Source organism: Propithecus coquereli, unplaced genomic scaffold (genome assembly GCF_000956105.1).
Source record: "Propithecus coquereli isolate 6110/MARCELLA unplaced genomic scaffold, Pcoq_1.0 Scaffold86, whole genome shotgun sequence".
NCBI classification, from domain to species: domain Eukaryota; kingdom Metazoa; phylum Chordata; class Mammalia; order Primates; family Indriidae; genus Propithecus; species Propithecus coquereli.
In genome coordinates, this window is record NW_012154840.1 from 2,370,966 (window position 1) to 2,443,054 (window position 72,089).

A 72,089-nucleotide genomic window follows, 5' to 3' on the forward strand; every position below is an offset into this window, starting at 1 on the left:
CTTCATAAATACCAACATGAGAGGCTGAAGTATCATTTGCATTCAAATTCTCCCTAATGGTTCTAAAACAACACCCATAACCTTTGTAAAAATTAAGATAAGGAGATTGCCAGAAGGAGAACACCCACTTTTCTCTCATTTCCTCATGATGTGATAATATTTTCTTTTTCTAATGAAATTCATAAATTCTGCTCACAGAAAAGCTTATTAAAAGTCTCTGAAACACAAATTTGTTCAGTTATGTGTAGAGATGTTTAAGAAAAAAAAAGGCATTAGGTGAACTCCAAAAGAACTAATAAACTTTACAGAATGTTCATCATTCAATTTTACAGCTTTCTTTCTTTCATCTATTCATGGGATTTATATTACCTGCATTAAAACTTAAAATATATTTTATGAGAAATAATGAGCTATCTGAATTTCCTATGCCCCTTATCATCAAGACTCTGTAGATTGAAACAATATTAGGATAATATATCTATTTATCATTTGAGACTTGGCAGATTGAAGCCTGACATGTCAAACCCACAACCTACAGATTTTTTTTCAGATAATTACAGGCTAATAACATTGAAATGGCCTTGGTCTCATGTAGCTTAGCTTGAGGCTGTGTCTTCATCATTGAAGGTAAGTCTAGTATATACTTAATAAATGTGACAACACAAACAAGGAAATAAGCATATGTGGTGTGTACTGGACAAATTGTGGCTTACTACTGTTTATCCCAAGGCAAGTTGCTTAACTTCTCTGAGGTTCCATTTATTTATTTGTGTTAGAAACTTTCACAGTTTTATTAGAAAAACCAGGTGAGATGTTATATGTGAAAGTACTTAACAAAGTGGCAACCCAGAACACAATAGACATCCAATAAATTTTCCATAAATGAATGAATTCCCATGCCCTTTCTTCTGTAACAGGTGTGTGGTCCTCAAATTTATGCACGTATTTCCTCAATTCTTCATGCGCCCTTCCCTGTGCATTTTTCTGTTAGAAAGATTGGAGATTTTTACTCTCATTCAGAAATAAAGGCCTTCATATGGAAGAAATTTATTTTTACGTGTTAGAAAGAATTCATGTATTTATTGTATCTTAGTAACAATATACTATTTACTGAAGAAATTTTTAAGATACAGTATCCAACTTCTATTTGGTTGGAAACATCTGTAAAAACTTGATCTAGGTCTGTTTAATAAGAAAATGCCTTGAATTTCACAGAGGAAGCAGGTAAATCCCATCTTCCATTCATGTCCCACATTTTTCACACTCTGTCTTCACTATCACACCCCTATGACCACGACTATCACAAAAGAAAACACATATTTCTGTTGTTTCCAAGGTTCAATGAAAGAAATTGTCTGGATGGTAATTCTGGCCTTTGGAAAATGCCAATGAATGTAGGTAAACCAAGTCATAATTGAAGAGTTATTTTAGCCAGTCATTGATGACCCACTCTCCCTGCTCATGAGGCGGGAACGGGTCACAGAGCTGCCATGGCGGGATATTTGGTCACGAAACTCTGAGGCCATGAAGTAATAGAGAATTGGATCCAAAAGGCAGCAGAGACTTGCAAGGCACAGACAAAAAGGGTGGAAATACAGCGTGCTTCGGACAATGGGACAACTGCTAATGATGGTTTCCTTTACCATGGTATAAAAAACAAAGTTAATATGATAGGGACTGAAACAGATGAAGAAGACTGCAGCACACATGAAAACCATCCTCAGTGCTTTCTGCCTCTCATTGATCCCTTGGAAAGCCATTGGCGGCTGTCTCAAGGATATAGTGGTTTTCCAGGTACACCATGCGATGATGGTCACTGGGATCACAAATCCTGCAAGCTCAGCAACTGTAATCATCCCAACCAAAGCCACTGCATTCATTTGCTTGTAACCAAGATCAGCAAAGCAGGACTTGGTGCTGTTGGCTAAGTCTGTGCTTCTCAGGATGGGAAATGGCAAACAGGCAGTCCCCACGATGACCCAGATTGCAGCACTAATGCCCACATCATATCTACGTTTCCAGTCTCTGGCCCTGAAGGGCTTGAGCAGAAAGAAGCACCTCTGAAGACTGATGCATGTCAGGAAGCAAATGCTGGCATACATGTTGAGATACTTCAGGTAGAAGCACAGTAGGCAAAGGGCCCTCTGGAAAGGCCAGTGGTGGCTGATGTAATAGTAAATCCGGAGGGGTAAGGACAGCACGTGAGCAAGGTCAGCCACAGAGAGGTTGATCATGAAAATGATGGCTTTATTTTTCTTGCTGATGAAGCGACATAGAACCCACAAGGCCATGGTGTTGGCCAGAAGACCAGGGATGAAAATCAGGATGTAGGTGGTTGCATAGAGGGAGTACTGAAATGTCATATTAGGGACATTGCAGTCAGTCTGAGAGATGCTGGTACTGTTGCTGCCCATCTTGAATGTTTCAGTATGTTCATCGAGGTAAGCCATAGAGTTATGATCCCTGCCCAAAGCAAAGGAAAAAAAATTATAATGGTTAACTGGTTCTTTAGCTAACATGCGTATCTCTCTTTTATATTCACAGAGACATAGAATATTAGAATTAGAAGGGACCTGTTTAGATGGAGAAGGAGAGGCTCAAAGAAGACATATTACTGATCCAAGGTCACCCAATAAATCAGTCAGGGAATGATAGAATTGTCCCTCAACTGCCCTTCAAGGTACTCTAAGTTGTGTCTTGCAGGCAAGGGTGTGTTGAAATATTCAGTATCTTGCTCTCACCACTGCAAAAACAGTATAGTATTTGAGTATATTTATTTTGTCTCCAAAATTGTCTTGCCCAAAGCTCTGCTTAGAGTGAATACTGCTCACTCACTCCCAATTTCAATGGTTGAAATTCATCCTCACCTTTTAGGTCTTCTTGACTCTTCTTTGTCTACCACCTTGACCACTGGGTGCTGACTTCCTACCTTGGCACCCCAGCACTTAGAAAATGGCCCTTCCTCCTTGAGCCTGCATTGCCAGTGTCCTGGCTGATTTTCAGGACCTGGGAATGTAGCTTCCTTATTATTCTGTCATAATAACTTGTGACTCTGAGCTTCTCCTACAGTTTGTCTCTCTCCCTTGTCTTGGGTCTCATTCCAAATTTACATGAAAAACATCAATAGTATATGAATTCAGATGAACTAGGATATTTCTCTTCATGTCATCTTGAAAGGAAAGAGACCAATTCTACCTCTAAAAGAAATCCTATACTGGTGTGGCAACATTGGCATGGCAGATTATCCAACTACCACAATGAACATTGCTTAAGACTCCAGCAAAACAGAAACACCAAAACCATTTTTTGGAAACAACTGAAGATTTAATGTTTTTTATCTATCAAAGTAATTATTATAAGAAGAAAACTTTTTGGACTTCCTTAATCATATTTTATGCTTTAGTATGCTTTTTATTACATATTATATTAAGACACAGGAAAAGTAGAGTAATCTTTACAGCTGTTCAGGGCCTGGTCATGGAGTTAAGCAGATTGCCTGAAGATAAGAATGGTGGGAGAGCACCAGACTCATTATTTTGCTTTAACTATCTTGTAGAATTGCAGACTGGGAAAGACATTTGGAAATCACCTAGTTCAGCCTCCACATGATATAGATAGAAGAAGCAAGGCCTAGAGAGAACAGTTTGTTATGGCCACACAGTGATTAAATGGATGATCTGGGGCTGAAATGGGAGGACAAGGTACCTAGTCTTCACACACACCCTTCTCCCCATCTTTGCATTCCTCCCAAATTGTACAAACATAACTTCTGTGTATATTGTAGAAATATTTATTTCGAGCTGGAAATTTAAGAAATAAAGCCATACAATTGTCCCTCAAATGGGGTAAGGGTTTTTGTTGTTATTGATTTTATTTTGTTTGGTTTTAAGTAAGTTTATAAAAACAAAGGAGTGACCTGGTTTTAGATTCTCCTTATAAGTAGAATGGCTTCCTATATCATGTTAAGACCTGCTCTAGGAAATAGAGATGTGATAAAAGAACAGAATTTACAGATAAAAGAGTGTCTGTGTTATGAGTTTCCATTACTCTAAAGGCTACTTTCACTTTTCATCCTCTTCTATTCCATCTCCCTATTCGGCTTATCATGTGTGATATGTCTTAAAGAGCCATGCAGTCATCTTGCATATGTATGTGTGACTTAGAATGAAGGTTGGAGGAGTGCTCACAGATGGAAAGGCAAGAAATAATGATCATGTTGTAACCCTCGAAGATGTACCCCAGAACCTGCAATGGAAGTTTTCATGTGTTTTATCTAATTTAATTCTCACAACTGTCTTAAGAGGTAGGAACTACTATCACTCGCAGAATGCAGATGAGGAAACTGAGGTTCAGAGAGATTCAGTAAATTGCCTGAAGTAGCAAAGCTAGAAAACGGTAAAGGCAGGACTTATTGTCATTCCTGGCTTGCTCCAAAACCTATGCTCTTTCCACTATGTCACTTGCCTCTCCCTGACTAGGAGACATCTCTTAATAGAATGAGGCTGGCTTAACTACCATTCATCTTGACACATAAAGAGTACATTACAGCAGAGACTTTCTAATCCTATAGTAGGACCTTATGATCTTACAACATTAGGATTCCTCTAGTTAGGCAGTCAGGATGGAACTAAACTAAACACCTGTCCCCATGCATGCAACCCACTGTCTTTGACTTCATCCCTCCCTACAACTGACTGACTTCAGTATTGGCGCTCCTTCTGCTATCATGAATTTTTCATGCAAAGGCTGTGAGAGAGCAAAGCAGGCTGCCTCAGGGCATCACAATTCCAATAACTGAGAACAGCTCACACCCACCCAAATCGCACTTCCACTTTTGCATTTAACAGACATGGCTATTTGTTTTTGCGTCACTGGTGTAGAAAGTTTCACTTACCAAAGAGGCATGTTTTGTTCACACCTCTGTATTAAATAATAGAGCCTGATTAGGCCAGAACAGCAAGCTAGAAGTTAAGTTCACACGTTCTTTTTTTATTGTGGGTTTTTATGACTCTGTAATTCACAGTTCATTGTGAGCTTAGAGATTTGCATGGCCTGTTTTCTAAAATCTCTTCTCTCCTCCAGACTAAAGGGAAGATAGGAAGGGGTTTTTCCCCAAATCTTTTCAGTGACCATTAAATGTAAAATCCCCATGGTGGGGAGAGGCAGGGGGAATGTATTTGGGGTTGAGCAGAAATATAGATTCTCTTAGAGTGAGAACACTTAGCTTGCTGTGGATAACTTTTGTCATTTCTAAAATTTAAGAAAGGAGAAACTAAGAAGTCACTAGCAAGAAAGTGCTGAGTGGAAGTCCTAAAGTCAGAGTATGTTTTCTCTCTATCTCTTTCTCTCTCTCTGACTCTGGCTCTACTGTTGACTGTTTCTGAGTGTTTTGCTCCCCTTGGGTTATCAATCTCTCTCTCCTTTAATCTAAACATATCTTTCTTTCCTGTCTCATAAAAAGATGTGACATTGGTGATTCACTCCTAAGTCTATGCTTCCCTCTTCAGTCAATTCCGGCCAGATGCTCAAGCTGGAATGTGGGGTGTCATTCTGGCCCCTGTCACTATATTCCCCCTATATCCAATCAATTACCAGGTGATTCTCCCTTCTAAAAAGCTCTCCAATCCATCTCTACCTCCACTGTCACCATCCAAATCCAGGCCATTGTCTTTGCACCCTTGACTATTGCAACTCCCTTGCTGGAATGCTAGCACTCCAGTCTTGCCCCTTGCAGTTCATTCCCCATACCATGTCTAACACTGACAATAAATACAGCTATCATTTATTGAGGGTCACCATTTACTTACAGGCTAAACACTCTATTCATTATCTTGTTCAACCTCACAGAAACCCTATAATTATTTCCACATTACAAATGAGAAAATTGGGGCCTGGAGAGATTAAAGAAGTCATGCTGAAGTCACGAAATTTGCATGGGGTAGATAGAGGTAATGTATTAGAATTAGAACCCATGCTTGTCTCCATACTCCCTTATCTGTGTCATGACACGTACCATACTTAGTGACATTCCATTAACATGTTTTTCTCTTTAATTAGATTCTGTGCTCCTTGATATCAGTATCTACATTATCTCTTAACTCCTTCTAGCCCTTCTAACTCCTTACACACTTGGGGCCCAAGTGATCCTTCTCTGAAACATCATGCTATTCCCTTGCTTAAAATCCTTTTCTAGTTCTTCATTGCTTTTAGTATTAAATCCAACCTTCTCACCATGGCCAAATGGCTATATCTATTATGGCTCCTTTGTCCTTAAATATCACTCCACGCTAATTCTCTTCCTCATTCTCTATATTTCAGCTACACTGAGATGCTTTCAATTCCTCAAACAAGCCAAGCTTTATTTTCCTGATAAAGGATTCTGCATATGTTGTTCCTTCTGCCTGAAATTTTCTTCCTCCAAATATTCACGTCTGTTTCCTTTAATCTTAGTTTGTAGGTAAGAAGAACTTTACCACCAGCCTTATGTAGGTAATCTTACAAATCATTACATACACTCACACTCTCTATTCTTTCTTTTTGTAGAATCTACATTTTTAATTTAGGTGTTTTTTTAAATTACCTATTGGCTATTTCACCCACTATGCTGTTAGCTTCATTGGGGCCATAAAAAAGATTTGTTTTGTTTATCACCATGTAGCAAGGGCCTAGCCTGCTATGTAGTAGGCGTTCAAAGAATATTTGCGTAATTGGATTGAATTGCCTACACAATATTTCAAAGCCCTTGTTTATAAGCATTAAACAAAAATAAAAACCTTGATAAATTAAGTAATACATTTCTGCTGTTTATCTAAAATGTTGTTTTAAAATGTAGGCTATTAGCATCAATATTTCCTGCACCTTCCCTTTTCAACTCAGAAAAGCCATGCCTGTAGAGGCCTGAGAGAAAAATGAAAGAACCAATTTAGAAATCACATGTGGTCAGACATATCCTATAGGTAGAAACCAGCACAGTTCAAGTTCTCAGAGTACGATCAACACTATTATATGGACCTCAGGAAGAATGTAGTCCTTGTGATCTGCTTTCAAAGGCATCTCAGCCTTTTATTTTTGTTCACTATCATTCTGTGAAGGGTATACCTGCCTCATCTCATCAGCAAATGACTTCCTACCCACCTACACATGGGACCTGGAATGGGAATGAGGAGGCTGCATCTGTCGTCACTAAAGCTCTCCACACTTGGAAAGTAAACACAAAGGATAAATAATTATGCCTATTTACTTTTCTCCATGGCTTTCTAAGGACTCTGTCTGCCTTGGAATACATCACTCAATCAGCACATATTCAATAAGCTCCATCCTATGAAACCTGTGCTAGGTTCTGTGGAGAATATAGAATCATTCACCGTGGTTTCTGTTCCTGAGAATCTTCTTATCTTTTGGAGAAAACATTAAATGTATCTCCAACGCCATAATCAATGCATGGCAAGAATTGAAATGAATGGCACAGGTGATGAGAAACCCTAAAGTTAGCACAACATCATCCCTGTGAGATAAGTAGGATAGATACCAGTCCTAGTTTAGCTGATAAATAGATGTATTCAAGAAAAAGATTCAATACCTTTTTCAAAGTCACAGGGTTAGGTTATGGTGAAACTAAGATCAGAAACCAGATTTGTAGACCTCTTGCTTAATGCTCTTCTCACCATGTCAGGCTGCCTCTATCAAATTCTAGGAGATAGACCACCTTGAGCCAGAGAAGATGGTACTTTTCCTGAGCCAACTGCATTCTCCTATTGGTCCCTGTAGGGACAGGGTTGGAGAGAAAAATAGAGATGATGGCTAGGTAAAAAATAAAGTTTACTTCACCTGAATTATCAATTGTTCTCCTTAAATCCTAGAAGCCCTTCAGAACTGGAGTCAAGTCCCGTCTCTTCAAGAAAGTCTTCCATAAGCATGCCAGCCTGCACTGGTTGTCAATATCATTCACCTGGGACTTAACAATTGATGATTTCATGCAGCAAGCAGACATTCTGCTATGTGTGTATTTATATGCTAATTGCTGAGGATGGTGAAGTGGGGTGAGAAATTCCAGAGAAGAAAAATACATGGTTGTTGCCCTCAATAAGTTTACAGTCACTTAGGAAAGATAGACACAAAAATAACTAACCATAATAGATTTCAAAAATGTGCCATGCAAGAAAGATAATGAAGACATTCCTGTGGAAGCAGAAATAAAGCCTGCATAGAAGAAGATTGGAAGTGTGTAACTTGAAGGTTAAATCAATTTTCAACAAGGAGTTTTGGGGGTGGGTGGGGTGTAGGAGAACAAAGGATGGAAAAGGGATCCCAGGGATGAATCAATAACATTTAAAGGTCCCAAAGTACAAAAATAAATGCCTTTAGAAAAAGGAATAATAGGAGTGTTATCCCAGCTGGAGAATTGGGTGAGATGGTGGGGAGGGTGGAATGGGAAGTGAGAGTGAGGGAAAATAGTGAAAGGGAAAAGAGATTATAAAGGTAGATGGGGCCAGATCATATAAGACTTTGAATGTATTTCATGGGGAATTATTGAAGGATTCTGAGAAGAGATGTGATATTACCATACTTGGGTTTTAGAAAGATTACTCTGGCAACGATACTAAAGATGGATTGGAAAAATGGGATGTAGGGAATCCATATCAGTTGAAAGTAAGTAGGGTGACCAATAGTCCAGGTTTGCCTGGGACTAAGGGTTTCCTGGAACATAGGATTTTCAGGTGTAAAACTGTGACAGTCCAAGACAAAAGGAATAGTTGGTCACCATACTGCTACAGCAGTAAAGGTGATAAAAAATAAGCTCTGAAATTGGTATGGCAAGAAGATTAGAATTTAAAGTAAAAGTCATATACGGAACTGACAAGCTTTGAGGACTGTCTAAGGAGTGAAAAATAATTTCCTTTATAAAATATGTGAAATGTTATAAAAAGGTATCACAGTTTTGTACTCTTCCAGAACAGCGTCATATGTAGCAGCTAAAAGCATTCACTTCTCCTGACAATCTAAACCAATTTACCTTGTTTTTATTCTAGTACTTTCCAAATTTATACTCTCTGTCAAGCTTCATCAATTCCTGACTCTTCAAATAGTTTTCTTTCTCTAACATAATCACTGAGCTTCACTGCAAATTACACCATACTAACTTTCACCATACATTCCCAGAGATCTTAAATGTGTAAATGTCTCCATTTCTCCTAGTCTCATCTAGCAACCTTCCTCATCTTACTTCCTCCCCTAACCAGCCTAGATTAAGTAGTTGGTCAAATTAGCCACTCTCACACAAGCACCCACAACTTCCGTGTTCCCCATTCTTCTGCTGCATCAGCCTGGTAAGGCCCTAACCCCAGATCAAGTCCACAACCCTTTTTTCTCTTACTATCCAAATAGCTGAATGATCCTATTAAAAACACCAGAGTCTATTTGGAATGGTAGAACTAGAAATTAATGATCTGCAGCCTAAGATTTTTTTTTACTCCATCCTCTTTTTGCATGCACCTGATTAGTTAGTATCTTCTCCTATTCCTATGGGGGCTGTTCAGCACCTTCACAACACTACTAAAGCTTCCTCCTCTCTCCTGCCCTCCCATCTCCCATTTCCCATCTTCCTCAGCAGATGTTATTCCCCTTTGCCTCAAGAGAAAATTGAGGATATTGGGTAAGACTCAATCAACTTCATCCATTCTCCCTTCCCAGTATACACCATCTTATTTACAGCTGTACTCCTCTTACTTCCCAACACAATTGTCCCTCCCGTTGCTCAAGATGAATTCCTACACTCCTCTTATCTTTCTCAGGATCCTCTTTCATTAATTGTTCCCTTTCACTCGATCTATTTCAAGATCCGTTTCTGCCACTCTTAGATCATCATGCTGTCGTCCACTCTCAGCTATACCTTTGTTATCCAGCGCCTCCACTCCCAAAATAATTCTTCTCTTGTCTATGCACCTTATTCTGTTAATAGCTCTTTGTCACCTTCCTTTTCTTCCTAAATAAGCTTTTCACAATAGTTGTTCACACCAAATTGTTTTATTTTCCTCATTTTATATCCATTCTTTGATGCACTTCAAGGTGGCATACATACCCTCACAACCTCACTTTAGTCCCTAGTTCTGTGGTTGTGAACCAACCAAATAGAGATAACAGCAGAATTCTCACTGCCTCCAATATCAACCTTACAGAAGTAAATCCTCTTGGTGCCTCCAGTTTGTTGTGCTCTGTCCAGGGTACACACTACCTACCCCAAAGGTCAGGACCATAGTGAGGAATGCCTTTTGTCTTGAGAGATGAGTCTGTTGACAGGGTCCACAAACTCTAGAGGGAAAGACCAGAACAGAGTTATAATCTAATAAGCAGGGGAAAAAAAATAGCCACCGTCTCTGAGCTAACAAGATTTACTTTCAAAGTGTGGCTCTAAGGATGTTCCTGATAATGAAATTGGAATAAAGTTGTGACTGAGACTTCATCAAATGCCTTTCTCCCTGGAGCCCATCTCAGAGGTCACTGTTTTATTCCTCTCTCAAGGTCCCATCTCACCTCTCTTTTCTTTTTACTGGGCAACCCTAGTCACACTACCCTCTTTTCTAACTCCTACTGAATTTATGGACTGTACTATGAGAATGTCATCTCTCTGAGAGAAGATTCTTTATCTTAGACTTACGTATCATTCACTTTGCTTAGCAAAGGGTTAGGCTTGCAGTGGGGGATCATTTCATATGCATTGGTTTATAAAGGTAAGAGTATGGAGAATAAGCAAAAATTATCAGAGCCATAGATAATTTTACTTCTAAACTGTCGCCCATAAGCTACTCTTCCAAGCAGCAGTCATAATCTTTCTCTTTCTGCTATTGAGGAAAATGTAATCAAAGTAAGGATAATAGGATTGAAGTCTAAGAAATCTGCGTACCTGATAGTATCAAAGTCTGTAATTTCAGCTTTCTATTTGAAACCCAATAGGAACCCCATAAGCTTAAGTGCTAATTTGATCATTTAACACTTTATTTTGTGGAAATAACTATATGTTATCTCAGAACACAAAGGTATGTCAGATTTTTAAATACGATTCATTGGAGGTGAGTCCAAGATCTTCGTAGGTACCAATACCATCTACACAAAGAAAGCTGCTCTTCCCAACCAACTAACTAAATTTTGTGGTTTCACAAACGTACAGCTAAAGTGAGCTTATATTATTATGACATCAGAATTTATATCAGACTCCTGAGTCCCAGTGAAATATAAATCCAAGAAGTCTCCACATGCACCCTGTCAGTCACTGGCTAAGTCCTAATCATATGTTATCTCTAATTCTTGTAAGAACTCTGAGTTTATTATTATAATACTCCTTTAAAAATCGGAAAATGGTATCACATCAGGATTAAATGACTTTCTTAAAGTCAAAGAGTTATTATTATTTCAGTTGTAATAAAGCTCTTCACAAGAAGAGAAAGCTGAAATTCTTACCTGAACAACTAACTTGTTGCATGGGCAGAAAGATTTTTTAAAGTGACATTTCTGTGAATAAGACTGTTTCTCAAAGATGAAGAAGCTATTTTTAATTCTAGATCTAACACTTCTATGCCTATGCACTATGCATATATGGCAAATTACAACCCACCAGTTGTCAGGGTGGGATTATATCAAAACTAAGGATCTTTATGGAACTTTGTCTATGAACCTATGTCATAATAGATCTGTAGATGGAAGTACAGGAACAGTTTCTTTATAATAGGAGTGAGCTGAATGGGACAAGACTTGTTGTAGGATAGGGAAGACTCAAAAACAGTAGAACATATTGAAATAATACTAGATTTAAAGCTAAGAAATGTGGATTCTAGTAACTATTAAAATACTAACTCTGTGTTGCTCTGATGAGGACTTTCCTTTCTGTAAGTTTCATTTTCCTCATTATTAAAATAATACAATTTTAACTAGATGATTTTTAACTCTCCAGCTTTAATTTGGCATGTCTTTAAGGGCACTGCCCCTCTCAATCACTGCCCCTAACTAATACCACCAGCACTGCCAATGCTACCACTAATGCAGCCACCATCATCTTGACCCACACACTGATTATACTTTACAAACCATTATATATATACCACTAATCATTATTAAAAATATATATTGTGAATAATCAGGTCAGGTGATATAATTCCCATTTTACAGATGGGGAAACAGAGGCTCAAAAAACCCCACAATTTCCTGAAATATATATATATATATATAAAACTGATCTCATTTACCTGAAGATGTAAATTTAGCAAGTCAGGAGAGTACAACTTAGGCTCTGGGATTAATGTGACTGTTCTTTCCCTGGTACCAATTCTACAAATCTTCTTCATCTCACTTTTCCCTGTCTTTTCACTTCTCATCATTTAGTCACTAGCACCACTAAGTGAATATGTTTATCAAATTTACTTCTCCTATTTTCTTTGATGATAGGGCCAACCTGTGGGCCTGTCATCCTGAGAAGAGAAGGAGAAATTTACCAGAGAAGGAAGGTTGCTGAAAGGGGCCCCTCCCCCACTCTAGGGGACAACTTTTACATGCCATCTGGGAACTTAACTTGCTTTGCCTCAGCCTGCCTTTTTCTTCTTCTTTTAAATCCTAAAGTCCCACATGAATTGCCCAAGCCAATCTGATCTTCACAACCAGGGTGTTCTTCATTCAGGCACTTACAACCAGAGCCAGAGTAGCAATTAGAAATGGAAACTCTACTTTTTCCTGAATAAATTCAAATCAATTCCAAATAACCCCGTTTGACATCAGAAACACAGAGATGTGGCTATATTCTACAAGTCTAGACATTTTTTTTTTTGTTAAATAGAGGAAGTGAAAATTATTTTTATATTTAAAATGAATTAAAGCAAGTAGGCTATTCACAAACTAACATCTTAACATTTGAATTTGAAGTTCCATGCATAAATCTTAGTTGGACTTTAATCATTTAGGAAGAAGATCTAATAAGATATCATTCATTTTTTTCAATTAGAGCAGCATTTTATACGTGGAAAGAGTCATGCTTTTTGGACAGACCTGGGATCATATCATGACTCCGTTATTGGCCCTCTAGCCTGAAACAATTCATTTTATATTGCTGTTTTTCAGTTTCCTCATTTTTAAAATTGGGATCATAGTTCCTGCCACACAGATTTTTGTGAAGATTAAATGGAAATGTACGTGAAAGTCCCTATTTTCATGTCTGGTACAGAGTAAGTATTGAATAAATGTGAGTTCATTTCCTCTTTACTTATACACAGAGTTATCTCTCAGGGCCTTTGGTAGGATCTTCTATTTTTCTGGGTTTAGAAAATCCCCTAAAAACGTAGTTGTTAGAGATGACTAGAAGATCTAGAACAGTAATTCTTAAAGAGGAAGGGTGGAAAGAAAGCATTACTTAAAAACAAAAAAAAATTATTGTAATAAATATATTTGGAAAACAAAATTATTGTTCCTATAATACAAACTGCTAAAGTACAGATCTACAAAGTCTTCTTGGCTGCTGGGCACTTTGTGCTTGGAAATTCTCAGTGTAGTGGAGCAGGTTTTTTTATAAGTCCAGAGTCTAGTTCCTAAGAAGGCAAGTCCACAATAACCTTGTAGCAAAATTTTTATGTTTCTCAAAAGGAACCTTGGTTTTAAAAGATTCAGAAATGATGATTGACCATCATTGTCATTGTGGAAATCAAATTTCAGAATATTTTCTCTTTTTTTGTTGTTTCTTTTTATCATTTAAAAAAAGGGAAATTACTTACAAAACACTTGCCTGCGGTCTAAAAGTTGAAGTTCTTATGATAACATTATCTGAAAGGAGTATATTGGCCATTGAGAAAAGGTACTGGGCTCTCTTGGAGATCTGAACTGCATTTCCAGAAGGTCCTCTCTAGTTATATTTCCCTATTATGGCCCCATTATTCACAACTTCATGACATGTAACTCTTCTCAAATCATTGTATTGTTAGGAAGGAAATTAGAGACCATCTATTCCAAACCCTCCACCATTATTATTGAGAGCCATAGAAATAAAACAACTTGCCCAAGGACACACAATGAGTCATTGGCAGAACTTGAACTATAACCCAGACTTTTGGACTCTTTCTATATCGTTGTATCTACTTCATCACTCTACCTGTGATGCACGTGAACCAATAAAGCTTCCCTGAAAAATATACTGATCTGGAGCATAAAGTAAACCTTTTGGCCACAAGTTTTAAAATAAAGCATAGACCCCCTGCTAGCCATTGCCCTGATTGTTGGAAGGGCTGCTTTCACAACAAATAACTCTATTCTCTTTACTAGAGCCATTACAGAGGGCTATAGATAGCCTAATCTGCCTTGTAAGACCGTAACTTACTTATCTCAATCACAAACCACCTAGAAATATGCTCATTTATTTGGTGTCTTATGCTTTCCCACTGCTAGGATTTGTGTAGTCTGTACAACTTGAACTCAACAACTTTCCCAGTTGGGCCCAAAAAGGAACTACATTTGACCAAAAAAGGATCTGCGTTCAACAGGAACCATTGCAAAAACAATTTCCCCAAATGTATGACCTGATTCTCAGTATAGTTTAAACCATTTTCCACCTCAGTATACCTGTATATCACCTACTTCCGTCAGTGACTAATTTTACTGTGTTTCAATTGCTAAGAGACAAGCTCTCCAGTTAATAGAAATGGTAATGACACCCCACATCCATTTGAAAAGGCAAACTAAAAATATCTTCCTTTGCAGGATTCTTGGAACTGAGCTTACTTTTCTCCAAAAAGTTTTTATCATTCTATCTAGACTGATCCTGGTACCAACTGACTTGGCACAGTCTCCCTTCAGGGACTCCCCAGTTGGAAGTCTCCTTTTGACTTAGTCATCTTAGCTCAGAACTAGAGAGGTGCTAACACTCAGAGTAATAACAATAATCACTGAAAAGATAAGTGCCTCACTTTGGGGGCCTGCTATTCAGCAGAGCTGAACTTGAGTCAAAAATTAGTTTTCAGAGGATTAATGAACTCCTCTGAATAGACTCTGAAATCATCTAGGATATTTTCTTCTTTCCTAACCTAAAAACCAGCAGAATCACAAATACATTTACAGTTATCCTCTGGGACATGCAGTCTGCTGTAGGGGAAAGGAACATGAGTTAGAAGACACAGGTCTGAGTTCCAGCTCCACCACTAACTAGCTGGATGACCCTAAGTGTCTTCATTTCACTGGCTCTCAGTTTCCCCATCTGTATTATGAGGGATTTGGATCCCTAAGGGACCTTTCAGCTCCAAAATCTATGATCTGACTTTCTTTCCTTCTCTCCTGGAAGAACTTACTATTTGTCTCAGTATCTTTGAAAGCTAAATTTACCAAAGCAGGATCTTATTATATCTAAAAACCTTTATTTATCATACAACTAGACAAACTATACAGAACAAAAATTCAAATTGTCTTTTATTGGCTAAATATTTCAAGTTGTCCCAATGAGTCTCACTGAACATACTCTTTTTTTACCACTTTATGCCATCCTCCCTGATCCCACTTTACAAAAAGCCCTCATGAAAGAGTAATCTTTATCACAGACTCCATGCTCCTGGCATAATGGTGGAGACTGATGGCATTAACACTAATTTTGGACTCTAGTCAGACTCCTTTTGTAAGAAATCTGAGATGAGAAACTGGGGACCATTTCAATTTAGACATTGTCCCCACATCTGCCTCTGTCCTGATCTTCATGCTCCCACTCATCCTCCCACATGGAACCACCATTTCCCAGGTGCTAGGCGGTAACTTACCGTTGAGCTCAGCCGGGACAAGCACTCTTGTTTCTTTGCAGGGAGCTAGGGGTAAAAAGTCTAACTCTAGCGACACGGATCCTGTTGATAACTGGTACATTTGTTGTTGAAAGAGGAAGTTGAGTGCATCTGGTGTCTCACCACAGAAACCTTATTTGCACAAACCAAAGGTAAGTCCCTTTAGCAAATGATGCCAGTCAAGTTTTATTTTTATTTCATTGGTGCAGAGAAATTGAAAGAGCAGGGAGTCAAAGGCTATGCACAAACAATGACTATATACCAGCCTTCCTCACTGTTCCCCACCCTGTCTCCTTCCACCACAACCCACATACATATCTGTCTCACTAGATTCCAGTAGGTTTCATGGCAATATGGGATTTGCTGGCAAAATCTGAAGAGTGTTTACCTAGGAATAAGAAAGCTGCAGCTCCTTCAAGCCTCAAGTGCAAAGACTAAGGAAACTTCAGGAATATGAGTCAAAATTAGCAATAGCAGGACAACCTTTGCTTAAGCTGGTCCCTCTATCTGGGGAAACAGCTTCTCCCTTCTCTTAACCCCTTCACCTTCAGTACATATTTTAATCTGTAGTTTAATTATTTTGTACATTTATTATCGCCTTACCATACTGCAAATTTCTTGAGGGAAAATACCATGTCTGACTCATCTCTGTATTCCCAATTTGTCCAGCACAAGGCACTTTCATAAATGGTTATTGAATGAATAAGTGACGGAATGAATGCATAAATAACTGTTCAAAGAATGCATGATTAAATAAGTTAACAGTACTGATTACAGTGTCTCCTGGCAGTGTACTAAGATTCTGGTCTTTCTATGCAATATTTATGGGGCCTTCACAAGTATGCAAAGGAAGAACATACACTTGAGGATTACAGTGTCAGCCAAGTCTGAGAGTACTTCTGAGAAGCAAGGCTTACAAAGCAGCACAAATCTCTGTGGGCATCTAAGGGAACTACATTCAGAACCCAGGGCCTGAAGCTGCAAAGAGCCATCTGGGTAATAACTGTAGCAAAGAGAAAAATGAATTACTATGAGTTAGGTCAAAGAGTAGAATTTCAGTTCACGGATAAGACTGATTAAAGAAGGGAATGGATGACAACATTCTTGTGGGAGGGCAACCTGGATCTGCAACAAGCTCTCCTTATAAAACTAGAACCATTTGAGAACTAGGTGAAGCCACACCCAATATTCAGAGATGTCCAGTACAAATTACAAGGGCATCAAGAGATGCAAAAGAGAAGCTTTTAGCATTGAAAACTGAAATCTTGGGCTGATTGATGAAAAGGCCATGACTTGTGAAGACTACCAAATGGAGAGGGTACTCATCCTCGCCGATATATGTCAAATGAAACAAATTTGACCTTGCAGTCCCCTTCCTAATTCTTATTTCATATATTTATCCAGCTTCAATCTGTTGTTAATTTAGTTTTCTGACTTGGCATTCTTTCTGAAAAGAGAATACATTGACTAGCCAACACATATCTCAGTCCATTTGGCAGTTCTGTTTCTCACTATAAATTACTAGATTGACTTTCTGGTACAAATCTGTCCCTTATGAGTTTGGACAGTGTGAGCCAGTATTACTAAGGCCTGATTGTTCTGTAGAAAAAAAGGAAGTTCCAGACCTATTGAGCTTTGAAGCCAAACTCTGGGATAGAGGAAGAAGAGGAACTCTTTCCTGGCAATTAGTTATTGTCCCACCTTTATCTTACAGACAACATCTTAACATTTCTAGAAGAAAGCCTGCCAGTTTACCTCATTTCTCTCTTGTGTGCAGGTATCCTCTCCTGTCATTGACCCTAAAAAGGGAAGAAGAAGAAAATCAGAAGTCAGTGTCTCAATTCAGACAAAGAAAAATTTCAACTCAGGTTAATTTTGAGCTTTAATTAGAAAAAGCAAGTCTGTGGACAAGCCAAACAAGCCGATAATTTAACAATCACCTCCAATTACTTTTAGAAGAGAGCCTTCTAGTTATTAGGTATGACTGATGGTCTAGGAATCATTATCACCTCAAACTAAGCAATAAATACCCTAGTCATAAGAGTAAAAAGTAGTGCAGCTTTCCCACTTTGCCCACAATTTAAATTCTTTCCTTCTTTCTATTTATCTCCTCGATGTTTACTTTAACTGATGGATTATATTAACATCTTCCCTAGGCTGGGGAAAGTTTATGATTTGGTGCTTCAAAGGCTTTAGTTCTCTCTAACAGTAGCAGTAGATGAGGCATGATAGCTATTGTTGAGGACATTTTTTATTACCATATATTGTGTTTTCTGGAAGGACCCAAGAGTTCTATCTGATCTTAGTATCTGGAAAAACTATGTTTTTTCCCAAACAACTTATCATATTTGTTTCTTATGGGTAATGATTTTGTAACTAGTCATCTGTCTCTTTTTACATAGTCTGCTGAAAAACCTGGAACCAATTTAGAGTCTACTAGTAGCAAGTGTGGAGATCTTTTTATGGTATGCTTTTTTAGATTAGCCTCTATCATGGTTCAATTTTTATGTTCTTTCCCACTTTTAATTTATATTATTTTGCTATATAATGCATCATTTTAAACCATCTTTGATACTTTCTGGAACATTAGTAGAGTCCAAAAGTAAAAAAAAATAAAGGATGGAGTGAACTGTGATCTCAATTCTTTTTCAAATACATTGTTTTATATAAACTGTCTTCAAGTGTTCTCCATGTCTGATTATATATCCACAGAGTATTTCTGTGAATTTTTGGAAGTAATCATTTAACAAATACTTAATGAACTACAAAAATTATCAATGTCTTTAATGTTGAGTAGAAGAGATGGGATTCAGAAGAAGAAAATATGTTTCCTATCTTCCAAGAGTCTAAAGTTTAAGTGATAAGTTAAGCACTCATAAAAGAGTTATAAAATATGGCATAGTATATTATTTGCTATTAAATTATGTGGAAGTTAAGAAGACGAATTCACTAGGGGCTAAACCTGTTTCAGAGGGTTTGCTGGTCTTTATTCAATAGGCAAGTTGTGGATTAAGCTGTGTTTCCCAATGAATGGAACATGTCCCACTGGAGGAATACAAAGGCTTTTGCATTTTAGGTGGTACAAGGAATAGCTTTTACAAAAAGTTTCAAGTTATATATTTGTTTCAAAGCTTTAAATATAATAAAATTACCTATTAAATCTATGAATTTATGGAAAATATTGCTTAAGAGAAGGCTAAAATAGGTAGCTAAGTTTCAAAAACTGTGATTATTTAAAAACATACATGCACAAAAAAACCCACAAAAGTATAGAGGACAGGCAAACAGCAAAAACTGTGAAGGAACATTTGAATGTCTGAAGTCTGAAAAATTTCAAGACAATGAAGAAGGCAAAGGATTCTAGGCCAGGAAAGGAATATTGCCAAGGACATGAATAGAGAATAAATATGACTGTTCATGTGATAGTGAAGACAAAATTTTATCTGATACATAAGGCACGTTAGTAAACAGTGGGAAAGAAGCTTGGAGGGTGGAACCATATAAAGAAGGTCTTAGAGTATAGAAACCATAGAATGCAGGAGGTTATTAAAGGGATTTAAACATAGCTGGAAAAGGGAAATGTTAACTCTTATTTATGACAGTACTTCATAAGTACTGTCACCATTCTAGGAAATTTACACACATCACCTCATTTCATCCTCCAAACAATCCTATGGAGTAGGTACTAACATTAATTATAACCCATGTAACCCATTAGTGAATTGAAGCACAGAGAGGATAATTAACTTTCCTAAGATTATGCAACAAATAAATGAGAGAGGCAAGGTTCAAATCCACATATGTCTGGTTCTGGAAGCCATATTGTTTCTACTACATCCTGAAAGATCACTGTGACAACAGTGCACAGAATGGATGGCAGAAGGAGGCAAAATGGGAGGTAAAGATCCCTTTTAGAAGATATACCAGTAATTTAAGTTTGAGATAATAGGAGCATGGATTAGGACAATGACAGTAAGAATGAAGATAGAGGGCAATTTCAAAAGAATTATTTTTCTCAAAAGAGCCCTTAAAACTGTAATCAGTAAAATGAAAGAGGAAATGAATCTTCACAAGTAGGAATAAATCAGTCTTTGAAGGGGTTCAATTTTTGCATATTTTCCATTAAAACTTTGTTCAGCCATATACTGAAGTATCTTCCTCCAGTGAGAAAAACATACTTTGTACCTGGAAGAGGTTCATTTTTCTGAACCCCAGAGGCTTATTTTAGAGACATCTAGCAACACATAGCCACTTATTGAGGCCCCTTGTGAGGAACCTGCTGTCCTAAAAAGGAAAATGATTGCTCTCACATGATATCAATTTCTAAAGAAATGTATTTCAGAGTATTTCCATAAGAAGAGTTTTTTTTTATTTATTAGAAGAGGTTTTATTCAGCTAAATAACTAGCCATTAGGGTCTACATGTTGTGAATTAACCAAAATGATGAGATTTCACCAAATTCTGGGTGATCTTCCTGGCTCCATTTAGCCAAAGCGATAAATAATGAGCAAGAGGCCAAGGGATAAGGCCAAGAAAGATATACCTTGCCTCAATTTTGTATTTCAAGAATTTGTAAATTAGACTTACTGACTTCAAACATGTCACCAGGATTGATCATTGGGAAAATGGTAAAATAGGGGGAGACTATATTTGCACCACACCTTCCCTTATTAGCCTTTTTCTTCAGCTCTCTCCCTAAGGATATGATGCTTTTCCAGACCCTCTGGGTTCTTTCTGTTACAAAAGAATGTGGTCTAAGTAGATCCTGCATACTAACATAGGAAGGATTTTTAGGAAGAGGGCAGTGTAAACAACAGAGAATGGATTCCACATGTCTGGAATTACAAATACTGACAAGCAACAGAAGATTCCTCAAATCAGCACTCCTCAAATCAGTAAGAATTTTGGTCTCACACCACTTTACATTATTTAAAATTATTTAGGATCCAAAAGAACTTTCATTTATGTGAGTTATCTATTGATATTTGCCATATTAGACATCAAAACTGACGTTTTAAAAAAATACTCTTTCAGTAATTCATTAAAATGATACATTTATTACGTTAAAAATAACACATTTTATAAAATATAACAAATTTACAAAACTAGTGAGAATAATAACATTGTTTTACATTTTCCTCCCAGTCTTCTTTATTTTATTTCAAAATATTAAGGGAATACAAATATTCTGCTGCATGGATAGCTTTTATAAAGCTTGAGTCATGGCTATTAGTGTGCCCAACACCAGCATAGTGTTCATTGTACCAGTTAGGTAGGTTTTTGACCCTCTCCTCCTCCCCCACCCCCTTCTTTATTTCCAATGACTTTTATTTCCCTTCATGCACATGTGTGCCATTCAATTACTTCCAACTTATTAGAGAATATATGTTGTGATTGTTTTTACGTTCTTGAGATACTTCACTTAAGATAGTGGCCTCTGGTTCCATACAAATTGCTGCAAAAAATATTAATTCATTTCTTGTTATGGCTGAGTAGTATTCCATAGTATACATATACCACATTATGTTAATTCCCTCATGAATTGATGGGCACTTAGGTTGATTTAACATCTTTGCAATTGTGAATTGTGTTGCAATAAACATTGAGGTACAGGTGTCTTTTTGATAAAATGACTTCTTTTTCTTTGGGTAGATATCCAGTAGTGGGAATGCTGGATCAAATAATAGGTCTACTTTTACTTCTTTGAGGAACCTAGATACTGTTTTCCATAGAGGTTGTGCTAGTTTACAGTCCCACCAACAGCGTATAAGCATTCCTTCCTCTCTGCATCCACACCGGCATCTATTGTTTTTGTACTTTTTAAAAATAGCAATTATGACCAGGGTAAGGTGATATCTCAATGTGGTTTTAACTTTTGTTTCCCTGATGATTAGTGACAATTGAGCATTTTTTCATATGTTTTTTGGCCATTTGTCTGTCTTCTTTTGAAAAACTTTTATTCATGTCTTTTGCCTACTTTTTAATGGTGCTTATTTTTTTTTCTTGTTGATTTGAGTTCTTTGTAGAGTCTGGATATTAGCTTTTTATTGGATGTATAGTTTTCAAATAATTTCTCCCATTCTCTAGGTTGTCTATTTGCTTTGTTGACTATTTCCTTTGCTATACAGAAGCTTTCTAATTTAATCAAGTCCCATTTATTTATTTTTGTTGTTACTGTAATTGCCTTCGGGGTCATAGTCATTAGTTCTTTGCTAGGCTGATATCTGGAAGAGTTTTTCCTACATTTTCTTCTAGAAGTTATATGGCTTCATGCCTTACATTTAAGTCTTTTATCCATCTTGAATAAATTTTTGTGAGTGGTAAGAGATAAGGGTCCTGGTTCATTCTTCTGCATGTGGCTATCCAATTTTCCCAGTGCCATTTACTGAATAGGGATTCTTTTCCCCAGTGTATGCTGTTGCCTGCTTTGTCAAAGATCAGTTGGCTGTAGGCAGATAGTTTTACATCTAGTTTCTCTTTTCTATTCCATTGGTATATGTCTCTATTTTGTACCAGTACCATCCTGTTTTGGTTATTATAACCTTGTAGTATAGTTTGAATTCTGGTAATGTAATGCCTCCAGATTTGATATTTTTCCTTAAAATTTCTTTGGCTAATAGGGTTTCTTTTTGGTTCCAAATGAAACATAGAATTATTTTCCCAGATCTTTGAAATATGTTGTTGGTATTTTCATGATGATTGCATTGAATCTGTAAACCACTTCGGAAAGTATGGACATTTTAACAATGTCGGCTCTACTGATCCATGAACATAATATGTTTTTCCATTTGTGTCATCTGCAAATTTTTCCTCAGTGTTTAGTAGTTCTCCTTGTAGAGATCTTTCGACTTCTTAGTTAAGTACATTCCTAAATATTTTATTAGATATTTTCTTTGTAGCTATTGTGCATTGTATTGAGTTCTTGATTTAACTCTCAGCTTTACTGTTTTGGTACATAAAAATACTGCTAAGGGAGAAGAACTGGCAGGAGAAAGGCATTAGTGGGGACTACATTCTGAGATGCTTGGAGACCAGCAAAAAGGGTAGATGGAGAGTTAAAATTCCCCTATCTTGCATCTTGGACAGCTAGTGGGCTCCCAAGCTGCTGGAGAAACCTGCCGACACCAGCACAGAGACTGCTGCTGCCAGTAAACAGAAAGCCTCTTGTAGATGGGGCACTAGGCTTCCAGCTCCCTTGGAACACCTCCTGCCCCACAAAACTGAGCCAATTGGCAGGCACCATATTGCTTCATTCTCCCCTTCTCTTCCCCTACCTGCGGCTGTCAAGAAAGACAATTTATCCACCACCTGGAGGCATCCACAGGGAATGGGACCTTTCCTTTGGGGGCCCTGCAGTGGACTCAGGGGTGCTCAGGCTGTGAGCTCCCTACCTGCTGGCCCTTGCTGGTGCTGCTTGAGTGGTGAGTCCAGCAGAGGGGGGAAAACCCAAAGGCATAGAGACATTGATATAGTTTGGGGATCCTTAGTGGGGGACTTGGGACCAGGATTCTTCTCCCTGGTATGGTCAGGAATTCAGCTCTGGGGCCTGGGAGAGAGACCTGCAGGCTAGACCCTATACACCCAGGTCTCAATCACATTGCCCGGGGCACAGAAGGGATATTTGTGAATTAGTCTACCGAGGTGTGTGTGCCTTCAGGGGCAGATTAGACTGGATCCTAGCTGCAGCATGCTTAAGGGGCATCCCTAGTCCCACAGGAGGGCCATGTTCCCAGCTCAGGCCATGATTCTGGGCAGAGAACGTCCCAGCCCACATCACAGTCAAGGAGGAGCTCAACTGGCTTGAGGTCCTGCCTGCTGGCAAAGGCCTAGGAGAAACTGTTTAATAGGGGAGGACAGAAAAGAGTGAGGCCTGCTGCAGACTGCCAGACTGTGGGTTTCAGACAGCCCCACCTCCACATGCATACTTTCTGGTTGAGCTGGGCCACTTTAGCCCCTCCCTGGAAGCTTTGCTCAGAGGCAGGGAACATACTTTTGACTCCTGCTAAAAGCTTTTTGGAGCTAGAGGGCAGGCTCACCCAACCCAGAACCAAGTGGTCGATTGCAGAGTCACATACACAAAACTGACCCAACTGTTGGGAATCTAAGCAAGGGAAAGAAACTCACTAATCCCCATAAGCAGAAAGTGAAGACAATGGGCCAGAGATAACCCAACAGGCTAAAACCCCACCAAGACAACACAGGACCAGAGCACATCACCTCAGCTCTGCCAAGGAACATCCCTTTGGAGTCTAAAAATTAAGTTCATAAACCAGTCCCAGCACCCCCAGTCCTTGACAAAGTAGCCTGATGAGAAAGAATCAGTGAAAGAACACAGGAAACATGAAAGATCAGAGAGAAAAGTCCCCTCCAAAAGAAAATATTTGATCTCCATGAATTGATACGAATGTACATGATACGAATAAACTGACAGAGGAAGAATTCCGATTATGGATTGTAAGGAAGCTTAATGGAATTGAAGAGAAAATAGAATCCCAACATAAAGAAACCACAAGAACAATGCAGGAAATGAATGAAAAATTCTCCAAAGAAATTGAAATACTAGGGAAAAACCAAACAGAAATCTTGTCAATGAAGGAGGAATTCAAGGAACTTCAAAACACAGTGGAAAGCCTCAAGAACAGAATGGATCATGCAGAGGAAAGAATCTCAGAGCTTGAAAATAATGTCTACGTGCTGAACAAATCAGACGAAGAAAAAGAACTCAGAAACAAGAGACAAGACCAAAACTTACAAGAAATGTGGGATTATGTAAAGAAAAAGAATCTTAGGATCATAGGTCTTCCAGAGGGAGAAGAAGAAGATGCTCAAGGGATGGAAAACTTATTTCATGGAATACTGGAGGAAAATATGCCAGGCCTGGCAAGAAATCTTGATATCCAGATACAAGAAGCACATAGAACTCCTGGGAGACTAAATGTGAAAAGGCAATCACCACGTCACATAGTTATTAGACTGACCAAAGTAAACACAAAAGAAGCAATTCTTCGAGCAGTGAGACGAAAGCAACAAATAAACTATAAAGGAAAGCCAATCAGACTAACTGCTGATTTCTCAACTGAAACCTTACAAGCCAGAAGGGACTGGGTCCCTATCCTTGATCTACTAAAACAGAGTAATGCCAACCCAGAATTCTTTATCTGGCAAAATTAAATTTCATCTACGACCAAATAATAAAGTACTTTCCAGACAAGCAATCACTGATGGATTTTGCAAAGACCAGACCAGCCCTATAGGAAGTACTCAGTCCTGCATTACACACTGAACAGCATAATAGACTCTCTTCAAAGTAAAACCATTCAAGAGTTAAAGCCTAGAATGTGGACTTCAGGATGGCTCAAGGAGCAAAACAAAACAACAGGATTTCGCCCAACAATATGAATGGAAATCTACCACAAATCTCAATCCTCTCAATAAATGTGAATGGCCTGAACTGTCCTCTGAAGAGAAACAGACTGGCAGAGTGGATAAAAATCCAGAAGCCTAGTATCTGCTGTCTACAGGAAATGCATCTAACCCACAAAGATGACTTCAGACAAAAGGTCAAGGGATGGAAAACTATCATCAAGGCAAATGGAAGTCAAAAGAAAGCAGGGATAGCTATACAATTTTCAGATAACATAAGCTTTAAAATAGCAAAAGTAAAAAAGGACAAAGGTGGCCGCTATATAATGGTGAAAGGGAAGATCCAACAAGAAGAGTTAACAATTCTTAATATCTATGCACCCAATACACAAGCACCCAATTACATAAAGCAAACATTGTCTGATCTAAATAACACGATAAACAATAATACCATAGTAACAGGGGACTTCAACACTCCACTGAATGAACTGGAGAGATCTTCCAAACAGAAAATAAGCAAAGAAATAATGGACTTAAACAGAACTCTAGAACAAAAGGGTCTGACACACCTCTACAGAACATTCCACACAAATAAAGCTGAATTTACATTCTTCTCATCAGCCCATGGAACTTTGTCCAAAATTGATCACATACTAGGCCACAAATAAGACCTCAATAAATTCAAAAATATAGAAATTATACCGTGTACTTTCTCGGACCATAGTGGTATAAAATTAGAGTTCAATTTCAACAGCAATACTCGCCACCTCACAAAGTCGTGGAAATTAAACAATCTATTGTTGACTAACTCCTGGGTCAAGGAGGAAATACAGAGGGAAATCAAGAACTTCTTCGAACTAAATGATAACGGAGAAACAAGCTATCAAAACCTGTGGGATACAGCAAAAGCATACCTGAGAGGAAAACTAATAGCAATAAATGCTCATATCCATAAAACAGAAAGTTTAAAAATCAAAAACCTAATAAATAGAATCAAGGAATTGGAAAAGGAAGTGCAAACCAATCCCAATCCTAGTAGTAGAAAAGAAATAACTAAGGTCAAAGCAGAACTAAACGAAATTGAGAACAAGAAAACTATACGGAAGATCAACAAAACCAAAAGCTGGTTTTTCAAAAGATAAACAAAATCGACACCCCTCTTGCTAGATTGACTAGAATCCAAAGGGAAATGTCTCTAATAAACTCAATCAAGAATGAAAAAGGAGAGGTCACAACAGAAACCACGGAAATACAAAACATTATTTTTGATTACTATAAAAACCTATATGCCCAAAAACTATATAACGAGGAGGAAATGGACACATTCCTGGACACATACAACCTCCCTAAGTTCACCCAAGAGGTAACAGAATATCTGAATAGACCAATCTCAAGCTCATAAATTAGAGCAGCAATCAAAAACCTCCCAAAACATAAAAGTCCCGGACCAGATGGCTACACTCCAGAGTTTTAGCAAACATTCACAGAAGAACTCGTACCTATATTACAGAAATTATTCCACAATATTGAGAAAGATGGTATCCTTCCTAACTCATTCTGCAAAGTGAATATCACCTTGATACCAAAGCCAGGAAAGCATACACACACAAAAAGAAAACTTCAGACCAATATCCCTTATGAATATAGATGCAAAAATCCTCAACAAAATTTTAGCAAATAGCATTCAGCAGCACATCAAAAAAATAATTCACCATGACCAGGTGGGCTTTATTCCAGGGATGCAAGGCTGGTTCAACATATGCAAATCTATAAATGCAATTCACCACATAAATAAAAGCAAGAACAAAGACCATATGATTCTTTCAATACATTCAGAAAAGGCATTTGACAAAGTCCAACACACCTTTATGATAAAAACTCTCATCAAAATAGGCATAGACGGCCCATTCCTTAAAATTATCAAGTCCATTTATGACAAACCCACTTCCAATATCATATTGAATGGGGAAAAATTGAAACCATTCCCACTTAGAACCGGAACTAGACAAGGCTGCCCTCTATCTCCACTTCTATTCAACATAGTGCTCTAAATCCTCGCCACAGCAATTAGGCAAGAGAGGGGTATTAAGGGTGTCCAAATGGGGACAGATGAGATGAAACTCTCGCTCTTTGCTAATGATGTAATATTATATCTAGAAAACCACAAGGATTCATCCAAGAGACACCTAGAATTGATAAATGAATTCAGCAAAGTCTCAGGCTACACAATCAATACACACAAATATGTGGCATTCATATACGCCAATAACAGTCAAGCCGAAATTCAAATCAAAAATGCAATAATTTTACAATAGCCTCAAAGAAAATTAAATATCTAGGAATACATTTAACGAACGATGTGAGAGACTTATACAGGGAGAACTACGAAACACTAAAAAAAGAAATTGTAGAAGATGTAAACAGATGGAAAAACCTTCCTTGCTCATGGATTGGTAGCATCAATATCATTAAAATGTCGGTACTACCTAAAGTGATCTACAGAATTAATGCAATCCCTATCAAAATCCCATTATCATTCTTCACAGATCTGGAAAAAATAATTCTATGCTTTGTATGAAACCAGAAAAGACCTCATATAGCCAAAGCAATCTTAAGTAAAAAGAACAAAGTGGGAGGTATCAGTCCACCAGACTTCAAGCTGTACTACCAGGCTATAGTAACTAAAACTGCATGGTACTGGCACAAGAACAGAGACATTTACCTCTGAACAGGACTGAGAATCCAGAGATGAAACCATCCGCATATGGGAGTCTAATCTTTGACAAAGCTGACAAAAATATACATTGGGGAAAAGAATATCTTTTCAATAAATGGTGCTGGGAAAACTGGATAGCTACATGCAGAAGAATGAAACTGTATCCCCACCTCTCACCTCTCACAAAAATCAATTCAAGATGGATAACTGACTTAAACCTAAGGCATGAAACCTTAAGAATTCTAAAAGAAGATGTTGGGAAGACCCTTTCAGACATTGGCCTAGGCAAGGAATTCTTGAAGAAGAACCCCAAAGCAATCACCACAGCAACAAAAATAAGTAAATGGGATCTGATCAAATTAAAAAGCGTCTGCACTGCCAAGGAAACTATCATTAGAGTGAATAGACAGCCCACAGAATGGGAAAAAATATTTGCTCTCTACACATCTGATAAAGGGCTGATAACCAGAATCTATCTAGAACTCAAAAAAATCAACAAGAAAAAATCAAACAACCCCATCAACAAATGGGCAAAGGAAATGAACAGAAACTTTTCAAAAGAAGACAGAATAATGGCCAGCAAACATATAAAAAAATGCTCAACATCTCTAATCATTAGAGAAATGCAAATCAAAACCACAATGAAGATATCACCTAACCCCAGTCAGATTGGCCTCTTTAAAAAAATCCCAAAGCAACAAATGCTTGTGAGAATGTGGAGAGACAGGAACACTCTTATACTGCTGGTGAGACTGCAAATTAGTGCAACTTCTGTGGAAAAGAATTTGGAGATACCTCAGAGAGCTAAAAATAGAAATACCATTCGATCCAGCAATAGCACTATTAGGTATCTACCCAAAAGAGCAAAAAACATTCTATGATAAAGACATCTGCACCCAAATGTTTATGGCAGCACAATTCACTATTGCAAGGATGGGGAAACAACCCAAGTGCCTGTCAATTCATGAGTGGATTATTAAAATTTGGTATATGTATACAATGGAATATTAATCACAAGAAACGACAGTGATCTAGAACCTCTTATACTTTCCTGGATTAAACTTAAGCCCATTATCCAAAGTGAGGCACCACAAGATCAGAAGAATGGGCTCCACTTGTAGTCGCCATCCAATTGGTACTAACTGATAAACACTAGGGTGCTCACATGGCAGTAATATTCTCCAGGGATTAGGGCGATTGGGGGGTAAACCTGCAACTAAAGGACATGGGGAGCATTGTAGGGGGGAAGGGCATGCCTTTAACCCTCGCTTGAGTGAGGCAAAGACTTAAAGTGTAACCAAAGTGTTTGTTACCTCATAATACCTGAAATAAAAAAAATAATAATACAAAAAAAAGACATCTGCACTAGAATGTTTATAGCAGCACGATTCACAATTGCAAAGATGTGGAAACAACCCAGTGCCCATCAATACACAAGTGGAGTGATAAAATCTGGTATATATATACCATGGATTACTGCTCAGTTACAAAAAGCAGTGGTGGTCTAGCACCTCTTGTGTTATCCTCGATAGAGCTAGAGCCCATTCTACTAAGTGAAGTATCACAACAATGGAAAAATGAGCACCACCATCAAATTAGTATTAAAATTAAAATTAGTATCAGTATTAATTGTTCAACACTTAGATGCACATATAGCAGTAACATTCATCGAGTGTCAGGCAGATGGGAGGTGGAAGAATGTATTGGTTGTATTCACACCTAACGGGTGCGGTGCACACCGTGTGGGTGATGGACATACTTGAAACCCTGACTCGGGTGGGGCAAAGTCAATATATGTAACCTAAACATTTGTACCTCCATAATTTGCTGAAATTAAAAACAAAAAGGCTTTGGAACCATAGAACCATATAATGGATCGCATTGCAACAATTAAAAATTTCTGCTGATTTGTGTACATTGATTTTGTAACCTTGGACTTCGTTGGATTTATTTATCAATTTCAGGAATCTCTTGGTGTTGTCTTTGGGATTTTCTAGGTATAAGATCATATCATCAGCAAAAAGTGACAGTTTTGCCTCCTCGTTTCCAATTTGGATAACTTTTATTTCTTTCCCTTGCCTGATTTCTCTGGCTAGGACTTCCAGCACTATAATGAATAGAAGTGGAGACTAGGTACCCTTGCCCAGTTCTTAGGGGGAATGTTTTCAACTTTTCCCATTCAGTATGATGTTGGCTGTGTGGTTGTTATATATGGCTTTTAAATGTTTTAGGTATATTCCTTCTATGCCATATTTTTTAAGGGTTTTTATAATGAAAGTGTAATGGCTTTTGTTGAATTCTTTTTGTGCATCTATTGAGATGGTCATATAATACTTGTTTTTGTTTTGGGCTCCCTTGCTTTCTGATCTTATTTCACATATCTCTCCTGTACACCCTCAAGCAACATGATCAAGTCCTGGAGGTATGGGATCCAGCCTGCGGGCCTGTCCTCTGGACCCTCAAAATCAATCCCTTACCATGACAGAGAGTAGGGTGCTTGTCCTGAGATGCCTGTGGAGTACTCAAGTAGGCTTACTTCCCCTCTGCTTCGTGGTATACCCTACACTGGAGAATTCCAGCAGGCAGCTCTGGGACGTGTCAGTGGGCAGGAAGTTCACAATCCAAGCACTCCTAGGTCCTCTGCAGTTCCTCAAGGAGAAAGGTGTGGGCCCTACTCTCTGTGGATTCCTTGGTGTTGTGAGTGTGCCAACAGATAGCAAACAGCCAATTCTGAAATCCTCAACTCAATTGTCCCTTTTGGCAGCAGTAGCGTAGGGAAGAATCTGAATCAAGGAGAACGAGCACTCTAGCCCTCCTGGTTCCTCTCCCTAGAAGGAAGACTTCCCAGAATGTCCAAGCTTTGGAATCACACAGATCCCCAAGGACCCACTGCAGTCTGGGGAGGAATAGCGAATTGTTTGTGTGGAAACAGGTGATGTGAAAACTGAAAGGCTGGAGCTCCCTTGGGTGGACATAGGCACACTATGGGTGGAAAAGCAGTATGGTACCCACCTTCTTGGCTCCAGTACATGGTGATGGGGTGTGACCCTAAGGGGGCTGGCAGTCTGATGCATTATTTTCAAAAAGCTCCCCGTTCAGTGGTGGCAGCAGCTTCTGGACTCATGAAGGTAGAAAAGCTCTCTAGCATATCAGAAGCCCACTGACTACCAGAGGTGTGAAGGAAGGAGAAACGAAACTCCCACCTTCTCTCTCCACTGGGTTCCAAGCTTCTCCAGGTTTTATCTCTGCCAATATCATTTAGTTTGAAGAATCTTTTGATTTCCATCTGGGTCTCCTCCTTGATCCAATAGTCATTCAGGAATAGATTGTTTAATTTCCATGACTTTGTGTAGAGATGAGTGTTTCTGTTGGTATTTACTTCAAATTTTATTCCACTGTGATCTGAGAAGATACATGGTATAATTTATATTTTTTAAGTTGTTGAGATATGTTTTGTGGCCTAGGATGTGATTAATTTTAGAAAATGTTCCATGAGCTGATGACAAGAAAGAATATTCAGCGTTGTTTGGATGAAGTGTTCTATAGATGTTTGTTAGGCCCATTTTTTCTAGAGTTCTGTTTAAGTCCACTGTTCTTTGCTCATTTTCTGCTTGGAGGATCTGTGAAGTTCTGTCAGTGATGTCTTGAAATCCCCAGCTATTATGGCATTGATGTTTATCATGTTGTTTAGATCAATCAGGATTTGCTTTATGTATCTGGGAACTCCTGTGTTGGGTTCATAAATACTGAGGATTGTTAAGTCTTCTATTTTGATTTTTCCCTCCATGACTATATAGTGACCATCTTTGTCTTTCTTTTGTTGCTTTAAAGTTTATGTTATCTGATATAAGAATGTCTATCCCATCTTCTTTTCGTTTCCATCTCCATGGAAATTTATTTTCCATCCCTTTACCTTGAGTCCGAATTCATCCTTGTGAGTAAGATGCATTTCCTTGATACAGCAGATGCTTGGCTTATGTTTTTTTCTCCATTCAGCCAGCCTATGTCTCTTCTGTGGACAATTCAAGCCATTCACATTTATTGATAGAATTGATATTTGGGGTAGATTTCTGTTCATACTGTTGGATAAATTCTTATTGTTTTGTTTTACTTCTCAAGTCATTGTGGAATCAAGGTTCTGGACATTAACTCTTGAGTTATTTTACTTTGGTGGGTGTCTGTTGCACTGTTCTGTGTATAATGCAGGTTTGAGTACTTCCTGCAGGGCAGGTCTGGTCTTCGCAAATTACATCAGTGAGTGCTTGACTGGGAAAGTCTTTATTTTTCCATCATAGATCAAGCTTAGTTTTGCCGTATAAAGAATTCCAGGTTAGCCATTATTCTGTTTTAGAAGGTTGAGGATGGTTCCTGAGTTACTTCTGGCTTGTAAGGTTTCAGTTGAGAAGTCTACAGTTAGTCTGATAGATTTTCTCTCATAGGTTATTTGCGTTTTTGTATTACTGCTTGAAAAATTGCCTCTTTTGTGTTTATTTTGGCCAGCCTAATAACTATGTGACATGGTGATTCGCTTTTCACATTGAGTCTCCCAGGAGTTTTGTGTGCTTCTTATACCTGAATATCTAGATTTCTGGCCAGGCCAGGTACATTTTCCTCCATTATACCAAGAAATAGATTTTCCAGCCCTTGTGTATTTTTTCTTCTCTTTCTGGGATGCCTATAATTTTTATGTTTGATTTCTTTATATAATCCCACCTTTGTTGTATGTTTTCTTCATGTATCTTGCTTCTGTGTTCTTTTTCTTCATCTGATTTGCTTAATACATAGGCATTATCTTCAAGCTCTGATATTCTTTCCTCTGCATGTTCCACCCTATTTTTAAGGCTTTCTATTGTGTTTTATAGTTCCTTGAATGCCTCTTTCATTTCCGGAATTTCTGTTTTGTTCTTTAATAATACTTCAATTTCTTTAGAGAATTTTTCATTCATTTCCTGCATTGTTCTTGTGGCTTCTTTGTGTTGGGTTTCTATTTTCTCTTCAATTCCATTGAGTTTTCTTACAATCCATATTTGGAATTCTTCCTCTATCATTTTAGTCATTTTAAGTTGGTATTTGTTATTGAGGATCTAATCATTTCTTTTGGAGGTGACTTTTCTCTCTGATCTTTCATGTTCCCTGCATTCTTTCATTGATTCTTCCTCATCAGGCTTCTCGGTCCTGAACTGGGGGTGCTATGGCTGGTTTGTGGCCATATCTTGAGGTCCCCAATGGTCATTCCTTGACAATGCTGGGGAGAGGCACACTGGTCCTGTATTTCCTTAGGGGTGTTTTAGCAAGTTGGGTTACCTCTGACCTGTTGTCTTCACCTCTTGCCAATGGAGATTAGTGAGTTTGTCCCACAGCTTAAGCTCCAAGTTGGTGGATTGCCCTTATGAGTATGACTCCACTGCCCTCTAATAGCTGGAAATGGAAGGCACTGTGTTAAGCTATTGGATTACACTCTCTCTCATTGATTGTAGCTTGCATGGAGGAGCCAGTTAATGAGGTAATCTGATGTCTCTGTGGTAGGCTTTGGTCTCCCAGGTGGCAAATGTCCCAATCTTTGGGAGAGGGTTTGCCACTCCCATGGGTTGCTTGGACCCTGTTCCCCCTTAAGGTGGGGGCAGGGGGCAAGATAGTTCACAGCTGGTGAATATAAGCCTGGGTGTCTGTGCTTCTATGATTGCTTGACCTGTCACTTGGGGAAGCCACAAAAGAGGCAACTTTTCAAGAACATCAGATAACCTATGAGAGAAAATCTATCAGACTAACTGTAGAATTCTCAACTGAAACCTTACAAGCCAGAAGTAACTCAGGAACCATTCTCAACCTTCTAAAACAGAATAATGGCCAACCTGGAATTTTTTATTTTTTTCCATCATAGATCAAGATTCATGCCAGCTGCACAGAGAAAACAGCTTTTCTCACTTCTCTCCACCTCCAAGGGTGGAGTCCACTGCACTTGGCATGAAAGTCCCTTGGCTGGGAAAGAGTGCTGCCCAAAACCTCCTCTTGCAGCCGCATCTCCAGGCTGGGGACTCCATAGATGGAGGCCGCTACTTCAGGAGAGCTAGCATTGGGGGTGACCACTCAAGAATTGGCAGAAGCTGGTTGGGCGTGCTGAATCAACAGGCTGCCAGCTGTCACCTCTGCATCACAATCCCACAGTCTGTCTAGTAGAGGGCCCTGCTCTTTTTGTCCCACCCGAGCCGGCCAAATTGCTGGCAGTTTTCAGGGGCAGAGCTTCCTGTTTGGCATTCACCTCTTGTGCTCTGGTCCCACTGCCAACCAGAGGTGAGGTGCCTGTCACCAAACTCCCTCACGCAGTTGTGATCATGGGAGTAACCACTCAGACCAGTCCCTTCCCCACTCAGTATGGTCCCAGCACAGAGCACCAGGGATTTCAGAATATTTCCTGCTATTGTCTCCTCTCCAGAGAACCTGTTGTCCCATGCCACAACTTTGCACTGACTTCAGGTGTGTCCCTGTTTTAGTGGGGTGTGGAGGTCTGTGGGGGAGCCAGGCATCCTCCAGTGGGTCAGATCCTGCAGGGTTGGCTGGCCAGGAGGGTGCAGCTCTACCACTCTTCACTGTATTCCCTATTGTATTTCTCACACTCTCCAGTCTTTGTGAACTTCTCTCCCTTTCACCTTTTTTTCCCCCTTTGCTGCGTGTCCCACACTGTTTCTCTGCAGATTCACAGTGCTGTTCTCAGGGGAGGAGGTGGTGGAGTGATACACTTGTGTGTAGCTGTCCAAGCTTTTCACCTCCTTCTCTGGGAGCAGTGAGCCTGGAGGCCACCGCTAATTTGCCATTTTTCCTCTAGCCCAATCTTTTGATTTCTATTTTAATTTCCTTCTTGACCCAATAATCATTCAGCAGTAGGTTGTTTAATTTCCATGAGTTTGTGTAGAATTGAGTTTTTATGTTGTAGTTCATTTCTAATTTTATTCCACTGTGGTGTGAGGAGGTACATGGTAAAATTTCTATTTTTTGAATTTGTTGAGACATGTTTTGTGTCCTAAGATGTGATCAATTTTAGAGAATGCTCCATGTGCTGATGAAAAGAATGAATATTCAGTAGTTTTTGAGTAGAATGTTCTGTAAATGTGTGTTAGGCCCACTTGTTCTTGGAGGATCTGTCCAATTCTGTCAGTGGGGTGGTGAAGTTCCTGGCTATTAATATTCTGCTGTTTATCACTTTGTATAGCTCTAGCAAGATTTGCATTATGAATCTAGGTGTACCTGTGTTAGGTGCATAAATATTTAGGATTGTTATATTTTCTTGTTGAATGTGTCATTATATAATAATCCCTTTATCATTATACAATGATCATCTTTGTCTTTCTTTACTGTTGTTGATTTGAAGTCTGTGTTATCTGATATGAGAATGGCTACACCAGCCTTCTTTTGATTTCCATTTGCATGGAATATTTTTTCCATCCCTTCACCTTCAGTCTTAATGAGCCCTTATAGGTTTGATGTTTTTCCTGGAGACAGCAGGTACTTTTTTTTATCCATTCAGCCAGCCTAAGTCTCTTGAGTGGATAATTCAATCCATTCACATTTATTGAAAGAATTGATAAGTTGGGTGGATTTCTGCTCATCCTATTGGGTAGAACCTTATTTCTTTGTTTCACCTCTTGAGCCATTATGATATATGGGCTCTGAGATTTACCTTTTGAGTGATTTTACACTAGTGAGTGTCTATTGTGCTGATAAATGTATAATGCAGATCTGAGTACTTCCTGTAGGGCAGATCTGGTCTTGACAAGTCCCCTCAGTGTTTGCTTGTCTGAGAAGGTATTTATCCTTCATATAATAAACTCAGTTTTACAGGATGCAAAATTCTAGGGTAGGCATTATTTTGTTTGAGAAGATCGAGAAGGGGACCTCAATCCTTTCTGGATTATAATGTCTCAGTTGAGAATCCTGCAGTTAGCCTGATGGGTTTTCCTTTGTAAGTTATCTAATATTTTCCCCTTTGGCTCGCAGGAGTTCCTCCTTCATGTTAACTTTGGCCAGTCTTATGACTATGTGTTGTGGTGACTGCCTCCTTGCAATGAATCTCCCAGGAGTTTGTTGAGCTTCTTGTACCTGGATATCTATATTTCTAGCAAGATCAGGGAAGTTTTCCTCAATTATTCCCTCAAATAGGTTTTCCAGTCCTTGTGTATTTTCTTCTTCACCTTCAGGGATGCCTATGATTTTTATGTCAGGCCTCATTACATAATCCCATATTTCTTATAGGCTTTGTTCATTCCTCTTATCTCTCTATTCCTTATTTTGACTGACTTGTTGAATTCAAAGTTGTTTTCTTCAAGTTCTGAGATTCTTTCTTTTGCCTGATCTAGTTTATTCTTAAAACTTTCCACTGTATTTTATATTTCCACTGTGTTTTATATTTCCTTGAATGAGTTTTTCATTTCCATACATTCTATTTGAAATTTTTTATTTCAGCATATTATGGGGGTACAGATGTTTAGGTTATGTATGTTGCCCTTGCTCCCCTCCCCCCCCAAGTCCGAGCTTCAAGTGTGCCCATCCCCCAGATGGTGCACATCGCACTGTTTGTGTATGCATATACCTAATGTGATTTCTTTAGTGAACTTTTCATTCATTTTCTGTATTGTTTTTGTGGTTTCCATGTGTTGGGTTTCCATTTCCTCTATTTCATTGAGCTTCCTTATAATCCACATTTGGAATTCTTTATCAGTCATTTCAATTTTTGTTTTTGTTGGTATCCATTGGTAACCAATGGAGTTACTGTTTTCTTCTTGGGGTGTTCTTTCACTCTGATTTCTCAAGTTTCCAGAGTTCTTTCACTGATTCCTTCTCATCTAGCCTCTCAGTCAAGACCTGGGTGTACTATGCCTTGCTTGTGGTCCTATCTCTGGGTCGGTGAAGATTGATCCCTGACAGTGTCAGGGAGAGGCGTGTTGTTGCAAGTTGCCTATGGGGTGTTCAAGTAGGTTTGATGGACCTCTTGTGTTTCTTTCTGACCTGCTGTTTTCAACTTTTCCCAGCAGTGTGAATCGGGTTGGGCCCCCAACTTTATTTTTGAGATGGCACGTGGTACTTATGAGTTCAAATCAGCCACACCCTGTTTGCTGAGCTTTAGAGTCATTCACCACTATGCTGAGCTTTAGAGGCATTCCCCTGTCATTGGCTGATATTTGTGGGGAAAAGCCATTTGCTGAAATGTTCCTTTGTGTCCATGGTAAGCTTTGGTCCCCCAGGTGGTGCACATGAGTGCCCCAAGCTTTAGGAGGGACCCTGTAGCTCCTTAGAGGTCGTTTGATCTCAGCTCCCGTTGAGGAGGGGAAGAAACAAAGCAGATCGTGGCTAGATTGCAGAGCCTAAAAGGTTTTGTAAAACCTTGGCAGGGCTCAACAGTTGCTCTTCCAGCCACTACAGGAAGCTGCTGGAATGAGGCTCAGGACAAGCTCTCCAAACTGAGAAGGTTGTTCCCGAGGGAGAGGCCTGAATGCTTGAGTACTAAGGCCCCAGGCTGGGATGTTTACCTCCTTGTCCACTAGTGCAATTTCTCTGTGGGAAAGCGTAAGCACCCTTCCAAATCACCGCTCTCTGGAACCCTACTGCATTTTCCCATCAGATCAGTCCACCCATCAGATCAGTCCACGTGAGTTCCCTCACCACCGGAGAGCAGCTCTGTAACTTCCCCCTAGTCTGTGTGTCTGATCCACTAGCATGCATCTCCCTGAAATGCTGGCGGGCAGAAGGTTCCCCAGATGTGCACTCCTGTCCCCAAAGGGAGTATAGTGGGTCCCTCTGTCTTCAGAGACTTCAACCAGAGTGACACTCCTGCCAGAGAGCAATGGCCGCTCATGAGTTTCTTGGCTCAGTCTATGCTCTGTATTGTAATGAATGGGGGGAGGGGCTGCAGCTCCCATTCAGCCGGTGGGTCTGAGGTATTTGGTTGTCAGAGAACTGGGAGCTAGGCTATCTCTCTGAATGCCACACCCCTATCCAATATCTCAGCTTGCCCATGTGGGGATGTGTAGGCATGCTCACAGATCCCTGTTCCTCAGCACCGCACCACACTCTCCCATGGGATATGTCTGTGAGGGCTTCCTTGTCACCCAAGTCTAGGTCCAAAAACCTCTCCCCAGTGTCCCCCTTCACTGCTCTCATGTCCAGAGGGTGCCAGGCCTGGCCCACCTATCTAAGCTGCCAGCCCACAATCCTGTGAAATGCCGGCAGACAGGTAACTCCCAAATTGTGGCAGGCCCTGCTCTTTGTGGCAAGCTTAGCCTGGAGTGCACACCAGCCATAGAGAAACAGCCATTCGTGAGATTCTTGATTCAAGCTACTCTTGTGGTTGCAATGGGTGGAGGGGCAATGGATGCCAGTTGGCCCAAGCTCAGACTATCTTCTTGAATACCAGGTGCAGAGGAGGCAGCATCTAGGTGTAAGAAAGCTGCACTGTAGTCTCTCGTAGCACTCTCCCATAGGATTCCCTTTACGGACGCCCAAACTCCTGGGGCTTGCTGGTTCAACCCACTATTCCTAATTAGCCACCATGCCTGGGCTCATGGAGGGTGGGAAAGCCTTCAATATACTTTGTGTCCCATTGTTCACTGAAGGCACATAGGTGGGGGAGGGGAAACCCCCCTTACCCTTTCGCTGGGCTCCAAGCCTCTCTGGGTTTGAGCCATGCTTCTATCTTCTCTACCCTCTTCTTTCTGAGCTTCGCAGCTTTCCTCTGTGGGGTCCCCAGTCGTCTTTGTCTACTCTTTCTGTGATCCACATCTGTGCTGTGCCTCTTCTCCACTTTCCTCAGCCCAATATCCCACCTTCCAGTTGGGATGGTCTGACTAGCGATGTCTCTAGTTGACCGTCTTGGTTCCTCCCTCAAAGTTGTATTCGATACCAGAATTAGGAAATTATAGTTAACCATAATTCATTATATATTTTAAAACAGATAGAAAGGAAGAATTGTAATGTTCTCAACATAAAGTAAAATCTTTGGAGTGATGGATATCCCAATTATGCTAATTTGATCATAATACATTGCATATATGTATCAAAATATCACATCTACCCCCAAAACATGTACAACTATGATATATTAATAAAAATAGACTGTGGTATATGTATATAATATTCCATTATATATATGTGTGTGTATAAAATACGGTATATATGTATGCGTGTGTGTATATATATATATATAATAAAATACCATTCATCCTTAAAAAAGAACACTATCTTGCCCCACATGGATAGCCTTCTAGGACATTAGGCTAAACAAAATAAGCCAGACACAAAAAGAGGAATATTGCATGATCTCACTTTTATGTGGAATCTAAAAAACAAAAATTCAAATAAACAGAGTTAGAGAATAAAACGGTGGTTAGTAGGAGTTTGCAGTCAGGGAGAAAATGGAGAGTTGTAAGTTCAGAGGATATAAAGTAGTAGACATATAGTATGAGCAAGTCTAGAGATCTAATGTACAATATAATGACTACAAGTAATGTAATTGTTGTATTTAGGATTCATGTTAAAGGACTAGATTTTAGGTGCTCTTGGCACAAAACAAAAAAATGAATAAATATGTGAGATGACACATATGTTAACTTGCTCCACTGTAATAACCTTTTTACTATCTGTATTTATTCCATAAAATCATGTTACATACCTTAAATATACACAATACAATTTATTTTTTAAAAATGGAGTTTACTCTGGCTAGCCATGACTAATCAGGCTAAAACCTTCAAAAGTCGATCTGGGATCTCCTTGAAATGAGATACTCCTCCTTCAGACTATATGAAGTAAGAAATCATGTTGGAGAAGTCCATGTAACAAGTTGTTCTCTACCAGTGGTCTCTCATACTTGGGGCCAACAGCCAGCAGGAAAACAAGGACCTCATTCCTCCAATTGCAAGGAGATGAATTCTGCCTACAACCTGGGGAATATTGGAATCAATCACTCCCTAAGTGAGCCTCTGATGAGACTTCAGCCTGATGAAGCCCTGAAAGAGAGAACCCAGGTGAGTTGTTTTTGGACTTCTGACCTGTAGAAATCGAGAGAATGAATAAGTATTATTTTAAGTCACTGAGTTTGTGATAATTTGTTGCACAGAATAGAAAACTAATGAAGAGACTGAAGGCAAAAGGAAAATTTGTTTCAAGGGTACCATTCTGAAGAGACATTCTGAACTCCATTGCCCCTGGAGCCAGCTCAAGGAAGAACTTATTCGACCTATGCTTCTACTCTCCACATAGACTTTTTCACTTAGAGACAACACTCAAGACACTAGACAAGCTGCCAGACTGTAGGATCAGATGCCAAAAGACTAGTGAACAATTCTACCAAGAAGAATACAATTCTAATCAGATAACATTAAAAAAAATATTTCAAGGGATCTTATTCCTAGGAAAGCAATATAAACCCAATACTGAAAGTATTCAAGGAAATACAGGAGCAAAATTCAGTATGAACTTACCTTCCAGCTAAGGGCAGGTGGCATATTGAATAGGTAGAGACACAATGTGTCTCAGATGAGCGCACTATTACTTATTCAAGAATGCTAGTCTAAGTCAGTGAGGGCTTTAACAGAATTTTGTTGGACCCTCCATTTCAGTCAATTCCCTCAAGGCAAATTCCACTAGGAACTCACCTGTATTTGAACAGTTTGAGTTTATCATTAGATGCAGCAGAGAACATACATCAGGCAGAACTGTGAGGCAAATCAATAAGAGGCTATTTAAAAGGACTTACAGTATTTGGGCTTGTGTTAGAAGGTTTGGTGAGGGTTTACAGAAACAGGGATTTGCTGACTGGATGTTGTCAGGAAGTGGAGCATCCATCATTCCTATGATTGAGTGTCTTAATAAATCTTATCCAGAAGAAGAGAATACAAGAGTGATACTAAAGATGTAATTGGTAAATAAGCAGAATAGTAGCTGGGACAGGGATATTTGGTATTTTGTGGCTTGGAAAATGTCCATGTGTTTTCAGTGTTCACACATTATGGAATGGTCTTGTTTATGTCTTGAGTCATCGTGATCAGAGAGGCCCTATCTGGTATTGGTATTCTGTGACATTGTTTATGCTCAACGATAGAATATGGCCTTGCTGGGAGTATCAGGCCAACCAGGACGCCAGGAGCTGCTTTTCTTTTTTTCAAAATCATACCTAAGCTAGTCTCCTTGTCAGTTCAGGGTGCCATGACCTGATGTTCAAGTCTTTGCTAATTCTGTAGTAGTAGACCGGCTTAAAGTTGATGGTTGTTACTGTGACTATTAGGAATATATGGTTGAAAAAAATTCTGTCCAATAGTATGGTCATAAGTAAAGGTCACATCCTTGAGACCAAGAATGTAGACAGAACAAAGACCAGATTATCAATTATACACTATCCATTATTTAGTAAGTAAATCACCATTACCATTTCCCTTATTGCTCTGCCTTCCCCTTCATTTATTTATTCAGACTTTCATGTAATAGCACATCCCTTGAGCAGCAGCTAGTATTCAATATTTTTTAATTTATTTCACTGTGTGGATGTTGAAAAAATAGTTTAATCTACTTCTGCCTTCCAATTGTTTATATATTTGGGTATAATTTTTAAAACTTTTTTAACTCATATGTGGATGCATGCATACGTACATATCACTTTTGTAATGATAAAATAGAATTGTTTTTTGAGTCCCAAGACATAGAGCTTGGATTATTTCATGACAGTCCATGTATAGAAATTTTATTTTGGTATAACCAAATAAGGACAAAATCATCACAGAAATTAAGTATCTGATTCCCATCCTCAGAATATATGATTATTATCATATTGTAATTGGAATCTCCCCAATCCACTGTGTAGAAATTTTAATGTCATATAGCACATCACAAGCACATGACAACACAAAGATGCAAACTGTTGTGGCATCATTTATGTAAGTAACAAAAGAAGAGCTCCATTTTACTGTTTGCATATGTTATCTACTTGTTCAGGAAGTTTTTTGATGTTTTTGTATTTAAGGGGATTTTTGCATTTTAAATCATTTTTAATCAAACTTTTTATTTTGCCATAATTGTACATTCACATGTAATTTTGAGAAGTACTACAGAGAGATCCCTCACACACTTTACCTTGTTTATCCCAATGGTAACAGCTTGTAAATGTGTACAATATTGATATTGATAGTCAAGATATAGAATGTTTCCATCTCCACAAGAATTCCTCATATTGCCCTTTTATAGACCCACCTCCCTCCCACTACGCACTCCCTACTTAACTCCTGAAAACCACTAATATGTTCTATAATTTCTATAATTTTGTCATTGAAGAATGTTATATAAATGGGATCATACAATGTGTAACATTTTGGGGTTGGCTTTTTCATTCAGAATAATTCTCTAGAGATTTATCCAGGTTGTTGCATGTATCAACAGTTCATTCTTTTTTATTTCTGAGTAGTATTTCATGGTATGGATACACCATACATTCTTTAATCAATCACTTGTTGACAGGCTGGGTTGTTTCCAGTTTTTCCCACCAGTTTTATTGAGGTATAATTGACAAATAAAAGTATATACATTTAAGGTGTACATTGTGATAATTGATATATATATATACATTGTAACATGATTACCACAATCAAGTTAATTTACACAGCCACCACTTCACATAGTTACCATTTTTTTGTGGTAAGAACTAGACCTCCTTTCTTAACAAATTTCAAGTATACAATACAGTATTATGAACTATATTTTTCTTGAAAAGGAATTCAAGCCAAAAAAATAGTATTATTAACTATAGTCACTGTGCTATACACTAGACCCTTGAAATTTATTCATCTTATAACTTAAAGTCAGTACCCTTTGACCAATATCTCCCCATTTCCCCTACCCCTCAGCGTCTGACAGCTACCATTTTACTTTCTGTTTCTATGAGTTCAACTTTTTAGATTCCATATATAAGTGAAATAATGTAATATTTGGCTTTCTCTGTCTGGCTCATTTCACTGAGCATAATGCCCTCCAGATTCATCCACGTTGTTGCAAATTGCAGGAATTCTTTCTTTTTTATGGCCAAATAATATTCCATTATATATATCACATTTTCTTTAACCATTCATCCATCAATGGATACTTAAGTTGTTCCCATGCTTTGACTATTGTGAATAATGCTGCAATCCATTGCAAGGAGTTTTGAACCCACCTAATCCTTGAGGCTATTTTCTAGCAGAGTTGAGGGAAAAGTGATCTAAAGGCTGGAATATATGGACACGTGGTGAGCAAAATTTCCTTCCTTTGAAATGGCACTGATTCAGCCAGGGAGACAAAATCAACAATGGTGGTCAGATGCAGTGGCTCATGCCTGTAATCGCAGCACTTCAGGAGGCTGAGGTGGGAGGATCACTTGAGGCCAGGAGTTCGAGACCAGCCTGTGGTGTAACATAGTGAGACTTCATCTCTACAAAAAAGTTTTTTCGAAAATTAGTGGGGCGTGATGGCATGCATCTGCAGTGCTAGCTACTTAGGAGGCTGAGGCAGGAGGATAGCTTGAGCCCAGAAGTTTCAGGTTACAATGAGCTATAATTGTGCCACTGCAGTCCAGCCTAGACAACAGAGCAAGACCCTGTCTCTAAAAACAAACAAACAAACAAAAATCAACAAAGAAACAAAAATCAAAAAATCAAAAACTGGTTTTGCACCGTTAATTGGGATAGTGTAGTTATAGAGATCATGAATAAAGAGGTTGAAGTCCAGTGATGTGCCAGAGAGAAAGGAAGAAGACCACTCTTACTGGAAGATGAAGTGGCCTTTCCATTGTCCACTGAAAATGGACATAAAATGCCAGTAGAGTTTGGGGTAACGCAATTTACATAGCTCAGACAGCCCACAGGCTTTTGGTGGTAACATATGTGTGATATTTTCAGAGGGAATATTCAAACACATCACCCACTGGCCCACAAAGCAGTGTGGGCCTCTGGAAAGTTAAGTGTAAGGAGTAGAGACAGCCCCTAGACCAATATTCAATGAAGCCTTTATTGATTACCAGCTGTAATAGTCACATAAGGCTGATTCTTCTGTACCTGGTGAGCAAATTTGTCTTGAAGGGCCAGATAGTAAATATTTTTAGCTTTGCCATTCATGCAATCTCTATCGCAACTCCTCAGCTCTACCATTGTAGCACCAAAGTACCCATAAATAGCACCCAGAAATTGCATGTGGCTATGTTTCAATAAAACTTTATTTATGGACAGTGAAATTTGCATTTCATATCATTTTCATTCCTCAGCTGTGCTACTGCAATAATCCTCCAATTGTTCACACTGCCATGAGCTCGACACAGCTGTCAGCTTCATTTGCTTCAAGTTCAGTTTTGATCATGTCCTTTTCCTTGCTCAGAAAGTTTCAATTATTCACCAGTGTGCATTGGTTCTTGTTAAATTCCTTTACTTGGATCTTAAAGCCCCATGGTTTCACACTACTTTTCAGTCTTCCTCTTTGTACCCACTCCTATTTGGTACACTGTATCGCAAACAAACTGGACTATCACTATTCCCCATACACGTTAGACTTTCTTATCTCCAAGCCTTTGTATGAGTTAATTCATCTTCCTGAAGCCCCCTTGTCCCCTTTTCTGTCAGTTAAAATTCTACCCATCTTTTTGTCAAGGCTCTACCCAAACTCTACCTCTTTCATGACACTGACCCTATTCCTTTTTACTTACCTTATTGAATGAGACCTTTCCATTCTCTGAACCTCTGGAACATTTAGGCATTTATATTCTGGTTGGCATTTTGGTTTTATGTTTACTTGTCTTATCTAGACTGTGCTCCCTTCCCCACTAGACTGAAAATTACTGTCATATATATGTTAGGTGTTGAGCAATTTTACTGAATTTAATTGAATTAAATCTGGTAGCCATTGAGTTAGGATCCTTATATGTATGACACTGGGAATCGTCTGTTTTTATTTCATGATCAGGGAAGAAGATTAAAATACAAAATGTCTGGAAATATTTGCCTCTAGTAAAGGTACTTTTATTTGTAAAAGTAAAGTAAATGCTCACTTACTTTGTTATAATCACTCTAAATTCAGAGTACACTTTTGTTGTGAATTGAATTCAAAATGTAAATGTTCTGAGTTCCTAAAGTGTCTTTTTTTTTTAATTCTATGATACTTTCCTATTTTGTAGTCACATCCTCTTAATCCTGTTTTTACATTTATAAAGCAACTGCCATGTCTCTATTCACCAGAGGTTTCCTCTATCTGTCTAGAGGAAAGCACAAGAGATAAATTAGCTGAGTTCTAGTTCCGGCTCTGCTGTAAAATGCAGATAATAATCCTTGCCTCAGAGGATTTTGCAAGAATCAAACGCAAGAATGCATGTGAAATAAATGGTTTTGAAAGAGAGAACAACAAGATGCTGAAGTCAGGTATTACTAGATTATTTACTGATTTTCAATGAAAATATTAGATCGTTATAACCCATTAAAGGCCATACTTAGATTAAGTAATAGAAAATTTTTCTTTTTCTTTCTTGGTTGAAGAAAAATGTACAGAATCCATAACAATTGATCTGTTCAAGTCATCTTAGCAACCAATAGATAAACAAGAATAAACAATTCAATTGCTGAGTGATTAGTCTGCCAAAAATCAGCCTGCCTTGTAAACCTGGATCCAGCTTTATTCCAAGTGTTTTCCCTTACTCTTTGCATTTCAGCCTAATGATATTTTAGAGTATCAGGAAGCCAGTAATGCTTTTGCTGAGGTCATCCTTGGTCCTTTTCCTTGATCAGATCTCTTGCAGCTGTGAGGTAATTTATACCAGATTCTCATGGGGATAAAATGCTTATTGATTCAAGAAGCCACCATAGAATCTGGCAGTTTCACATTGTTGTCCAATAATTCAATCATTTATCTCATAACTCTGATGTGGATTAAGCTTGGTGCATGAAATGTAGAGATTTACATTTATTCAGAATCCTTGAAAGTCACAGAGAGGACAAGAATGCTACCACTTCAAATTGGTTATATGCACACTTTGTCAAAGTACTAAAATGTTATTCAAGAGAGAAGCACATTTGCTAATGCTAAAATATTCAATATATCCCAAAGCAACCTTTCAAATATGTGATCTACTCAGGTTCCAGAATAGAAGCTTTTTCTAGTCACATTCTTAATAAATGATCACCACTGCCTGCTGTCTTCCAAAGTCTTCAACAAAATTTTATTCTTACTCCCAGGAAATTTGGTTAATTTAATGGAACTTTTACAAGATAGGCAAAATATCATATCACCCAAAGATTATAATACCCAGTGTTAATGAGGATATAGAGAATCAGCTATTCTCAGACAATGTTTTTGAGGGCAATTTGGCAATATCTGGAAACATTTTAAAGGTATATACCTATTGACCCAACAATTCCACTTTCATAAAATGCTCACTCAAGTTTTCATGAGTACAGGAATGAGCAGATACTCAACAAGATAGTCTTTTATTGTTATGAAACTATTCTGGGACAACTGCTGCCACCTTAAACAGTGTATAAACTAGCAGGACTCTAGTACAATAAAACTACTGATACACCACCAGCAACTATTTGAAGCCCTATACGCCTATTAATGTATATGAACCTAGCAACTACCTGATCATATGAGAAGAGTAATTAGAATAGATGTCCGTTTCCTTTTACTTTTTCCTGTTTTTCTGATGAAGAAACAGACATCCAGGGAGTTGTAACTCATCCAAGATCATGCAGGGAATTTCATGAAAGACCTGGGTTCCTTCTTGCTCCACCTTTCACACAGTGAAAGTATCTCAAATAGGAGTATCTCAAATAGGATCAAATATGCATAGGAAGCAAGAGATACTGAGAACACTAATAGGTATATTTTATCACCTGTGAGATTCATTATAGACTAAGGATTCCCGAATCTATATCGTCAGCCAAGAGCTTTTTCTAAACATCAAGTTCATATTTCCCAAATTCCTGCTGAACATTTCTACTTGAATGCCTCACATATACTCAAATTCAATATGTCCAAAATTGGCCTTAACATCTCGCCAAACCTTCTTCTCTTTCTATGTTTAGTGGCACTACGGTATATGTGTTTGCTCAGGCCAGAAACCTGAATGTCATCCTTTATTCTTCTCTTACTTTTAGCTTCAATTCCCTATCAATCATCATTATGGTGATTATATCTCCAAAAAGTCTCTTCAATTTACCCACTTTTTGCTATCTCTACTAACACCACTCTACTTTGGGTCACCACTATTTAGCCTGGACTATAGCAACATCCTGACTGCCTTCAGAGAGAATTCAATACAAAAGTCTAATACTTCCACTCACATCCTGCTTCTGACCTTTCAATGGTTCTTAGTTGGTTTTAGGATAAGCCAATATTTCTTAATCTGGCTTGCAAGGCTCTGGAGAATTTAGACCCATCTTACCTGTTCAGTTTCATCTCCTGTCAATTTGTATCTCATACTCTTAACTCCAGCTATAATAGGAACCTTTTTCCAGTTCTTAGGCTGGGGTAGGTGTATCTCCTCTATGCTCCTCTGGCAGCTTGAATCTTCCCTAGCACAGCATTTATGTGACTATTTGGCAAATAGCTGTTTGAGTTGCCCACTAGAGCATACAGCTGCAAAAGAATGGGAGCCATATCTGTCTTGATATTCTCAGCTCTTAGTCTGATACATAATAGACACTTAAGAAATAGTTGCTGAATGAATGAATAAATGAACTTCAATTTGTGAGATCAGAGCCTAAATTAAATTTGATGGCTTTTCAATTTAAGGTGCAGTTAGTGCTTTTATTCATCATCTCTTCAGGAAAATAATTATCTCAGAAAAATGGATACCCTTCCCCCATTTTTTTTTTTTTTTTTTGAACTAGCAAGCTTCAGTTGCGGGTATAACTGTTTAAGGGTGGAAAGACTGATTAGAAAAGCGCTTTTCATAGAAACTACGTAAGCTCAAAAGAAACTGTTAATTTTGAGTGATCAACTGGAAAAATTACTGCAGATAAATACAAACTGCCTTTTCCTTCCCTTTAGTTCAGGCCAGAGAGACTTTGTGCATTTCTTTCTGAACTGAGTTTGCTTTCAGAGATCCTTTCTCCTAGAATAAGGCAAAGTGTCTCTTCCCAGAGTATCCCATTTTTCTACCATTTTCTTGTAGTCCCAGTTTTTTCAGATAATCTACCCTAATATTGTATCATGATTAGGCTATAGATCTCTAAAGACAATTAACCTTTGGCTGGCAGCCAGACATTTCTTTTTAGAGAAACATTGAAGTACACCTTAAGGCAGTGATCTGGGTGGATGAAGGAATGCATTTTCATTAGTCTTGACAGATATGGAACCAATTGCTCCTAAAAGTTAGCTGTGTACAGATTTTTATTTCTTTTCTCTCTTCAAAATTGTAACTTTACCAGGGTCTTTATAGGTACTGATTTTGTAAGAAAAAAAGTGTTACTAGAAATCATGGATACAGAGCACATATAAACTCTATTTACTGACTATATACTTTGAACAAATTACTTACCCTTTTGGCATCTCAGGTTTGTCATCTGTAGAATGGAGACTAAAAAATAAACACCTACTTTAAAGGTTTGTGAAAATTAACTGAAACTATGGATATATTTTGTAAATAGTAGATGCTCAATAGATCATCATCATCACCCAGCTATATATATCAGAAATCTTAGAATTGTCCTTAATGCTCCTGTCTTATTCATTCACCATACCACAGCAACTTCCAAGTTCTGTTAACTCTATCTTCAAAATGTCCCTCAGATTTATCTTTCCCTCTATACCCACTGTTATAATCTATTTTCAGCCCTTCATCTTTTCTTTATATTGCAACAGCCTCCTAAATGTTTGTCTCCCATCCAATGTCATCAATGTCATCCTAAAATGTAAGTCTGATCAAGATACTCTTCTGCTTTAAGATGGTTTAGTGGCTTCCCATTTGCTACTAATTCAGATACAAATTCTTTAAGTTGACCTTCAATTTTCTCCAAATTCTGGCCCTGTCCTAACATTCCAGCTTCATATTAGCCTACCTTTCCACAGCCACACTGAGAAACTCAGTTGTCAAGCATGTCTCTGGGCATTTTTAAAAATAACATACAGTGAGAGCTCAACATTTAATTCAGACAGAGAGAAGTCAGTCTGAACCACAGAACTGCATGTTACAAGTCAGTAAATATTAATTTCATGAAACTCAGTAAACTGTGCTCTAGAAAACACCTTTGGGAGATTGACATTATAAACATTCGTGTTATGCTTGCTGTCTCAGTTTTGAATTCTCCTATCACTGTCTATTTTCGGTTTTCCCCGTTCTGAGCTGGTTCAAATCTCATTTTTAAAGAGCATTACTTCCTCTGTAAAGCTTTCCTAAATTTTTCAGAAGAACTAATCAACTCTGAAGAACTTGCTTAATATATCCTTTGTGGGTTTCACCAAGTAGTTTCTGTATTATAGCCCGTATGTATATTGTTCCCTAGACCATGAACTTTTTGAAGGCCGGCATTGTGAGGAGCCCAAACAGAAATCTAGAGTTGATTTGTTGTAGAACTAGAAGAAATAGACCCTCTCCCACATACATATGCACACGCCAGGTGTATATCAATGAGTTGATATGCACAAGAACTCTTGTTGTGCAAGAACTCTTGTTTAAGCGAGAAGGGAGAAGTATTTGTGCAGTAGACTCACAGAGAAAGAAATCAGAGGACTTAAGGGTTGTATTAGCCTTGGAAAAGAAAAATGAGCCCTGAATAATGCCACATGGAATTTGGCTGAGGATTGCCTATTTCTCACAGCAGATGCTATACCCTCACGTGATCTCTGGTAGGCCTTGGCGATGATGCCTGTATTTACAGGCATATGGTAGTTCCAAGGAGGTAGCTCAAGGGGTTTAATGTCTGGACTGAATGGGAAAAGCATTTCTCCTATTTTCTCTAGATCTTCCCATCACAGATAAAACCCCTACCAATTCCAAGCATGCCATAGAGACTTGGCTTGAGAAAACAATAAGGTTCCTGAATAATTGTGTCTTTCCAATTTGGTCTAGTAGTATTTCATTCCCTTCTTTCTGTGTGGCACTTATTGTGAGCTGGGCTACTAGCGCCTGAGGCCAGATTAAGAGAAAGTACAGACTGAAGAACAAGCAATGCTGTGTCACTATCAATCAGTAGCTGGGAACTGGAACAGCATTTCAGTAAAAAATGAAGCAGTTCACAGGTTTTCTTGTAGTACTGAACTCCAAGAAGATCATCTCCCAGAGCTAAGTTTTTGGGTGCTTTCCAAAATGTAAATAAAGCCCAGGCCAGTATGAGGGAGTTCCTCAGCATGATCTCTAGACAGAAATGGCTGCTTAATAGAGGTCATGTGCTGGGCTAGGCAGTGAGTGGAATCAGTTTACCAGGAATGTCAAAGCCAGGTGGTCAGTCTAAAGCTAGCATGAAATGGGGAAGAGGGGTTCAGAAGGCGGTCAGAGGTTACTAAACTCCTATTAAGAGCCAAAGTAGGCCAAGGGAAGGGAGCAGGGTGTTGCTGGGTCAGCACTGACAAAAAGAAGCTTTTGAGCTGGACTTTGCTTTCATGCTGAGGGCTTGTTTTAACTTTATTCAGCAAAGTATGAGGAATGAGGTCTGTCTCTTCAGGATGCCCTCTTTAACCATACGACATTGACCCCTAATCTCAGTCACCAAAGTGGACTGGGTTTGGTAGGCTCTGAATAGAGAGAGGTATTAGTTTCATCAAAACAGTTTTAGTGTTTCAGGTACCAATTTATTACTTCTTCTATTAAAAACATTAGAGTTTTATGTTTTCTGGTTTCTGCTGAGAGAAAAATTTCTCTGTGTTTTGAATATTTGTTTTACATGCATTTCTTTAAAAAAACTAACAATTACTTCTAAACCTCACATTGACCAAGTTGCTGAATAGCAGCATATTTCCTTTTCATTTTTCTCCTTTGCTGAGCTAAATGAGATATTCATAATGACATTACAATTCTATGAAATTCTCTTTCTTCCACTGGAATTTATTTATGTGTAATAGGAAAAGGGTGATTAGAGGGTCACTGAACATACCCCTCACTGAAATGCAGCTTGGTCTCTGGCATTCTGGCATAAAATGATGATGAACTGACCCATCTCTGAGGTTAGGGCTTCCTGGCCCTTGTGTTCGAGGGGATATAAATTATCAGGGACACTTTCTTGAGTAATATGGTAGGAAATCCTGTACTGGTAGAGAAAAGGTCATAATTTTTTTTTCACTTATTTTTGAATGTTTACTCAAGGTTGGTAATATATCCATTTAACAAATAAACCAATAGGTTATTTGTTAAGTGGGTAATATTGATCAGATTAGTTGCATTGTAGGAGGGAAAATTATTAAGCTTGATTAGTAAAAGTAAAATGCATCCCTTTAGGAAATATAAGAAAGATTAAACAGGTTTATATGACCTCATACAGAAAAAAATTAAATCAGGGAGAAGGCAGAACAATAATAATAATAATAAACTAAAATCCATTGGGCACGGACTGTATGCCAGCTACAATTCTAAGAGATTTGCATATTTTATGATTCAGTTTTCACAGCAACTCTATAAGGTGTGTACTGATAATGCACCTGAGACACAGAGAGGTTAAGTAATTAGCCAAAGATCACACAGCTGGTCAGTGGCAGAAACAGAGTGAAGACCCATGTAGTTTGGCTCCAGAGTGACAGGTACTGCAAAAGGGTGAATGCTTTATACATTTTGGACCACAGGAGTGGTGAGAACCAAGAAGATATTTGAAATTTGACCAAATAGAGCATAGGATCCTACTTAATCTGAAATGAGGGTTCTCCATTTCCAGTTGCCCTGGAAATTGGTAATCTACTCCTTTAATGGCAACACAGGCAAAATGAGGGGCTAAAATGATGTGCAAGCGAAGTAAATAGTAGTGAGGCAAAGAAACAGGGGAGTGGAAAACTCCACTTGGTGGGAAGGTGTGTGGAGGCATTTGGGAAAGAATGTGTAGCCAACATAGCATGACAGCATTATAGAGAAGCATCTGGATTCTAAATAATATAGAGAGGTAAAATAAATTGTGATGCTCCAAAGCATATTTCTATTGCCTCTCTCACTGACTTGGTCAACACAGAGTCAATAAATCAAAGAACAAAAATCAAAAATATTTCATTTTTTCTACCTTACATTATTTATATCTAGAAGGGATGAAGGTCATAAACTTCTGAAAAATATATGTTTGACACACATAAAGGAAAGGAGGAGAGTGGAAGAGAGGGAAATGGATTTACAAATAATAATAGTAATAATAATGAAGAGAAGAGGGGATGATAAAGAAGTGAAAGGTAAAAGAATAAAATGTGTAACTCTGCTTGGCTGTGTCCTACTTGGCTTTGTGATCAGCTGAGACCAGTTGTTTTCTAGGTAGTAGGGTTGGATGGTGCTACCTCATGAGCTCTAGAAGGCAGGATACCTAAGGGAATACCACTGGATCATAAAACTTTTGTTCTCATGGACAACTGATTGGGGTTGTCACTGCAGTAACAGAAACTTTTTCAGTGCCACTCATATTAGCCTTCTCTAGATACAGAAGCTGCATATCCTCATACCTGGTGCCCATAGAAAATTCTGGAGGGCTCTCTATTACCAGGTGCCATGCTGGAGACCAAGGCCCGATGAAATGTGGTGGAAGGGTCTCTGATCCTGCCTCAGCCACGCAAAAGGAATCTTTAAAATCCAAACTTCCAAGATAAATGAGGTAGAGCACTGGAAGGAAGGGGCTTCCTTCTGTGGGGCCTAAGACTACTCCATGTGGGAAGCTTTGTGTCACTGTGTCAGATAACATGATTATGTAGAAAAGGACATAAAGTCCAGCCATACAAGTTGTGAAAGTATAGTTCTACTCTCCAACATGTCCAGGAAACCCAGACGTTCTCTTTCATCGGCAAAACTCAAACAAATGGTGATATGCTTATTGAATTTAAAAGAGGGAAAAATAGAAAAATGAAACAAGTATTTCATCTATCTCCTTTCCCTGACTCCATGGCTAGACATGTTGTTAATGTAGCTCCTTCATTGTAAGAGCTTGAAAGCTAATCACATTGCAGGTAAGAAAGGAGGCTCCAAAGTTAAACTTGGTCTCTAAGCTAATGCATTTATGGAGAAACAGAAGGAGACCTAAAGAAAAAATTTGGCTTCAACCCAAGGCCTCTACATTGTTTCTAGGATCATAGCTGATTGCATATGCTAAGTTTTAATAAAATGACATTATTTCATTTGAAACTAAGTGGAAGTATCCTTTTCTTCACTATTTCCCAAAACATTTCCTGAGATTCATTCATTTATCCAGCTCCTTTTGCCCCTTGATTTACCTAATTAACTGTAATGTAATGGTCTTGATATTCATAGCATGCAGATCAGTGACAGGGTTTTAGTATACTAAAAATAAATTGATCTTCTGCAAAGCACCATGAGTGAAAGGAGAAATGAGACAGCCCAAGTGATGGTGAATAAACGGGAATGTTTATGGTGCTTGGGGGAAGCAAAGAGTCATATATTCTCATTATAAGAGTTTCACCAAAGATAACAATGAATAACAGAGTTGGTTTATGGCAAGGTTGTGACGGGGATCTAGAATGCCACACCAAGTTTGTACTTTCTTTACCCACTGAAGATTTTTGAACAGAGGATGATTTGAAAGTAACAGTGTTTGGGGGGAAAAATCATCATGGAAGCAGAGATATACAGAATGGTTGATAAGGAAAAGACATAAAAGGTAGAGAGATATGGGAGGCCATTGCAATAGTCCAGGCAAGAAGCAACAGGGGATTGAATTACAGTGGTGACAATGGGAATGGGAATGTATCAGAAGAGACAGAAACTTTATGATAAAAGAAATCATAACAGGGCCTGTGGCATGAGAGGCTTCCAGTTTTCTAAATGTATTCATTAAGATTGATGATGTGTCACACCATGAGATAATTTCCTAGGACTCAGCTAACATGAACATACTATCATGGCCCTTGGTGAATACTAACTGTTCAAAATAACTGGAAGGAAGTATAAACCCCTATATCTTTGGGTCAATTATGAGGTTGTATAAGTGCTTTGGTTATTAATAACAAGACAAAAGAACTAAATCGATAATTAGGGACTTTTCCTACGCAATTTTTGGTATGTTTGACCAGATCCCCTTATTTGTGCTAAAGAGAGTTTTTAGCTTAAGTTTTTGTATCAGTTTTTTGAGGGAGAGAGAAACAGAATGTAGTCATTAGAAGAGTTCGTGGCATGTGCATTCAAAGGGGAGGATTGATTTAGGAAAAACAGATAAAGTAACACATTGCAGGTCTGTCGTGACATGCCTCAGTATACACAGGCCTTCCAAATCTATAGCTAATGCTGCCAGGAGCTACAATATACCCAATAAACAGTAAATGACATACTTAGGCCCATAAGAGCCACCTTTCCAGAGGAGAGGATGTAGGCAAGCTTATGAATTTCTGAAGAGCATTGACCAGCCAAACACCATTTTAGAATGATTTCCATCTGCTCTCTTTGAGGTAACTTGGATTCTTAAACTAGCTATGTCATCCTCTCATTTTTTAGCATCCAATTCCCTTCCATTGTTCATCAATCACATAATAAGTTATTACTGAGAACTTGCCATGTGCCCAGTTCTGTGCATCATTAGGAAAGAACATATTAAAGCAAATTTGTGAAGTCGAAGCCTGCCCTTGTTTCATAGTTGCCCTATTGTCTGAGAGATTCCAGATAATCTACTGAGTTCTTTCTCTATTTTCTACACGTGAATTATCTGTCTTGACAGTCTACAGAGACCTTATTTCCGGTTAGTTAGGTTTAAAGGTAACAACAACGGGTTTGAGCTCAGATCTAATTGCACAAGAAGTCATCATCTGAGTATGTGTGCATACATACTATCAAGTAATTGATCATATTGACTGAAATAAACAGTCATTCCTCAAACACCAAATGAGAGCAATCAAACCAACATAGATAAATTCCATCCAAGTAGTCAAACCAATTGTACACACAAACGTGTAAAATGACCACGCCCTGAAGCCAAACGTATCTTATTTGGGCCATCACCCTTCATTTTAGATCATAGTTGCTCTGTTTCCATCAACACAAACCGAACCAATGTTAGATAGAATATTCTTAGATGCCCTCCTTTCTTTGGGACAATTTTCATTCCACAATTGTCTGTTAAGAGCAGCTCAGCTGGAACTGTGAATAACCTCCTAACTCTTCCTTCGATTATATGTGCTTTTTAAGATTGACTTGAGGGTAATTTTATAAACAAATATATGTGTATAAAATCATATAAAACGATAAACATATATTCAAACATAAATATGTCTATATATATGACTTGAATACACAGTTCTCCAAAGAATATACACAAAGATGGCCAATGAGCGTATGAAATGGTGTTCAACATCATTAACCATTAGAGAAATGCAAATGAAAATTCCAAAGTACCACTTCACAGCCATTAGGATTGTGATATATATTCTTAAAAGAACAGAAAATAACAAATGTTGGGGGAATGTGGAAAAAGTGGAATCCTCATATACTGCTGATGGGAACATAAAATAGTGTAATGATATTGGAAAACAGCCTGACAGTTTCTCAAAATTATAATATGACCCAGAATTTCTACTACTAGGTATATACACAATAAAATTGATAACATATTCATACAGAAATTTGTGCACAAAAGTTAATATCAGCATTATTCATAATAGCTAAAAAGTGGTGACAACCCCAAAGTCCATCAATTGATGAATGGATAAATAAAATATAGTATATAATTATAGTGCAATATTATTCAGCCATAAAAACTAACAAAGTACTAATATTAAATACATGGTACAACATGGATGAAACTTGAAAACATTATGCTAATTGGAAAAGGCCAGTCACAAAAGACCACTGTATTAATCAGTTTTCTCCAGAGAAACAGAACAAACAGGATGTGATGTGTATATGAAAGAGAGAGAGGTTTATCTTGAAGAATTGGCTCACATAATTGTGCAGGCTTCATAAGGCCAAAATCTGCAGCATAGGCCATCAGGTTGGAGACTGGAGAAAGGCATACAGTTTGAGTCCAAAGGCAGTCTACTGGCAGAATTCCATTTTGCTCAGAGGCAGTGAGACTTTATTCTATTAAAATATTTAGTTGATTTGATATGGCCCACCCAAATTATGGAGAGTAATCTTTATTCAAAGTCCACCAATTTAAATGTTAATCTCATCAAAGACACACTTTCACAAAAACATTCAAAATAATATTTGACCAAATACCTGTACGTGATGTCCCAGCTAAGTTGACACACAAAATTAACCATCACAGCCACATATTATATGACCATATTGATATTAATGGCACCGAAAGGACAAATCCACAGTGACAGAAAGTAAATTAGTGGTTACCTAGGCCTGAGGGGGTGGGAATTGGGAAGTGACTAATAATGGGTATGGGGTTTCACTTGAGGCTGATGAAAATGTTCTCAAGAGATTGCGATGCATAATTCTGTGAATATACTAAAAACCAGTGAATTTTATACTTTAAATACATTATTTGTATGGTATATGACTGATATTTCAATAAAGCTATTATCAGATATAAAGGATTCAAAGCATACATCATGGTATAGCCTTGCTTTCCTTCACATACGATGTCCAGATAATTGACTCACCCTTTAGACGTCATTTGCTTCCATTTTTGTAACTTAGAAAAAATCATCATCTGCAAACTATCTTTTAAAAAAAGACTTTTTGGGGATAGGTCGGAAAGATGGTAGACTAGAAGCAGCTCACAAGCACACTGCTCTCAAGGAAAAAGTGTAAATTGTAGGCAGATGTCTACCTATAGACAGCTCTTCTCATAAGGAACATTGTGAAATTGCCAAGAAGCAACGCAGGACACTCAGTGAGAAAAAGAAAGTGATGGCCGATCCATTGGACAAGATCAAAGTGATCTATCCATGTGCAAGGAAGACTAGGAGGATAGAGCACTGGGGCACTATGCTCATGCCACAGGCACTGTGGCTGAGTTGTGAGAGGGGTCCCTCCACAAACACAGGCCTCTTCCTGGACAGACCGGAGACCTGTTTGGAGTCTGTGTGGAGTCATTGCACCAGACAACAGGCAAGGTGTGGATCAGGTGACATCCAATCCCAGGTTTCTATAGCTAAAGCCATCCTGTGCTCTTGGATGCACGGTGCCAGGTTCGCATGGAACTCAGCTTTGTGGCAGTGGCCTTCACATCACCCTCAATGGGCTGGGGCAGGAGTGGACTAACTGGCGGCTCCTCTGAGACCAGAAGACAAGAACCCCTCCCCTACAGTGCAAGGGGATCTGAGCATGGGAGTTGCCTGGTGTGCTGCAGGCTCTAACCTGGGAGGCTTTGAGCAACTGCTTCAGCAGGTCCTGGAGGGGATGGGGAGAACCCCGTGGTACCTGGGTACTGGAACCAACCTCTGCCTATGTGACTTAGCATCCATATGGTCCCTGAGCCTACAAAAGAGGCCACTGCCTGCTCAGTCCTGTTCTGCCTTCCAGATTGGATCAGCCTGTCACCTGTATAGCCCTGCTTCCAGTTCTGAGGCCCTGCTCAGAAGCCCGGCTTCTTGCTCCTTCCCAGACCCAGCTCTGAGGCTCTCATATGAGAGCAACCCCTGTGGCCCCAAAGCTACTATGAGGCCTGGGACACAGCTCACAAGATTTCAGTGATGCACCTGAAGCCCAAGACCGAACCCCTGAGTTTTTGCCACTGCTTCGGGCCCAGTGGAACTGCCCCAAGGTCCAACGCCCTTCCAGGGACCCTGCATCCTCAAGCCACCATCACACTGGGACCTGGTTTGAACAGATGACCACAGCCCAGGAACCCATGACCACTGCCTAGAAAGCCTTACCCAGCTTCCAATGTCACATCTATGGGAAAACCCAGGGCAGAACAATCATCAAAATGCCAGCCTCCGTGGAGAGGGTCTTGCCCAGTTCTCAACTCAAAATTCCTCCAACTACCCAGTGAACAAGCCAACATCCAGCACAAAGATCATCCAGCACAGGCTTCAACAGTGGCAATCACAGGTGAACAGGACAAATCAGTACAGTTGCATTATAGACTGCTAGTGCACATGCCTCTCCCTACCATGCCAACATTCCAGATTAGGATGAAAAAGGACGTCTAGGGACCTCCCCTTCTTCTAATTAGGCAGGAGAGTTCCCAGCAAAGAACAGGTGCCCTGAAAACCTATTAGCCCTGGGTCAACAAAACAGGTTTCTGATGAGAAGAACCCAGCAAAAGAACCCTGGCAACATGAAAAAACTAAATAGTTTGACACCTCCATGGGATCACAATGAACCTACATTAGTGAACTCCAACCACAAGGAAAATGCCGAAATGACAGAAATGGAATTCAGAATATGGATGGCAAATAAGATGAATGGAATTGAAAAGAAAGTTGAAAACCAACATAAAGAAGCAAAAAAAATTTGGGACATTTATGAAAAAATCACTAAAAAGCTAGACAACATGAGGAAGAATATAATAGAACTTAAAGAAATAAAAAATCATTTAAGGAATTTCAAAAAATGGCAGAAAGCCTCAGCGAAAACTACACTAAGGAAAAGAAAGAATCTCAGAGATTGAAGACAAAGCTTTTGAGCTAAGCAAGTCATTTAAAGAGGAAGAAAAGAGAATAAAAGAGGTGAAGCAATCACTTAGAGAGTGACGGGAACATGCCAAGTAAAATAACATACAAATTATAGGTATTCCCAAGGGAGAAAAGAAAGAACTGAAAGCATGGAAAATCCATTTTAAGGAATAATTGAATTATTGAGGAAAATTTCCATGGTATCATCAGATATTCAGACATCCAGATACAAGATGGATATCAAACAATGGGAAGATTCATAGCAAATAGGACATCTGCAACATACATAATAATCATCCTGGCCAATCTCAAAATGAAGGAGAAAATTCTACAAGCAGCTAGACACAAGCACCAACTGACCTATAAAGGAAAACCCATCAGGCTAACAGAAGACTTCTCAACAGAAACATTACAGGCCAGAAGAAAGTGGTGTCCCATCTTCAATCTTATTAAAGAGAACAGTTGCCAGCCTAGAATTTTGTATCCTGCAAAACTAAATTTTACAGTTGATGGAGAAATTAATGTTTTCCAGACAAGCGAACACTGAGGGAATTTGTCATCACCAGACCCGCCCTGCGGGAAATACTCAGAACTTAATTATACATGAATCAGCACAATAGATACCCACCAGTGTAATAGCACACAAAAAAAGCTGAAGCACACAGATTTTATTAAAAAAACAGCACAAAATGTTTGTTTTCCAACTTAATAGCACATTTCAAGGAACTAGAGAAGGAAGAACATATTGCTACTACTGCAATATGACACTACTCAACATGATGAAAAGAATAGAATGCCATGTATCACTTCTATCTCTTAAGGTTAACAGTTTAAATGTGCCAGTCAAAAGACATAGGCTGGATGAATTGATGAAAAAAAACAACTCAAGAATGTGCTGTTTACAGGAGACACATACATCTAAGCCACAAGTATGCACACAGGCTCAATGTGAAAGGATGGAAAAAATATTACATGGAAATGGAAACCAAAATAGAGCAGATGTAGCCATTCTCATAGGAGACAAAATTGATTTTAACTCAACAAAGGTAAAGAAAGATAGAAATGGTTACTATATATAATGGTAAAGGGAACATTTCAGCAAGAGGACATTGTTATTCACCTAACACAGGAGATCCCAGATACATAAAACAAATGCTACTAGAGCTAAGCAAGGAAATAAAGAGTAGCATCATAATAGCCAGGGACTTCCAACACCCCACTGACAGAACTGTACAAATCATCAAAGCATAAAATAAATGAAGAAAAAATGGATTTAAATGGGATCCTAAAACAAATGGACCTAACTGACATTTATAGAACATTCTATCCCAAAACTTCTGAATATATATTTTCATCACCACATGAGACATTCTCCAAGATTAATCTCATCTGAGGCCAAAAAACGTGTCTCAACAAATTCAAAAAAATAGAAATTATACCATGTATCTTCTCAGACCACAGTGGAACAGAAATAGAAATCAACTATAACAGAAAAACTCAATTCTACACAAAGTCATGGAAATTAAACAACCTACTGCTGAACGATTATTTGGTCAAGGAGGAAATTAAGATGGAAATCAAAAGATCCCTCAAACTAAATGACAAAGGAGACACAAGCTACCAAAATCTGTGGGATTCAGAAAAAAGCAGTCCTAAGAGGAAAATTCATAGCCTTAAGTGCCTACACCAAAAAAACAAAAAGGTCATGAACCAACAATCTAATGAACTGTCTTAAAGAATTAGACATGTTTTATGGCCTATATCATATCTTAGGCCACAAAACATGTCTAAAAAATTTCAATAAAACCAAAACAAAACAAAAAAAACATAATCATACAATGTATCTTCTCAGACCATAGCAGAATAAAACGAGAAATCAATTCCAAGAGTAACACTCAATTCTACACAAGGCCATGGAAATAAAATAACCTGCTGCTGAACGATTATTTGATCAATAATAAAATAAAGATTGAAATTGAAAAAAATCTTTGAACTGAATGACAAAAGGGGTAAAAGCTATCAAAATCTATGGGATTCAGCAAAAACATTCCTAAGAGGAAAATTCATAGAATTATATGCCAACATCAAAGTCAGATCAAAATTAACAACATAATAGCACATTTCAAGGAACTAGAGAAGGAAGAGCAAACCAAACCCAAAGCCCACAGAAGAGAACAAGTAACAAAGGTTAAAGTAGAACTAAATGAAATGGAAAACAAACAAAAATGTAAAATGTCAGTGAAGCAAAAAGTTAGTTCTTTGAAAAGATAAACAAAATTGATAGACCTCTTGCTAGATAAATCAAGAGTAGAAGAGAAAGGATCTAAATAAGATGAATAAGAAATGACAAAGGAAATATTAAAATGGATAGCACAGACATAAAACATCATCTGTGAATATTACAAGAATCTCTAAGCACATAAACTAGAAAACATAGAGGAAATGGACAAATTCCTGAAAACATACAACCTCACAAGACTCAATAAGGAAGAAATAGCACTCCTAAACAAACCAATAATGAGCAGGGAGACTGAATCAGTAATAGAAAGTTTTCAAACAAAAAAAAAATCTATGAACCAGATGGATTCACAGCTGAATTCTACCATAACTACAAAGAAGAATTCATACCACACTGCATAAATTATTGCATAACATTGAGAAGGAGGAAAACTTATCCAACTCCACTGCAAATCCTGTATCACCTTGATACCAAAGCCAAAAAAACGACACAACAAAAAAGAAAACTACAGGCCAATATTACTTATCAATATAAATGGAAAAATTCTCAATAAAATAGTAGCAAACTGAATACAACAACACATCAAAAAATTATCAACCATGACCAAGTGGGCTTTATTAAAGGGATGCAAGGATGGTTCAACATACATTAATCAATAAATGTTATTCATCACATAAAAGGAAGCAAAAGCAAAGACCATATCATGATCTCAATAGATGCATAAAAAGCATTTGACAATATCCAGCACACTTTTATCATAAATCCCTCAACAAACTAGGCATACAAGGAGCATATCCCAAAATTATAAAAGCCATGTATGACAAACCAACAGCCAACATCATACTGAATGGGGAAAAGATGAAAGCATTCTACCTAAGAAGTGGAACAAGACAAGGGTGCCCACTGTCACCACTTCTATTCAATATAGTATTAGAAGTCCTAACCAGAGCAATCAGACAAGAGAAAAAAATAAAGAGTATCTATAATCAGGAAGAAAAGGCAAAACTATCACTTTTTGCTGACAATATGATCTTGTATCTAGAAAACACAAAGACGCCACCAAAAGACACCTGGAATTGATACATAAATTCAACAAAGTCTCAGGTAACAAAATCAATGCACACAAATCTGTAGCCTTTCAATATACCAATAATAGCCAAGCTGAGAGTCAAATCAAACACTCAATACCATTCACAATAGCTACAAGAAAATAACATATCTAGGAATACAGTTAGCCAAGCAGGTGAAACATCTGTACAGGAGAGCCAAAGAAAGAAATCACAGAACACAAAAACAAATGGAAAAACATATCATACTCATGGAACAGTAGAATCAAAATTGATAAAATGTCCATACTACCCAAAGTGAGTTACAGATTCAATGCAATCCCCGCAAAGAAAACATAAATGGCATATTTCACAGACCTAGAAAAAATAGTTCTATGCTTTGTTTGGAACCAGCAAAGAGCTCAAATAGCCAAAGCAATTTTAAGGAAAAAGAACAAATCTGGAGGCATCCCATTACCAGACTTCAAACTATACTACAAGGATATATTAACCAAAACAGCTTGATATTGGTACAAAAACAGAGACATAGACCAGTGGAACAGAATAAAGAACTCAGATATAAAATCATCTACCTCCAACCAGCTGATCTTTAACAAAGCAGACAGCAACGTACAATGTGGGTATGAAGTCCTATTCAATAAATGGTGCTGGAAAAATTGGATAGTCACATGAAGAAGAATGAACCAGGACTATCTCTCACCACTTATAAAAATTAATTCAAGATTGACAAAATCATTAAATGTAAGGCATGAAATCATAAAAATTCTACAAGAAAATATAGGAAAAACTCTTCTAGATATAAGTCTATGCAAAGAATTTATAACTAAGACACATGGAAATTGCAGCAACAACAAAAATAAATAAATGGGACTTGATTAAATTAAAAAGCTTTTGCACAGATGAGGAAATAATCAACACAACAAATAAACAACCCACAGAATGGGGGAAAATATTTACAATCTACACAGTTGATAAAGGTGTAATATCCAGAATCTAAAAAGAACTCAAACAAATCAGCAAGAAAAAAACAAACACCCCCATTAAAAGTGGGCCAAAGATGGACAGAAGTTTTGCAAAGAAGATAGACAAGTTGCCAACAAACATATGAAAAAATTCTCAACATCACTAATCATTGGGGAAATCAAATTAAAATCACAAAGAGATACCATCTTATTCCTCTTAGAATGGCTTTTATTAAAAAGTCCAAAAACAATAGATGCTGGTGTGGATGCAGAGAGAAAGGAATGCTTATACACTGTTTTTTTTTTTTTTTTAATTTCAGTTAATGGGACTGCAAATTAATACAATCCCTATGGAAAACAGTATGGAGATTTCTCAAAGAACTAAAAGTAGACCTACAATTCGATCCGACAGTCCCACCACTGGGTATCTACCCAAAGGAAAAGAAATCATTTTATCAAAAAGATATCTGTACTGGAAAGTTTATTTCAGGACAATTCATAATGCAAAGATATGGAATCAACCCAAGTGTCCATCAATTCATGAGTGGATTAACAAAATGTGGGAGATCCTTCCAAGATGGCCAACTAGAGACACAGCTTTTTGGACCATCCTGGCAGAAGAGTAAAACGTTGGACTGAAGAGAGCTGAGAACAACTACTGCTTGGTGTGGACCACAGGGACATACAGCAGAGGAGACTGAGAACCCAATCACGAGGAGCTGTGAAGCCGAGAGAGAGGAGAATAGAAAAGAGAAACTGGCGATATGAACCTAATCCAGTGAAAGGTTAATGAGGGTTCCCCTATCCAACCCAGGCCTGCAATGGGACACAGGTCTCTCATCCTATGGGGGAGTGCTATGAGGGACCAGGGAGCCAGCATCCCTATATGTGGATGCCTCCTCTTCTTCATCTCCTCCATTCCTGGCATCCCAGAAAGTAATTTTGGCTCAAGATGGCTTGTAGCCAAGGCTGCCCTCCCCCACCCATAGCAACTGTGAAAGTGCTCTGCACTGAGACTTTTCTCCCCTCAAGGGGGCATGTTGCCAGCTGAACTTGCCTCAGAGAGTGTAGCCACAGCAGTGGTGGCTTGGACAACAGGGCAGGACCTGGTGCTCCCTGACATGAGAGCAGTACGGGGAAACTGCAGCCCCTCCCCCCGCCATAGTGGTTGCTAGAGTGTTCAGTGCTGAGAGGCCTGCTTTTCAGTGCCTCAAGGGCATTCAAGTCCAACCCCCTGGGAGGGCCGCAGTTTGCAATCTTCCTACCCACAGGCATTTAATGCATTCGCCTACCGATGGCTCAGGCTGAACCTGGTACCCCCCTGTGTCATGAAAGAGGGGTGGGGGGATATAGGGGTGAGGTTGCATTTCCAGGCTCCAGTGGCAAAAGAGAGGCTTCATGTCCATATCGAATGGAAGGATGTGGGACAGCACAGAGAAGTGGTGGGGGTCTGTGAGCATGCCCATCCCCCAACCCCCACTGGAGAATTGCCATACTGGAGAAGGCTACAGCACTGGGACTGAATTAGCATAAGCCCTGGCTCTCATGGCAACCAAATGTCTAGGGTCATGAAGGCTGAACCAGAGCTTTGGCCCCTCCCACTCACTAGGGAGTGTAGCTTGATCCAAAAGTCTCTAAAGCCACCACTACTCCCCCAGTGGAAGCCTGCCACTGGTGGGGACCCCTGCAGATAGCCAGGCCTACCCACATCAACTTGGGGTCTAGTGGTCGAAAAGGAGTGCACAATTGGAGATCCCCCTACCCACCAGTGTCACACAGAAAGGCACACCAGCAGTTCAGACACACAAACTGTGGGGTAGCTCAAGTGCCAGTCTTTGGCAGAGAGGGAATGCATGAGGACCAATCAGAGGGAAAGTGCTGTGGAGTTCCAGAAACAAGTAGGTAAGGCACATACCCCACTCCACAGAGAAATCAGGCTAGTGGAAAAGAACAGAAAAAACCCCAGATAGGGGCTTTAGCAATCACATGATTAGACCCTTCCCATCAGGAGCAGCTCTCTGGGATTGAAGAGACAACCCTGAACTCTATACCATAGGCTCCCCCTAGTGGCTGGATAAGCAACCTATGAGCCCTGTAGAGACTGAGCAAAGTCTCTGACTCATGTTCTCACATCCAAGCCATGATCTATCTTGCTCCTACCCCCATCTCAGGGAGAGTAGGGTCCAAGCAACCCCTGGGAGCTACAAGGCCCCTCCTGAAGCTTGGGGCATTCCTATGCCCCACCTGGTGGACTGGAGCCTACCATAGGCACAAAAGATTGCCTCAGCAGCCAGCTCCTCCATGCAAACTACAATCAATGACAGGGGGAACAACCCCATAGCTAAACATAGTGCCTTACAACTCAAGCAATTAGGAAGTGGTGGATTTGTACCCTTAAGTAATATCAACCATCTCAGAAATTAAGCTGGGGGACCAAACTGACTACATTCCTTTGGGAAGAGGTGAAGACAACAGGTCAGAGGTAACCTGAGAGGTTCATTGAACCTGCTACAACACCCCAAAGGCAACTCAGGACCAGCAGTGCTCTCCCGTCATGGACAGGGATCGATCTGTGGGGACTTGGAGACAGGGCCATAAGCCAGCCCTAGTACAACCGGTTCTCTAGTAAGAGGCCAGATGAGAAGAAATTGGTGAAAGAACTCTGAAAACATGAAAAATCAGAGCAAAAGGACAACCCCAAAAGAAATCAATAACTCCTTACCCATGGATACCTACCTAAATGAAATGGTTAGAATGAGAGATGAAGAATTTCGAATATGGATTGTAAGAAAGATCAATGAAATACAAGAGATAATAGAAACCCGACACAAAGAAGCCACAAAAACAGTGAAGGAAATGAATTAAAAAAAATTCTTTAAAGAAATTGAAGTATTAAAGAGAAACCAAGTACAAATTCTGAAAAGGAAAAATTCTTTCAAGGAATTACAAAACAGAGTGGAAAGCCTTAAGAATAGGCTAGATCAGGAAGAAGAAGGAATCACAGAGCTTGAAGAGAACACCTATGAACTAAACAAATCAGTTGAAGAGAAAGAACAGAGAAATAATAGGAATGAACAAAGCCTACAAGAAATGTGGGATTATATAAAGAGGCCAAACTTAACAATCATAGGCATCCTGGAGGGTGAAGAAGAGAATACACAAGGGTTAGATAATTTATTTGAGGGAATAATTGAGGAAAATTTCCTTAGTCTTGCTAGAAATCTGGATATCCAAGTACAAGAAGCATACAGGACCCCTGGGCAGTTGATCAAAAAGAGGCAATAGCCATGACACATAGTCATTATGCAAGCCAAAGTAAACACAAAAAGGGTACTCCTATGAGCAGTAAGGTGAAAACAGCAAGTAACTCACAAAGGAAACTTATCAGACTACCTGCAAACTTCTCGACCAAAACCTTACAAGCCAGAAGGGACTGGGAACTCATTCTCAGTCTTCTCAAACAGAATAATGGTCAGCCAAACTATGTTTCTTAATATGAGAGAGAAATAAAGACCTTCTCAGACAAGAAATCACTGAGGGAATTTGGGAAGACTAGACTTGCCCTGCAGTAAATATCCAGAACTGCATTATACACTAATCAGGGCAATAGACACACACCAGTGTGAAATCATCCAAAAGCTAAACTTCAGAGCCCAGATACCACAATGGCTCAAAGATAAAATAAAGCAATAAGGTTCTATTCGATTGGATGAACAGAATTGCACCCCACATATAAATTTTTTCAATAAATGTGAATGCCTTGTACTCCCTACTCAAGAGATACAGGCTGGCCAAATGGATAAAAACAATACAAGGCAACTTTCTGTTCTCTCCAGGAAACACATCTAACCAAAAAGGACTAATTTAGAGTCAAGGTAAAAGTATGGAAAACAATATTCCATGGAAATGGAAACCAAAAGAAAGCCAGTGTGGATATTCTCATATTGGATAACACAGACTTCAAAACAGCAAAAGGAAAGAAAGACAAAGATGTTCACTATATTATGGTGAAGGGAACAATTCAACAAGAAGACTTAACTATGATAAATATTTATTAACTTAGCACAAGAGCATTCAGATTCATAAAGCAAATCCTACTTGATATAAACAAAATCATAAATAACAGCACCATAATAGCCAGGGACTTCAACACCCCACAGACAGAACTGGACAGATTCTCCAAATAGAGAACAAGAAAAGAAACAGTGGAATTAAACAAAACCCTAGGACAAATGGGCCTAACAAACATTTACAGAACATTTTACCATAAAATTATTGAATGTACATTCTTCTCGTAAATTCATGGAAAATTCTCTAAGACTGATCACATCCGAAGCCAAAAAAGCATGTCTTACCAATTTAAAAAAATAGAAATTATATCACGAATCTTCTCAGACCACAGTGGAATGAAATTAGAAATCAATTCCAAGAGAAACACTCATCTCTGCACAAATCATGGAAACTAAACAACCTGTTGCTGAATGATAGTTGGGTGAAGGAGGAGATAAAGATGGAAATCAAAAGTTTCTTTAAACAAAATGATAATGGGGACATAAGTTATCAAAATTTGTAGGGTACAGCAAAAGCAGTCCTGGGAGGAAAACTGATAGCCTTAAATGCTCATATCCAAAAGACAGAAAGGTCACAAATCGACAATCTAATGAATCATCTCAAGGAAAAGGAAAAGGAGGAGCAAACCAATCCCATACCCAGATGAAGAAAAGAAATAACCAAGATCAGAGCAGAACTAAATGAAATCAAGAATAAAAGTATTATACAGAAGACTAATGAATTAAAAAGTCAGTTCTTTGTTCTTGTGGCTTCTTTATGTTGGGTTTCTATTTTGGGCAAAGGACATCAACAGAAACTTTTCGAAAGAAGACAGAATAATGGCCTTCAAACATATAGAAAATGATCAACATCTCTAATCATTAGAGAAATGCAAATCAAAACCACAATGAGATATCACCTAACCCCAGTGAGATTGGCCTTTATCAAAAAATCCCAAAACAACAAACGCTGGCGAGGATGTGGAAAGACAGGACCACTCTTACACTGTTGGTGGGACTGAAAATTAGTGCAACCTCTGTGGAAAAGAATTTGAAGATACTTCAAAGAACTAAAAATAGAAATACCATTTGATCCAGCAATAGCACTATTAGGCATCTACCCCAAAGAACAAAAGACATTCTATAATAAAGACATCTGCACCCAAATGTTTATGGCAGTACAATTCACTATTGCAAGGATGTGGAAAAAACCCAAGTGCCCATCAATCCATGAGTGGATTAATAAAATATGGTATATGTATACAATGGAATACTACTCAATTACAAAAAACGATGGTGATCTAGCACCTCTTATATTTTCCTGGATAGAGCTTGAGCCCATCCTCCAAAGTGAGGTATCACAAGAAGGGAAGAATAAGCACCACATGTTCTCACCATGAAATTGGCACTAACTGATCAACATTAAGGTGCTCACATGGTAGTAATATTCTTTGTGGGTTGGGTGGTTGGGGGTGGGTAAACTCACAACAAATGGTCACGGTGAGCATTGTAGGGGGGAAAGGGCATGCCTCAAATCATGGTTTGGGTGTGGCAAAGTTATAACATGTAACCAAAATGTTTGTACCCCCATAATATCCTTAAAAAAAAGTTGGTTCTTTGAAAAGATAAACAAAATTGACAGGCCTTTGCTCATTTAACCAGAAACAGGAAAGAAAGGACTTTATTAAGCTAAATCAGAAAAAAGAGAAATAACAACTGATGTCAAGGAAATGCAAAACATCATCTCTGAATACTATAAAAATCTCTATGTCCATAAACTTAAAAACATGGAGGAAATGGACAAATTCTTGGTAGCACACAACCTCAATAGGCTCCTTCAGGAAGAAATATAACTCCTGAACAGACCAATACCAAGCACTGAAATTGAAACAGCAATAAAAAAATCTTCCAACAGAAAATGTCCTGGACCAGATAATTTCACATGCGAATTTTACCAAACCTACAAAGAATAGATACCTATACTGCATAAATTATTTCATGATATTGAGAAGGAATGAATCTTGCCCAAGTCGTTCTGTGAAGCCAATATCACCTTTACACCAAAGCTAGGAGAGGACATAACAAAAAGAGAAAACTATAGACCAATATACCTTAGGAATATAGATACAAAGAGTCTCAATAAAATCTTAGCAATCCTAATTCAGCAGCACATAAAAAAAATAATTCACCAATACCAAATGGGCCTCATCCCAGAGATGCAAGTATGGTTCAACATATGCAAATCTATAAATGTAATCCGCCACATAAATAGAAGCAAAAATGAACACCATATGATCCTCTCAATATATTCAGAAAAATCATTTGACAAAATTCAGCACCCTTTTATGATAAGAACAATAACAAATTAGTCATAGATGGAACATACCTCAAAATGATACAAGCCATATAGAAAAACCCACAGCCAACATTATACTGAACGGGGAAAAATTGAAAGCATTCCCTCTTATACTTGGAAAGAGACAAGGTTGCCCACTATCACCACTTCTATTCAGTATAGTACTGGAAGTCCTATCCATAGCAGACAAACAAGAGAAGGAAATCAAGGGTATCCAAATGGGGGAACAGAAGAGGTCAAACTAACACTCCTTGCTGACAGTATGATCTTATATCTAGAAAAATCACAAAGATTCAATCAAGAGATTCCTGGAATTGATAAATAAACTCAGCAAAATCTCAGGTTACAAAATCAATCTACACAAATCAGTAGCTTCCATATACACCAACAACAGTCAAGCTGAGAAGCAAATCAAAGACACAATAGCTTTCACAACAGTAACAAAGAAAATAAAATATCTAGGGATATATTTCACTAAGGAGGTAAAAGGCCTCTATAGAAAGAATTATAAAACACTGAGGTAAAAAAAATTGTAGAGGATGTAAACAAATGGAAAAACATATGCTCATGGATTGGAGAATCAACATTGTTAAAATGTCTATACTAACCAAAGTGATTTACAGATTCAATGCAATATACATTAAAATACCAACATCTTTTTCACAGATCTATAATAAATAGTTCTATGCATCCTATGGAACCAGCAAAGACCCCAAATAGCCGATGCAACTTTATGTAATAAGAACAAATCGGGATGCCTCATTTTACCAGACTTCAAGCTGTACTACAAGGCTATAGTGACCCAAACAGCATGGCACTACAAAAAAACAGAAACAAACATCTATGGATCAGAACAGAGAACCAAGATATAAAACCATCCTCCTACTGTCATGGGATCTTTGACAAAGCAGACAAAAATATACACTGAGGTAAATAATCCTATTCAGTAAATGGTGCTGGGATAATTGGATAGCCACATTCAGAAGATTGAAACAGGATCTGCACCTCTCATCACTCACAAAATATAATTCATAATGAATAATAGATTTAAACCTAAGTCATGAAACCATAGGAATTCTCAAAGAAAATGTTGGAAAAACTCTTATAGACATCCACCTAGGCAAGGAGTTTATGAAAAAGACCCCAAAAGCAACAACAAAAATAAATAAATAAATGAGACCTGATCAAATTAAAAAGCTTCTGTACAGCCAAAGACACAATTAATAGAGCAAATAGATAACCTACAGGTTGGGAGAAAATATTTGCATGTTATACAACTGATAATGGGCTGATAACCAGAATCTACAATGAACTCTAGAAAATCAGCAAAAAAAAAAAAAAAAAAAGCAACAATCCCATTAAGAAGTGGGCAAAAGACATGAACAGAAACTTTCCAAATGAAGATATACTAATGGCCAAGAAACACATGAAAAAATGTTCAACATCTCTAGTCATCAGGGAAATGCAAATCAAAACCACAATGAGCTATCACCTAACTCCAGTGACAATAGCTCTTATCAAAATGTCCCAAAACAACAGATCCTGGCATGGATGTGGAGAGAAAGGAACACTTATACTCTGATTGTGTGACTGCAAACTAGTACAATCTCTATGGAAAATGGTTTGGAGATACCTCAAAGAACTAAAATTAGACCTACCACTTGATCCAGTAATCTCACTACTAGGTATTTACCCATAGGAAATAAAGACATTTTATTAAAAAGACACCTGCACTCAAATGTTTATAGCAGCATAATTCAGAATTGCAAAGATGAGAAAACAACCCAAGAGCTCACCAATACATGAGTGAATTAATAAAATGTGATATGTGTATATCATGGAGTACTATTTAGGCATAAAAAAGTGGTGATCTAGGATCTTTTGTAACAAACTGGATGGAACGGGAGACCATTCTTCTAAGTGATGTATTGCAAGAATGGAAAAACAAACACCACGTGTACTCAATAATAAATTGGAACTAATCAATCAACACTTGCACATATTAGAGTAAAACTGAACTGAAATCAAGTAGGTAGGGGAGGAAGGAAGGGATGGGTAAGTTCACATCTACCGGGTATGATATGTACTATCTGGGTGAAGGGCACACTTACAAATTTGATTCAAACTCTACAAAAGCAAATTATGTAAGCAAAACCTGTGTTCCCCTTTAAAATTCTGACATAATAAATAAATAAATAAAATGTTTTCTCCCTCCATATAATGTTAACATGCCATAAAACACACAGATATTTGCAATATGCTAAGCACATTTTGAAGTGATTTATGTAACCTAACTCATTTAATTCTCACAACAATTTTGTGAAGTAATCAACTGCTCTTATCATTATTTTGCAGATGGGAGAAGAAAGGCACAGAGTGGTCAAGTACTTGGTTCAAGATCACAAAGCTAGTAAATAGCAAAGCTGTGTTTCAACTCTAGAATGTCAAGGTCCAGATTCTATGCCAATAACCACTATTCTATACTGTCAAGGTCATCCAATGTCTACTGTTCTTTCTTTCTCCTTTTGCATTCAAAGTTTTCAAAAGAATAATTTATTTTCACTGTCTCCACTTTCCTCCTGCACTTTCATTGGTAGCCCACTTTAATTTGGGCACTCCCCCATCACTTCACCAAAACTATTCTGGTACATTTTTGCTAAATCCATCAGATACTTTCATATTCTTATCTGTTTTGACCTCTATTTTGTATTCAGTATTTTTGACCATTTTCTTCTTAGAGCTCTGCCCTTCCTTCATTCCCATCAGACTTTTTTTTTTTTCAAATTTTGTTCCTGCCTCTCTGTTTGTTTTCTCTCAGTCCCCTTTAGGGATTTTTTTCCTCTACCCATATTTTAAATGTCA

General features: G+C 38.4%; 1 protein-coding gene across 2 annotated transcripts; it reads right to left on the reverse strand.

Annotated features, from left to right (window-relative positions):
* Positions 1–1,015: 1,015 nt before the first annotated feature.
* On the reverse strand, positions 1,016–15,934 carry LOC105826178 (putative P2Y purinoceptor 10). Of its 2 annotated transcripts, XM_012664106.1 has the most exons (4): positions 15,771–15,934; positions 13,749–13,797; positions 10,195–10,339; positions 1,016–2,463 (listed from the first exon to the last, which is right to left on the reverse strand). In XM_012664106.1, the coding sequence occupies exons 3-4, from the start codon at positions 10,251–10,253 to the stop codon at positions 1,428–1,430; spliced, it is 1,095 nt and encodes a 364-aa protein (XP_012519560.1). In that variant the 5' UTR covers positions 10,254–10,339; positions 13,749–13,797; positions 15,771–15,934; the 3' UTR covers positions 1,016–1,427. The 2 variants fall into 2 exon arrangements, with proteins under 2 accessions (XP_012519560.1, XP_012519561.1); XM_012664107.1 differs by lacking the exons at positions 10,195–10,339; positions 13,749–13,797.
* Between the last annotated feature and the right edge of the window lie 56,155 nt (positions 15,935–72,089).

Bases quoted from the DNA above. Each gene is read 5' to 3' on its own strand.
- LOC105826178 (XM_012664106.1), bottom strand. From the start codon at position 10,253: ATGGTCCTGACCTTTGGGGTAGGTAGTGTGTACCCTGGACAGAGCACA. The intron at 2,464-10,194 runs GCACCAAGAGGA...TGCTTTGGGCAG, and splicing joins CAGAGCACAACAAACTGGAG to GGATCATAACTCTATGGCTT.